Raw genomic sequence first — 55,676 nt, forward strand, 5'->3', positions numbered from 1 at the left:
ATGAACCCAAATAATATGGGGGGGGGTAAAAAAAAAAAGGGGTAATAGGAAAAGGGGAAGGGGAAAAAAAGAACGGCAGGGTGAGAGAAAATTGGGTAGTACCAGGACTATCCCTGCAGGGAACAGGGATAGAGGGGAATAGGAGGAGGTACGGAGGATAAAGAGGAGGGGGAGAGCCCTGCTGGGTGTTAGTGTCGCGATGTAGTCTCACCTTTTCCCAGCCCGGGGATGGAGTTCAGGATGCAAGTCCCACACCGTAGGTATTGTGGCAGGTGTCACCCAGGGGACCCCCCGTCAAGGTTGGGCATGGGTGTCGGTCTCCTGATGGAGACATCAAGGCATCAATAAAGATACTAGAATAAAGAATAATAATAAATATAAGTGCTTTTGGGTTCATGGAAGGAAAAAACAAAAAACAAACTAAAAAAAACCAAACAGACAAACAAGCAAGCAAAATAAATAAATAAAATAAACAATAGGAGGGGGGGAGTAGTAGTAGGTAGGGAGGATAAAGGGGGGGGGGGCCCTGCTGGGTGTTAGTATCGTGATGTAGTCTCACCTTTTCCCAGCCCGGGTGACTGTTGGGCTGTGGGTGCAGGTCCAGGGGAGTCCCTGGAGGATCACCCGGGGGCCCCGGGGATGTTTGTCCAGCCATTCCCCGGGGCCGACCGGCGGTGGTTGTGGTGGTGCTGTGCTCTTGCTCTGCATGTGCCTTGGAGCTTGTGGGCGCACTTATAGCCATGGCGATTAGAGCCACCTCTGGCCACCGCTGCCCCCCGACAACCAGTGACGATATGGTCGGCCGTGCTGCCGGGCCGCCACCGTCACCGCCTCCCCGACAACGAAGCCGCCATTTGATGGGCTGTGGAGATGTACCCCCCCAGGACTCCCCTAGTAATCCTCCACCATCTCTCATCAGGCCAGTCAAGAAAAAGGAGGGCTTGCCCGGACAGAGCTGTTTTCACCTCAAGCACCAAATGCAAAGTGAAGGGTTATAGGTATGAGACCGCCCCTGCAAGGGAATGGTGGTGTACTCTCCATCCAGACCATGCCCCATCCGTCCCCCGGCCTCAATCCCATTCCTGTTCTGTGGCTATTCTTGCCTTGTAATTGTAGTTTTTCTGTTTTTGCAGTACTGTGCATAAAATAACATGATGGTAGGAAAGCGTCAGATTTATTGGGAGGGGAAACATGAGGAATAAGACAACAAGCTTTTCAACAAACAACTAAGGACGGTTTCCAACGGAAAGGATAAACCAAAAGGGTGTGCTGCTCAACTCGGGTTAGTCATGACTACGTTTCGACACTACTTGGTCTCCATCAGATCAAGATGGAACCCCGCTCTACTCACCTATTTGTGGACCTTCCGAATCCAAGGGTACCTTTGCCGATTCTCTAGCACGTCCGCTTCCCGAGATACGGCCCACAGGGTCTGCAATTTAACTTCTGTCAGAAGTTGCTATAGTCTGCGTGTTATAGTAGGTTCTGACAGTCAGAGTGAGGATTAAACATAGAAAAGTGCACAATTTCAGAAAAGAAACTTCTGGAAAGAAACAGCAAAGTTTTCTCAGGCAGCTTGGACAAAATGTACAAAAGAAAATTACTCAGTAGTCTGGAGTTACGGGCCCTGTCAGAAGTTGCTATACTCTGCATGTTATAGCAGGTTCTGACAATGGAGTCTACGGGCTTTCTATGGGTCGGTGAGGTTGTGTTTAGGCAAAAGCACAAGGACAGGCGTAGAAAAGAGGAGAACAGGAACAGGACGGCCAAGTTGCCAAGCAGACAAGCCGGTATAACATTTGATAGGAAGGCAGCATCAAGATGGAACCCCGCTCTACTCACCTATTTGTGGTTCTTCCGAATCCAACGGTACCGTTGTCGAGTCTCTAGCACCTCCGCTTCCCGAGATACGGCCCACAGGGTCTGCAATAGAAAAGAACAGAGGATTAAAGGGGGACGGCAACTTGTTGCCGAACTCAGGGAAGTGAGATACAGACATGGAACCTTGCCCTAACCCCCCGTTTGTGTGTACCCCGACTCCAACGGCACCATCCACAAGTGTCTAGGATGTCCGGTTCCAGAGTTATGGCCAAAATGGGCGGGGACTCGAGTCCCTGGTGGGCACCTGGTGGGCAGGTGTTGTCGTTGGTGCCGTCCGGCCTGAAGGTCCAGGGGAGTCCCTGGTGGTGGCCGGGGATCTGGCTGACGTTGACCGGGCCAGGTGAGCTGTGCGCCCGGGGAGGTAGTTCCAGGGAAGGCCCTGGAGAGCACAGTAGGGGCCAGGCATGGTGGGCAGGTGTTGCCCGGCCCCTGTCAGCGTTTGGCCCGCGGTGAGGTCTCTGTGTCCTGATGGGACCCCACCCCGTAGCTATGGGTGGCGTAGCCCGTACTGCTCCGGCCCCGGTGAGCTGTGGGCCCGGGAGCGGAGGTAGGTGAGTGGGGCCGCCCCAGGGAACTTTAGCTGTATGTTCCCTGGGGCAGAGCGGCGGTGGCGGGACCGAGGTCCACGTGGGACCTCAGTGGAGGCTCCTTGCTCACTAGGACTTCAATTGGACTGGTCTTTGCCAGCTGGCAGTACAGCTTGTGGAGAAGCGGCGCACCTGTGTGCAGGACCAGGGGAGTCTCTGGTGGGCACTGTAGGAGCCGGTCCAGGTGGGCTCTGGCCAGGGGAGGCCGTCGCAAAAGTCCCGGCCCTTCTGCCGGGCCGCCGCCTCCCCAACAACGAAGACTGGCTTCTCCGGGCTGGGTCACATGGCGGGTGTCTGCCACGTAACTTGGTAGGCCATGCGGAGCACACCGGTAGCTGACATGAGGGGCCGGCGTTGCCTGTACAAGAAATAAAATGTAAAAAACAAACAAAATTGTTATTTGTAAACTAAAACTGTATATAAAAAACTAAGGAAGGTGTGCCAAATTAAAGAAAAAAAGAAAGAAAAAAAAAAGAAAGAGTTCGTTAGGCATTTGGGGTTGTGGTTAGGTTTGGGGATGGGGGTAATGACCACGATCGGGCTTTTGATCAAAAAGCCCGATCCTCAACCGAGCGAGATAGAGACATGCGACCTTGACCGACCCCCCCGTTTGTGTGTACCCCGAGTCCAACGGCAGTGCACACAAATCTCTAGGATGTACGGTTCTTGAGTTATGGCAAAAATAAAAATTCCCATACAAGTGAATGGGAGAGGGAAAATTTGAGTGTCACAGGCAAAAAGTGTCTTCCAGAAAGTGGTTAGGAGCACGTTTCAGGCCATTCTGAGTTGATTGGACATGGTTCCACAGGTAGTTTTTTGGACATTGAACCGCCCATAACTCCAATGTCCAATGAGATAGAGACATAAGACCATGACCTACCCCCTCCTTTGTGCATACCCCGAGTCCAACAGTACCACCCCTGAGTCTGTAGCACTTACCATTCAAAAGTTATTGCCAAACATTGTGAGATAGAGACACGAGTCATCAAATTGTGTCGTATCCTTTATAGACAGGTGTGGCCCGTCCCCAAATGCCCCCAGAAAAAATGTCCCTACCTCCAACCGTTCCGGACTCGGTCTCGATAGCGCCACCTAGCTGAAAAAAAGTTACTTACCTTGGGAAACTTACCTGTCATGTCCAGATGGCTAGAGGTGGCCCTCCCGATTCCAACGGTGCCAGAACTGAGTCTCTGTGACATACGGTTCCTGATTCATTAACCGAAACGTGTTACCATATAGGTCAAAGCCAAAATGTCACTGAGCACACACTAGTCCTACATAAATACATAATATTGTTGTTTTATTTCATAGTGTTAATAGTTTAATGCAAGAAAAAAGTGCACATGCTATTACTACATAAATAAAATCTTATTTTGTTAATTCCAAGTGTATAAATAGAGTGACTTTCCATTTATACATTCAGTTAGTGGTTTGCATCAGTCAGAAAAAGTACAACTCTGTAAAAAGCCCCTGTAGTAGTGTAGTGTCTCATTTTCTTGTGTTGTCCAGTCAATACAACTGCCAGTGCATAGTGTGAGCAGCAGTTTATTTTGTCAGTGTTTTGTGTGCAGCAGTGACAGCAAGCAGCCTTACCTTTTCATTGTTGTTCAGACACACTCAAGCAAGGATGGCGGGAGAGCCTCTAAATGACGTAATTGAGAATTTCCAAGTGCTTCTCAAGAATTTGCCTGATGAGGAGAAAGCTCGTCCCACCATCCGAAGCCATTTGTTGGGGTCCTTGGCCAGAGAGAAGAGTCGCTGGTTGGGACCGTAGGTGTTGGCACCGTGAGCATTTGGCGAGCTGTTTTGGCTCACTTAGTCGGTGGAGTCGGTGGTGGGTACTATAGGGACATGTCGGCCTCTGTGCCCCCGCAAGCAGGGGCAGGGGCGTCCCTGGTGGCCTCCCATAGGAGGCCCCTTCAGCACCTTGCGTGGGTGTCGGTCTCCTGATGAGACCAAGACCTACCCCCCCATCTATTCGGGTCCTTGGCCAGAGAGAAGAGTCTCTGGTTGGGACCGTAGATGTTGGCACCGACAGCACTGGCAGAGTTGCTTTGGCTGTCGGTGGTGGGTACTATAGGAACATGTCAGACTCTGTGCCCTCGTGGGCAGGGTCCGGCGCGTCCCTGGTGGCCACCGTAGGTGCTGCAGCCACCATCAGCACCATGCGTGGGTGTCCGTCTCCTGATGGAGAACGTGACCACCACGAAGGGCCGGCGCTGCCCGTATAAAGTGAGCTTTTAATAATCGACGATGTGCTTTGCGGGAAACTGTTTTTGTGTCAGGGTGCCAGAAAATAAAATTTAGATATGTACATTACCGTGTCCGGACAGTCCCCAGGAATCCAAGAATGTACTTTTTTTATGAAGATCCGACGTTCCTGAGCTGAGTTATTAAGGGAAAACCATGTTTTTTGAGTCCCACAATGCATTGCGGCTGAGAAGTGGGTTTATCAATTTGCATTTATCAAAATAACTTTTGATCCATAAGTGTTAGAGACTTGGAACCAACTCCTACCCCCCCCACCCCCCCCCATTATCAGGGACAGGCTTTCCAACGGTACCTCTAGCATCACCGTATGACGTCAGGAAGTGGGCGTAACTTGTGATTTTTTTTTTTTTTTTTGCTGTATCTTCATCATCTGTGAAAAACATCAGAGAGTCAGATGAATGCACGAGCTCGTCAAAGAAAAAAGTAACGCCATTCCAGTGATCGAGCAGGAAAGACCAAAAATGCAAGTCTGAGCGGCAACCTTCATCTAACTCAATTAAATCGTGCAGGTTTGGCACGGAGGACGCCGTGTCCAGGAGCCGAGAAATGAAAGAGCACCCCTGAGGAATGACGCGCATGGCAAAGTTGAGGTGGCCGAGGAGGGAGAGTAACTGCTGTTTAGTGATGTTTCCGGCAGCTGTGAATGATAATAATTGTGACTAAAAGTATACAAGAATCTGACTGCGAATAATAACAATTGTGATTAATGACACACAAGAATCTGTTTCTGAAATTGTATTAAACTGTCTTGCAACTATGTTGTACCAACTCGAGTTCATGCACAGGTCAACGAGACATATTGTGAAAATAGGAACATAACAGGATGTTGGACAGTACAGAAAGTTTCAAAATGATCATATCAGAGACATCTGACCCAGACAGACACTCACACAAAAGAGGAACTAGCACTCATTATTTCATCACAGACAGACCCTACCCATGTACGCACCCACACAGTCTGATAATCTGCAGGAAAAACACCTACACACACACACCCAGGATGCATGCGTTGATCACGCAACATATAGGCCAATGAGACATACCAAAATAAGTAAACAACCAATCAGGGCAAGACACAACCCCAAAAGAGAAGAGTACAAGATACAGTACCCCTAGACACGAGTTAGATCTCTCTCGGTACTCGTACTTGACCTGTGCTGAATTGATCTCCGCGCTCTGCAGACCGTGAATAAATGCTGTTGCTTCAATCCTCGATTCTCTGACTGTTTTCTTCTCCACATCAACGGACTCAGTGAGGCAACCAGTAGCAGTTTCCTGCCTCAACACAGCGCAGAAGGATTTTGCAATATCGCGAATGCGCTGCAATTTCTCTGGAGGGAGGGACGCCTTCATGTCGACTGAGTCCAGTATGATGCCGAGAAACTCTAGGCGTGTGGCTGGACCAAGGGTTTTCTCAGCAGACAAGGGAATGCCGAGGCTTTGAAAACAGTTTTTTAATTTGGACAAGGAAGAACCTGAGTCATCATGGGGGGGATCTATCAGAAGAAAATCGTCCAGTAAATGAAGGATGGAGGGGACTCTGACCCTGTTTAACAAAATCCAGCAAAGCGCCTCTGACACTTGGTTAAATATGCTTGGGCTGCTTCTGCAGCCGAAGGGGAGACACATGGCAAAATAATATTTGGAATCCCACTTGATGCCAAAGAGATTCCACTGGGATGGATGAATGGGGACTATTTTAAACATGTCAGTAATATCTGCTTTAGAAAGCCAAGCACCTTGCCCCGACAGCTTAATTAATTTGATGGCATTATCGACTGTGGCGTAGTGAAGAGAGAATGGCTCAGATGGGATCAGGCTGTTGACGCTAGCGACGGGGCCGGAGCGAGGTGCGGACAGATCAAAAATTAATCTTTTCTTCCCTGAGTATTTCCTCGTGGCTACGCCAATAGGGCTTGTGCGAAATATCGTAAAAGGGGAGGACTGAAAAGGGCCAATAACGTAGCCTTTGTTAACCTCTTTATCTAACAACTGAGAAACTTCTTTAACTGCTGACTGGAGATTCTTTGCCACATAAGTAACTGAGGGAGGAGAGAGGACTCCGGTCCGAAACCCTTGGGAAAGGCCTCTGAGAAGGTGATTCACAAACACAGAATCAGGGTGAGAAAACAGTTCTGCTGCTAACGCGTGAACATTTATTGGAGTAGATGGATGGGTGCTTAGAATGTCTTTGAACCACGTTGATTGTCTGGTCGGGGAGGGTTCCGTTGAGCAGGGAAGCGCATAGGACAGACGGACCGCGGGTTGGATGCGCAGGAGGCACATGGGAGGTTCGAAACGGCGCAGCGGGGCACAGGGAGGCGGCGTGACCAGAAAGTCCGCAGGAATTGCAGGAGATAACTGGAGAGCCTCCAGCAATCATAACCAGAATTTCAGAGTCTAAAACGGACCAGTCTAGGCGTAGATTGAACTGAGTGATATAAAGTGCAGCTTTACTAGCAAAGGCTTTGTGATAGGAGTAGAAAATGTTCTTCCCATACTTGAGATGGAGGTCGCCAATTAAGGCCAAATACGCATCGAGTTCCTGCCTCCTCTCTGGGTAGACTGCACAAATAACATCACGATAAATGCCAAAGGCCGCTAAAAATTGCCCGATGGATAAATCTTTGTTTAGCCGGGGATCAGCAGACTTAAACATGGCAGTGATGTTTTCTCCCGTAGCGATGGCTTTATCGCACTCAGGGGATGGCAATATAAGGCTGACAATATTAACGTCTTTGCCCTGAAGAATTTTTGATCTCATACGCTGAGATATATTAGCTGCTTGAGGTACGTACGGCCTACCTAAAGGAGGGGCTGGAAGGGCTGAAGCCAGGGAATGCTGAGAGGTTCCCGTAGCGAGGGGTGACTGAAGCATGGAGGCCTGTGCGAAGCCGGGGCAGAGGCGATCTCCAGTGCTTGGAGGCGTGCGTCAATGGCATGAATAGAGTCGGAGATAGACTGCAGGGTGGAGACCAGGGAGCTATCCACGGCGCCTGGGATGGAGGAAGAGGAGGGAGCGGGAGAACCAGATGCAGTAGCGGCCTTCCTTCTCTTCGGCTGAGGACGAACGGATTTCCTGGTCCGTTTACGGCCTCGAACAGGCGCGGAAGGAGAGCCAACTGGGACAGCTGAGTCTTGCCTGGGGAACGAGTTTTCAGAAGAATCACAGCATACTTGTTCAGCCAACTCACGAAGTTGGGCGACGGGAAGGCCCGGTGCAGGAGAAATGCCATGATCGCGAAGCTGGGACAAGAGGAGCGCAGTCTCGTCTGGAGGAAAACTACCTCGAGACAGGCGAACGCTCCTGCGCCGGCCATCAGAAGAAAATGAGGGAAATATGCCGGAGCTAGGCCCCTCGAGGGGATCATGGTCGTGGTCTGACATCGGTTTTAAGAGCGACAAACAGCAGCAAACGGTGAGTAAGACATAAACCATACGCGCGATTGACTGAATGACAACTGATGGAGCAAAGACAGAGGCGATTTAAAGATTTGGCAGCAGCAAATTGACTGGCTATCGCGACCGTGGCAAAATCTGATTGGATAGAAAAGACGAAGGTGAACGCCCACAAACAGCTGATTAGAGGGAATAGGAGGAGAGAGACGGAGTAAAGGAAAGTTGTGAATGAAGGCAGCGTAATAGAAGGTCTTCCTGATTGAACTTACGCTGAGCTACATATTTGAAATAAAACGAAATATGATATGAAACAACCCTGTATCTTTTGGTTTTCGTTATATAATAAAATATTAATATTTATTTTCACTGACTTGTGGCCTATATATAAAGAGCCAGTGGCGGGAAAACCGTTTGTGGAGGGTCGTGATTGCAGTAGTGGCGCTAAATTGAGATTTAAGACGGTGAAAAATGATATAATATGGATCAGATTCTGACAGCTATCACCATCGGGTCGTTGTACCGAGCAGCTGAAGAGGAGGCTTCTGAACTGAGGAGGCGGATCCGTATGAGACGAGCTACGATGCAGAGGAGGATGGAGAGGAGGCGTGCTTTATTGGCATGTCTCTCTGGCACAGTACATTTGTCTATTCATTGAGCTTTTTTGTCAGGCTGTCTACCAATTTACATAGAACTTGACAGTTTACTTGGTACTCTTACATTAAACATTTTATTTAGAGATGTTGATTAATATTTTATCAACTGTGGTTTGTGGTGATGTTGAAATGTACTGGGTTATACTGGCTGGACAAATACCTTTCAAAAACAGATTACATTAAAAAAAAAACAATTATTACTATTACATTGCAAAAATATTACTCAATTACAAGTAAAAGTACTGGTGTTAGAAAAATACTTAAGTAAAAGTACAAAGTATTTGTCAAAAAAAAAAAAAAAAACTACTCAGACTATTAGTAACTTAGTACTTGATGATGTCACCATCACCTCTCCAGAGGCTCTAAATTTTCTGTATTTTGCTTTACCAATAGTTAAAACACTAACAATCAATTAATCATTAATAATTGATTTGATACAAAACAAGTGTTTTTTCCCTCATTTTGACTGGATCTTTTTTTTCCTCTCATTTCAAGTTTTTATTTCTTTATTCAGCAAATGTTTCCAGCAGACAAAACAAAGCTAGATGAAGTGCAGTTAGTGCCACAACAATTGATTTATAAATAATGGACATTGCAAATGTGCCAACGTTGAAACTATACTATATGTATGTATGTATACATATGTATATATACTAAACTTTCACTATTTGTAACTAATTACTTCCACCCCTGGCTATAACATTACTGAGACTGACACTGTAGAGCTGTAACACAAAGTTACTAACATTTAAATGGTTTAGCCCACTGTTTCCCAAACTTTTTTTTTTTTTAAAGATGTATTTTGATGTCTGTGATACAGTAATCATGTAGGCTACAGTAACTTCTTGTCTCAGAACTTTACACAGCCTATCAAGTTATGAAAGAACTAGAAACGTTCTCAAGCACCTGAACAAACAGGTCATATGTTAGAGGGAAACGTAATTGTAATTCTTAACAGTTCATATCAGACACTTCAAATTTAAAAAGACAATTCATATTTAGAACAAAGTTTAATACATATAAAATAAATATTGAATAAATATTAAATACTAAAAACACAAATACAACAACGATTAATTTTGTTTATTAATAAACAATTCTTTTTTAACAGGACCAAAGTCCCTTGCAGAGGTATGCACAAATGAATTATAATGTGCCTATCCTGGCCACATTCTTCTCTGGAGCAGAGCTGAAACCGGCCTTCAGGCTATCCAGGGACGGCATCACCATGCTGCTCCAGATACTGCCCCGGGGAAAAGCACATGGATAGAGCCATGAAGTTGAGGTGCTCGTCACGCTCTACTGGCTTGCCTGTGGAACCTCCTACAGGGTAACGGCAGACATCTTTGCCATGCCACTCGCCACTTTGTGCAGGATTGTGCACAAAGTCATCGAGGACATGATGACCATCCTCCATAGGGTGGTCCATTTCCCCACAGCAGAGCAGATGGAGGAGGTGGGAGCTGACTTTGCTCACCTTGCTGGCCATGATACTTTTCAGTATGCTGCTGGTGCCATTGATGGGTGCCATGTGAGGATTCTTCCTCCTGCAGAGCCACAGAAGAGAAGCTACATAAACAGAAAGCTTTTCCCCTCTGTCATCCTGCACAGCATTTGTGATGCCAAAGGCAAATTTCTGGATGTTTTTGTTGGCCAACCAGGATCGGTGCATGATGCACTTGTCCTCCGCAGATCCCCGATGTACCACCAGGCCCTGTATCCACCAGCTGGGTACTTCTTGTTGGGAGATGGAGGATACCCATGCCTGCGTCCTGTTGCGATTATGACACCATATCGCCAGCCTGTAGCAAGTAAGAACACACTCATTCTCATTACACGCACACACACACACATGCACACATATTGTGTTGTTACATACAACAATACATTTTCTACCTGAATTCTAATTAACAGGCCAAGTTGAAGCCCGATTCAACAGGCACCATGCACGGGCACGGAACATTATTGAGCGCACCTTTGGGATCCTGAAAACACGGTGGCGCTCAATATTCTTGAGGGCCCTCGAGATCCAGCCTCGATTTGCCCCAAAAGTAGTAGGTGCCTGCTGCATCCTGCACAACATCTGTGTGGCAGCAGGGGACATCCTGGAGGAGGAAGAGGAAGAAGAAGAAGGCCTGGGCCCAGACGATGAGGATGACCCAGGCAACACTGAGGTGGATGAGAGGGACCTGTCAGGGAACGGTGTCCGAACAAGGCTGGCTGCCCAGCTCTCTGCTCCTGAGGAGCTGCCTGCATGTCTGGGTGAACATGACTACATCTAGAAAGTAACCCTCTCCAGATGTAGTCATGTTCACTGGAGTTAAAAATATTTCAAACATAATTTAGATGCTATTATATATACTGTATAGATTAGATATATAAGAGATGAGATTGATGTGTGTGTATATATGTTGAATGTGTTGAATGTTCTTTTTCTGGCTAATTTAAATTCAGCTGAATGACTGTAAATAATTGTAAATATGTTGTATATTCATTTGTTGCAATGTTCTTTTTCTGGTTTTGGCTACGTTAAATTCAACTGCACTGCACTATTAATAACTGTATATCACTGTAAAAAAAATATGTATGTTTTGTTGTAATATACACAATACACCACTGCTTTCAAAAATGAATTCCCTGGATTCAATATTAAACATAACAAAATTTAATAACAACATTAACAAACATTTTAAAACAACAGTAACTATTTAAAATTTGTCTACAAGTTTTTCAAACAGAGACAAATAGCGCTCCGCTCTGGCTGTTGCTGCCCTCTCTCTCTCCTCCTCTCTGGCCAGTGCCTCTCTCTCCCTCTGTTCTTTCTTCTCTGCCCGTTCTTTTAAAAAGTCCAGCAGCTCACTCTCCCTTGGCCTCTTCCTGCTCTGCCTGGCCCTGCCCTCTCCTGCAGAAGAGGTAGAGGCTGAGGTGCTCACCACACCACCTGTAGTGGCAGTGAGATTTGCTGCAACTACCAGGGGCGGACTGATTGAGTGCTGCCCCTGGAGTGCAGCATCCATCTCACTGTACCACTGCCAGGTGGCAGCGGTCACACTCCCGGCCTCTACCCCTTTGACTGTTGTGGGGTCTCTTAGCTCCTGAAAATAGGTTATTAAATATTACACTGTAAAACTGATTGGCCTTGCAAACAAAAGCTATGTAATTAATTTAAAAGTATTCTAAGAAAGGCTCTCAGGATAATACCAAGCAGAGAAACAGGCATATTACCTCATATTTGTCCTTTAAATTGTTCCACTTCTTCTTCGCCTGCTTGGCCATTATGGCCATGCCCAAAGTGGCAACAAAGTCCCTGGGAAAAACAAATACAGGAATAAGTGAGGTGACACGCTACTTCAATAAAATACTAACCATTATGGATGAAGACTGCAATAATCTGGCTCTAATACTTGCCCAGCAATGATACGAGCACCCAAAAGCAATACTCACTCCCATCCTGACTTGGCCGAGTTTCGTCAGCCGGTGAAAAGGGCCTCGTTTGCCGCCCGCCACTGTATGAGGGCCCGGGTTTCCTCAGTTGTTCCTCGATTGAAATATTGCTAATGTTACCTAAAATGCACAATGACAGCTATTATAACAAATATAGTACGTTTGTGCAGCATGGTAAATGGACAAGCAAACAAACATTTGGTCGAAACCACAAAGATAGTGCTCTGGTACAACGTTATAGTTAAATAAAAAATATAAAAAATATTAATCTTTGATTTGATTTGGCCCTAAGCCAAACCACTTTTCCCCCTAACAAATAATACAACAGTTTCCGAGACCAAAGACTGCCTGTTACATGTGCGGACAAAGAATTATATCTCATGTTTTACTATTACTTCAGGCCATTCATTCATACTTCTGGTAGTACCTCTCCAAAATCTGGTATTCTGGCCATTGTCAAAGCTTTATTGTCAACAAAACAGCTTGAAGTGTTACATATAACATATGGTGGCCACCGTATGAGCCGGTCCAGGCGGGCTCTGGCCAGGGTAGGCCGTCGCAAAAGTCCATAGTGATGATGTGGTCGGCCGTTCTGCTGGGCCGCCGCCGCCGCCGCCGCCGCCGCCGCCGCCGCCTCCCCGACAACAAAGCCGTCATTTGGTGGGCTACTCCGGGCTGGGTCACACGGCGGGTGTCTGCCGCGTAACTTGGTAGGCCACCCCCGGCCCCGGAGGGGTTATCGGGGAAAAGAGAGTCAGAAAAGATGAAATTAGTCCAGATAATTTGAATGTTGGAGCCATATGGCTCACAGAATTAAGAAAAAAGTAAATACATAAATAAAGAAAAAAATGTCTTTATGCCTGCTGCTATTGTGTTGTTTCACCTGGTTTGTGGCAGTCCTATTGCCTTGCTGGGGCATGCGGCTTGCACTGGCTCTGGTTTTCACTTTCGCCGGACAATCCTGAAATATAGAGAAAAGGCCTGGTGTCTATGTAATGAACCCAAATAATATGGGGGGGGGGGGTAAAAAAAAAAGGGGGTAATAGGAAAAGGGGAAGGGGAAAAAAAGAACGGCAGGGTGAGAGAAAATTGGGTAGTACCAGGACTATCCCTGCAGGGAACAGGGATAGAGGGGAATAGGAGGAGGTACGGAGGATAAAGAGGAGGGGGAGAGCCCTGCTGGGTGTTAGTGTCGCGATGTAGTCTCACCTTTTCCCAGCCCGGGGATGGAGTTCAGGATGCAAGTCCCACACCGTAGGTATTGTGGCAGGTGTCACCCAGGGGACCCCCCGTCAAGGTTGGGCATGGGTGTCGGTCTCCTGATGGAGACATCAAGGCATCAATAAAGATACTAGAATAAAGAATAATAATAAATATAAGTGCTTTTGGGTTCATGGAAGGAAAAAACAAAAAACAAACTCTAAAAAAAACCAAACAGACAAACAAGCAAGCAAAATAAATAAATAAAATAAACAATAGGAGGGGGGGAGTAGTAGTAGGTAGGGAGGATAAAGGGGGGGGGGGGGGGGGGGCCCTGCTGGGTGTTAGTGTCGTGATGTAGTCTCACCTTTTCCCAGCCCGGGTGACTGTTGGGCTGTGGGTGCAGGTCCAGGGGAGTCCCTGGAGGATCACCCGGGGGCCCCGGGGATGTTTGTCCAGCCATTCCCCGGGGCCGACCGGCGGTGGTTGTGGTGGTGCTGTGCTCTTGCTCTGCATGTGCCTTGGAGCTTGTGGGCGCACTTATAGCCATGGCGATTAGAGCCACCTCTGGCCACCGCTGCCCCCCGACAACCAGTGACGATATGGTCGGCCGTGCTGCCGGGCCGCCACCGTCACCGCCTCCCCGACAACGAAGCCGCCATTTGATGGGCTGTGGAGATGTACCCCCCCAGGACTCCCCTAGTAATCCTCCACCATCTCTCATCAGGCCAGTCAAGAAAAAGGAGGGCTTGCCCGGACAGAGCTGTTTTCACCTCAAGCACCAAATGCAAAGTGAAGGGTTATAGGTATGAGACCGCCCCTGCAAGGGAATGGTGGTGTACTCTCCATCCAGACCATGCCCCATCCGTCCCCCGGCCTCAATCCCATTCCTGTTCTGTGGCTATTCTTGCCTTGTAATTGTAGTTTTTCTGTTTTTGCAGTACTGTGCATAAAATAACATGATGGTAGGAAAGCGTCAGATTTATTGGGAGGGGAAACATGAGGAATAAGACAACAAGCTTTTCAACAAACAACTAAGGACGGTTTCCAACGGAAAGGATAAACCAAAAGGGTGTGCTGCTCAACTCGGGTTAGTCATGACTACGTTTCGACACTACTTGGTCTCCATCAGATCAAGATGGAACCCCGCTCTACTCACCTATTTGTGGACCTTCCGAATCCAAGGGTACCTTTGCCGATTCTCTAGCACGTCCGCTTCCCGAGATACGGCCCACAGGGTCTGCAATTTAACTTCTGTCAGAAGTTGCTATAGTCTGCGTGTTATAGTAGGTTCTGACAGTCAGAGTGAGGATTAAACATAGAAAAGTGCACAATTTCAGAAAAGAAACTTCCGGAAAGAAACAGTAAAGTTTTCTCAGGCAGCTTGGACAAAATGTACAAAAGAAAATTACTCAGTAGTCTGGAGTTACGGGCCCTGTCAGAAGTTGCTATACTCTGCATGTTATAGCAGGTTCTGACAATGGAGTCTACGGGCTTTCTATGGGTCGGTGAGGTTGTGTTTAGGCAAAAGCACAAGGACAGGCGTAGAAAAGAGGAGAACAGGAACAGGACGGCCAAGTTGCCAAGCAGACAAGCCGGTATAACATTTGATAGGAAGGCAGCATCAAGATGGAACCCCGCTCTACTCACCTATTTGTGGTTCTTCCGAATCCAACGGTACCGTTGTCGAGTCTCTAGCACCTCCGCTTCCCGAGATACGGCCCACAGGGTCTGCAATAGAAAAGAACAGAGGATTAAAGGGGGACGGCAACTTGTTGCCGAACTCAGGGAAGTGAGATACAGACATGGAACCTTGCCCTAACCCCCCGTTTGTGTGTACCCCGACTCCAACGGCACCATCCACAAGTGTCTAGGATGTCCGGTTCCAGAGTTATGGCCAAAATGGGCGGGGACTCGAGTCCCTGGTGGGCACCTGGTGGGCAGGTGTTGTCGTTGGTGCCGTCCGGCCTGAAGGTCCAGGGGAGTCCCTGGTGGTGGCCGGGGATCTGGCTGACGTTGACCGGGCCAGGTGAGCTGTGCGCCCGGGGAGGTAGTTCCAGGGAAGGCCCTGGAGAGCACAGTAGGGGCCAGGCATGGTGGGCAGGTGTTGCCCGGCCCCTGTCAGCGTTTGGCCCGTGGTGAGGTCTCTGTGTCCTGATGGGACCCCACCCCGCAGCTATGGGTGGCGTAGCCCGTACTGCTCCGGCCCCGGTGAGCTGTGGGCCCGGGAGCGGAGCTAGGTGGGTGGGGCCGCCCCAGGGAACTTTAGCTGTATGTTCCCTGGGGCAGAGCGGTGGTGGCGGGACCGAGGTCCACGTGGGACCTCAGTGGAGGCTCCTTGCTCACTAGGACTTCAATTGGACTGGTCTTTGCCAGCTGGCAGTACAGCTTGTGGAGAAGCGGCGCACCTGTGTGCAGGACCAGGGGAGTCTCTGGTGGGCACCGTAGGAGCCGGTCCAGGTGGGCTCTGGCCAGGGGAGGCCGTCGCAAAAGTCCCGGCCGTTCTGCCGGGCCGCCGCCTCCCCAACAACGAAGACTGGCTTCTCCGGGCTGGGTCACATGGCGGGTGTCTGCCACGTAACTTGGTAGGCCATGCAGAGCACACCAGTAGCCGACATGAGGGGCCGGCGTTGCCTGTACAAGAAATAAAATGTAAAAAACAAACAAAATTGTTATTTGTAAACTAAAACTGTATATAAAAAACTAAGGAAGGTGTGCCAAATTAAAGAAAAAAAGAAAGAAAAAAAAAAGAAAGAGTTTGTTAGGCATTAGGGGTTGTGGTTAGGTTTAGGGTAAGGGTCTGGGATAGGGGATAAATTAAGAATTAAAAGTGGGCTAGGATTAGGCATTAGGGGGTTTAGGCATTGGGGGGGTGGTTAGGGTTTGGGTTTTTTCTTGTGGCCATTATTCTGCCACCATCACCTAAGCTACGAAGCATTAAGAGGTGGGGTTAGGGGTTAGGGTTAGACTTCAGTTTTCCTATTTTATTTTTTGAAGAAATGAGCAGTATGTTCAACTGATGAAGCTGGTAGGGAAAAAGCTATGCCCATACAATAACATGTGGCATATGCTGAAACTAAGCACCTAACTAAACTAAGCACAATCTATATGCTTGACTAAACTGATGCATTCAGTGCAGAACCCCTCATGAAATGCGGGACCACTTAAACGCTGTGTTCACTGTAGTTTCAGAGTTTTTTTCCAAAATTTTTCTACCTCTTGTTCTATTTCTCCTACTCTGTCTCTAATTATTTTCTGCCTCTATCTCGTGATTTTTGTCCATATCTCTCAGAGTGAGGAGGAATTCTAACGCCACCACAGTCCACATTCTGAGGGAATCTGGACCAATACATGCCAAAGCTGTATTTGGTCTATAGATAGTGGTTTTCAAATAGTGTTGGAGAGTGGATCATATATTTGGTCTCTGGATATTGTTTTTGGAATAGTGTTGGCAGATCGGTCTTGTATTTGGTCTCTAGATAGTGGTTTTGGAAAAGTCTTGACAGATGGATCAGGTATTTGGTCTCTACATATTGTTTTTGGAAGAGTACTTCATGATAGCTCATGTATTTGGTCTCTGGATATTGTTTTTGGAACAGTGTTGGGGGATGGATCGTGTTTTTGGTGTCTACATATTGTTTTTGGAAGACTGTCGGGGGATGGATTGTGTTTTTTGTCTCTAAATATTGTTTTTGGAATACTCTTTGAGGATGGATTATGTTTTTGGTCTCCAGATACTGGTTTTGGAACAGTGTTGGCAGATGGATCGTGTTTTTGGTCTCTAGATATTGTTTTTGGAAGAGGGTTGGAAGATGGATCCTATATCTGGTCTCTAGATATTGTTTTTGGAAGAGTGTCGGTGGATGGATCGTGTTTTTGGTCTCCAGATAGTGGTGTTGGAATAGTGTTGGCAGATGGATCTTGTGTTTGGTCTCTAGATAGTGGTTTTGGAATAGTCTTTGTGGATGGATCTTGTGTTTGGTCTCTAGATAGTGGTTTTGGAATAGTATTTGAGGATGGATTGTGTATTTGGTCTCTAGATAGTGGTTTTGGAATCGTGATGGCAGATGGATCGTGTATTTGGTCTCTAGATATTGTTTTTAGGAGGCGTATCCGGGGATGGATCGTATTTTTGGTCTCTAGATAGTGGTTTTGGAATACTATTTGAGGAAGGATCATGTTTTTGGTCTCTAGATATTGTTTTTGGAAGAGTGTCAGGGGATGGATCGTGTATTTGGTCTCTAGATAGTGGTTTTGGAATCGTGATGGCAGATGGATTGTGTATTTGGTCTCTAGATAGTGGTTTTGGAAGAATGTCGGGGGATGGATTGTGTATTTGTTCTCCAGATAGTGGTTTTGGAATAGTCTTTGAGGATGGATCTTGTGTTTGTTTTCTAGATAGTGGTTTTGGAAGAGTGTCAGAGGATGGATCGTGTATTTGGTCTCTAGATAGTGGTTTTGGAATACTATTCCTGAGCTGGTCCATTCAATTCTCTGAGTTACCCTTTTGAAAAAGAGAAAAGGTTACATGATAGAATGGTCATATTTCAATATGTGGAATGTAAATGGAATTAGATAATATATTGAGATGTATTACTGAATTGTCTTCAGTATGTGGAATACATCAACCCTGTCATGAAAAAGTGGCTACAATGCCAATATGGGAAAAGTCACTACTTAGTACTTTATCCAGGTAATTTGTGTTATCAATTATAATGCAACCATTTTTGAAGGAGTTAGAATTGGGACTTTATCGGTCATCTTTTCATGCATCAGTCTGAATAGTAAAAAGGGATTTTAGTTGAAAATGTTTTTTCTTCCACTCTGTTTAATATGGCATATTTAAAACTTTTGTTGTGTGTGTGTGTGTGCATGCGCATGCACACACCATCAGGAAGACAGGAACTTGAAATACAAAAAAAAAAAGAAATAAAGATGCAGCTGTCAGATGCTAAAGTTGGAAAAATTTGCATTTATTACTGATTAATTGTAACTAATAGAAGTTGACTTTCAACATGGATTAGTGATTTATATTGTTTATTTGTAGCCGGTAGTAGCACTTATCTTGGAATCAGTTGCACCTCATGATAAAACTATACAAGTTAGTGATAAATATGTATTTTTTAAACAAAATTAGCAATTACATTGCAACAAGCAGAGACATTTAGTGTCTAATATTGGATTGTTGGAATTAGAACTTACCTCTGCATGTGACAATGCATCAGATGACTCCACTGATGAAAATCCACTTCCTAGAAAAGTGCATTTAAATTCTCGAGGCATCATCTAATTGGACACCCAATCACAAAGCTACAGCTGGGGTGGCAGTAGCTCAGCCTGTAAGGACTTGGCTTGAGGATGGAAAGGTTGCTGGTTCAAGTCCCACGCGGAACAAAGTACATAGTGTGGACTGCCAGCTGTAGATGTGGCAGTTCATCGCCTAGTAACTGCTGAAGTTCCCTCAAGCAAAGCACCGAGTCCCTAACTGCTTCAGATTTAAAGTTTGGACTATATATTACTTGGGATTATAATTTTGGAAAAAATGGAGATAGAGAATAAGTATTAACCCCCTGAGGTTGACGATGTCAGAGCACTCTGTTTACTAATTGTATCATAATGCTGATGACTGTGCCGTTTCAAAGAGGGGTCCGACATCATCATAACCCCCCAAGATGCTTTGTAATTCAGCCTTGAACTTCAGTGACTTTTTGGAGTCCTTGCCATTTAAATAGATACTGAATGTTTTTATGTGATTATTTATCCGTTTTCCATGCTGAAAACAGTCACTGTTGTCATTAGCTTTGCTGTTAGCTCCAGCCCCATAATGCTTTGTGTGTCTGTCAACCAATCAGAGTGGCCATGTGGGTCATGTGACATGTAAAGGTCTGCAAAGGTCCAGGTCTCCAAATTCTCTGTACACTGGGATAACTCGCTATATCACCATGATCTGTGGATCTTCTCTATACACTTGACTGTTGAAGCAATCAAAGTAAGAACAGAAGAGTGTATATCAAGTAAATAATGTGCAGATTTTTATTTTTGCTGTTAGATGACATGGATAGACGTGTGCCCACGATGTATGGATTAAGTCATGAATATGTAGTTGTTTGCATTTTTGCACATTGTGTTTGCTTCATGGATCAGGACTGAAGTCAGACTATAGGCAGCCACGTTTGACCGACTTCTGAAGGAGAGACAGCATGTGTGTAACTGCGACACAGGACAGAGGGGGAGGACACACAGTCCCTGCTTCCTGCCCAGAGTCGGCGTAACACATCTTTGAATATTGGTTATATTTTTAACAGTATCTTTTAATTCAGGTAAATTATTTTAATCATCAGATGTGGAGTTTTAGCCTACGAAGACAGTTGAGATCAGCTCGGTCTAATTTGACGGAGACTACAGATATTGAAATAATTCACATCCTACAATTTGAAACCTGATCTCCGCAGCGGGTCCACTTGTTGGACCTGTGTGGGTAAGTCTTTGTTGCTCGCTTTTTTGTGAACCATCCCAACTCATTGCCACTAAATCCAGAACAGCACCGTGGGCTCTGAGAGGGAGCCCCTGCGTGTAAGTGTCGTCACCTCCCTGTCAGCGATTGTCTCCATCTAGTCCAAGTCCCGCTCCTTCGCATGGCTCAGGGCTAAGCTGAAAGCCTTGGTCAGCTCCACACTATCACACCAGGAACCCTGGTCCTTGGTCGGTGCCTGCGACAGGAGAGGAAGGACCTCCACTCATGCACCTCCTCAGCACCACATCCAACTGGAAAACAAATACGACATCCTCCTCTATTGTCCTGTGTGTCGCCACCAGTCTCTCCACCAGCCATCTCCTCGATCATCCTGTGGGTCTCCACCGGTCTCTCCAGCAGCCATGCACCAGCATTACTCCCACAGCAGGGCTCGATGCCTGATACCGCACGTTACAATGATATGATATGTGCTCTTGACAATGGACAGCACTGCGGTGCCTTGTTTATTGACTTGTCCAAAGCCTTCAATACAGTTGACCATTCAGTTTTAGTAGATCAACTAGCCTCAGCTGGTCTAGATCAGAAAGCTTGCCAATGGTTTACAAGCTATCTTACAGACAGAAGTCATTTTGCAGACTGGTTTTGAGTCACTCCAGTACTCACTTCTCAAACTTAAACTGGTTTTAAATTCAGCAAAAACAAAATTTATGCAATTCTCTAGATCCCGCTTCATGGAAGAGGTTAATTTCAAAATTTACACTAGGGGTAAAGGGTATCCTCCTATAAATATTGATGATATTATTTTTATTGATGAAAAACTCCATGTCAATGGCAGTATAACCTAAGAAATCCACATTCTACATTCCAAATTTTTGTCATGTTTTTTTCTAAATGCATGTTTTCATCTAACACAAATTTAAATTCCAACTTTTCCCCAGATGTTTCAAATAAGTGTTTTTCAATGCCAGATTGGCCCAGAAATGCCAAAATTGACACGCATTACCAGTGGGACGTGCTTTAAGCCTGATATGGTCCCAAACCTCTATTCCATTTTTTGGCCACATAGGGCCCAAAAACATTTCAGCTAAGCAAGGGCTTCTAAATGTTAATGTGATAAATTAATATAGTTAATATATCAGTCTTTTGCAGTCCTTCCAGTGGGACCAAAATTGACATCCTACATGAGTAGGATGGCAGGTTTAAGCCACGGGTGGTTTCAAGTCTCTATCTCATTGTATGGCTAAAAATGCATCACATATAAAAACAACAATTAAATTAAACTTCTCCACCAACTGGAAATGGTTCTGTGTGACATTTTTTCAGTCAACTTCTGAAGGAAGCCAGCTAGAGGCATGGGACCTTATCTCAGACCCCAAAAGTGTCCCACAGTAAGGGGTTAGGAGCACGTTTCAGGGTATTTGGATTGTCGATTGGGCATGCTTCTGCGAGTATATTTTGTAACACTGATACCACCTCTGACTCCTGAAGGAAGCCAGATAGAGGTATGAGACCTTGACCTACCCCCACCCCCCTCCATTTGTGGCCCTTCCAAATCCAACGATACCACCCTTGAGTCTCTATGACTTATGGTTCCAGAGAGATGAACCAATTGGACATACCTGGGTAAGTGTCGGGGGATGGGCAAATTTTGGAATTCTGGATAGGAAGGTGTAAGAGGCCTGGAACCAGGCTCTACCCTCACTATATCGATGATGGGCTTTCCGACGGTGTCACCCTCGATCTTATGCGACATCGGGAAGTCTGTGTTACTTGCGTCCAAAATTTTATTTTTGACATATCTCCAGAACACTAAGTCATAGATGCACGGGACCTTGACCTGCCCCCTAATTTGTGGCCCTTCCAAATCCAACGATACCACCCTTGAGTCTCTACGACTTATTGTTCCTGAGATATGACGGTTGAAAAATGCTTCTCTTCCTGCTTCTGAGCAGTCAGGAGCTCAATTTCAGGTGGCTGGATTAGGGTCAGGGGATGGGCAAATTTTGGAACTCTGGTTAGGAAGGTGCTAGAGGCCTGGAACCAGGCTCTACCCCCACTATATCAATGATGGGCTTTCCAACGGTGTCACCCTCGATCTTGTGCGATATCGGGAAATCTGTGTTACTTGCGTCCAAAATTTTATTTTTAACGTATCTCCAGAACGGTAAGTCGTAGAGACATGGGACCAAGACCCATGCGTCTTGGTCAAGTTATGAGCCCAAACATTTTCCCCTTATAAGTCAATGGGAGATAGAAAATTTGACTAAGTGTCACAGCCCAAAAGTGTGCCCGAGACAGTGGTTGTTTCTCAATACCAAGTACGCCAAGTTCGGACTTATGGACTTGGCAGTTCGGACTTAGCAAGTTCGACCTGGGAGTACAGTCTCTCGAGGATGGGAGGACGCAGGACAGTCATTCTGCAATTGGGACAGCAGCATACTTGATGACGTCATCATCTCAGCTCGGCTTGGCTTAGCCACTTCCGGTTATTTTCACCATTAATGTATTTCAATCAGGAGAGACTAAGAGTAAAAGAGAAATGGTTTATTGGCACGTGCATGATAAATGAAACATGAACAGACTTTTGCGGTTAGACCCCATTGAGGTGACACAATATGTATATATAAATGGGGGTGATGAAGCTGTAGTGAAGAGAACCCCCCCCGGGGTCTAGACACTGGTGGTGGTGGTGAAGAGGTGCAAAGCAGAGACTGATGAGGTGAAGTGGCTCCAGACTCCTGCTGCCTGGACATGAAGACTGGAGGAGAGAGGAGGAGGAGGATCGAGGTGAACATCTGTGGCTACCTGGGTCCAATGACTGGAGGAGAGAGGGGTGGAGGAGGGTCGCGCGATTGACTTAATGACAACTGATGGAGCAAAGACAGAGACCATTTAAAGTTTGGCAGCAGCAAATTGACTGGCTATTGCGACCGTGGCAAAATCTGATTGGATAGAAAAGACGAAGGTGAACGCCCACAAACAGCTGAATAGACTTTGGCGGTTAGACCCCATTGAGGTGAAACAATATGTATATATAAATGGGGGTGATGAAGCTTTAGTGAAGAGAACCCCCCCCCCCCCAAAAAAAAATAAAATAATAAGAGAGGATACTCAGATTAAGACATGCATCCTTACCTCAGCAGACAGCATGATTCTAATGAGATAAACCATAAGAATTAGGCACAAAATAAAATGCAAGGACAACAAGCTGAAAAGGAGATGGTAGTCAGCAATAAAGAAATGTGATAGGAATACAATGGACTGGGTGAAATAGATAACTAGGATTATGCAAGCAGAGGTAAGAGAGCACAGTCAGCGTGGGGTCTACCGCAATAGGCTGCATGTGAAGAAGGAAGTAGGGTTGACTTGAAGGAAAACCTACCCCACCCCCCCCCCCCAAAAAGAAAAAAAAAGGAGAGAAGGCAGCCAGAATGACTGAAAGACCAGAGGGTTGGTAAAGGAAAAGTATGCCTGAGGTGAGGAGTAGTAAACACTGAGATGAGGACAAGAAGGAGAGAAGAAGGTCAGATCAACTAAAGAAATAAAGGTGAACGATCAAAAGAAATAGACGGAGATGCGCAGATAGGCGACGCTTGTAGCCTGAAAGACAGAATAGGGAGGCAATGCTGGCGTTTGGCCTGGTCATTGGAAATAGACAGAGTTGCGGCTTAGAGGTTTGCATGATTTTTTTATTTATTTATTTTTTTTTTTACATGAGGTCCACTGACCAGTTTTCACTTAGCTGAAGAAAGACAGGATAGGGAGGCAACGCCGGCGATCGCCTGGTCGTTAGGATGGACAGAGATGCATTTTTTTTTTTTTTTTAATTTTTACAATAGAAAATTCATAGATGATAAAGCAGAGATGCAGAAAGAAAAAGGGGAAAAAATGCATATATAAATATAAATGTTGTAACGCCATGAACCAAAAAACCACCACCAGTTATATGTTGCTTACCTGAAATTAAGGGATTAGAGATCTTTGATTAGCCAGCACGGCATTAATGTCTGGTCGAATGTAGGACGTGAAAGCCAGAGATGACCAGCGGCCCAGTTGTTGCAGGGAAGAGGGAGAAATACCTTGATTTGCTGCAGAGGTAGCGTCTCCTATTCTAAGGGAATGACCTGAATAATGTTGAGGAGGCAGATTGCATTTAACAAGAACTTTCTTTAAATGACAGGAAAACCAAGACTTTGACAAAGGTAAATTGCCTAGAGTGAGAAATAACGGAGAGTGAAGGCTAGTGGACGGTCTAAATTTTAAGTATTTCATCATTGATTTGAATGGGCAAAAAGGGGTATCTGTGCGGGCCACAAACACGGTGCATGCACCGCCGCATTAAGAGTGTTTCAGATTAAGACGGTAGTGATTTGGATGAAAAGACAGATCGGAAAAAGTGATATCCCGGTTAGGATCAAAACCATGAGAGAGAGTAGAAAATTCTCCGGCTCTGAGAAATGCATAAAAAGCTAAGGAAAATACTGCATCCAGAAGGGTGTCAAGGTAAGGACAAAAAATGCCTTCTCTGAGAGCTAACAACATCTTATGCAAAATAGAGAGTGTGATAGGACGTCTGTGATCGGGAATGCTAGGAGAAACTTTGGAAATGCCTTTTAACAACATTTTAATCGATGAGTTGGAAAACAGACGGGGAAAGGAAGGATCATAGCAACGAATATTGAACTGAATGCCGGCAATTAACCCATGAATGTACTGAGGTTTGAAATGGCGAACGTCAAAGCAATAACAAATAAAGGCACAGACAGTATTAATGGAAACAGGTTTAAGAGGAGTGGAGACAGACACACAAAACATGGCAAAGGTGCTCCAGGCCAAATCATATGTTTTGAGGGTGGAAGCAGCTAAACCCTTCCTCATATAAACCCTAGCAGACTCCAAATATTTACACATGGGGGGGTTGTTTAGAAAAGAGCTAGATATTTGAGTGGGGGCACTTGAAATGGCACTTGGCTGGCATCTGGGCAAAGTCGTTGGAAAATCTGGAAATTGAAACGGGAGAGAGCGTCAGCAATGACGTTAGAATGACCGGGCATGTGACGGGCAGTGATAATAAAGTTGTAAGTGATGGAAGACCACGTAATACTTCTCATGAAAGGCATGATCTCTTTAGAAGAGGAGCGCCCTTTGTTTATAATGCTGACAACTGCTTGATTGTCGCACAGCACTGAGATGCGTTTGCGCTTCCAGTGCGAGCCCCAAACTTGGCATGCCACAGCTATGGGATAAATCTCATACAGCGCAGAGGAAGCATCGTGGCTGGCGAAGGAGGGAGGCCAGCGGCTTGCAAACCACTTTCCTTGAAAACCCCCCCAAAACCTACTGATGGAGCCGCATCTGTGAAAAACATCAGAGAGTCAGATGAATGCACGAGCTCGTCATAGAAAAAAGTAACGCCATTCCAGTGATCGAGCAGGAAAGACCAAAAATGCAAGTCTGAGCGGCAACCTTCATCTAACTCAATTAAATCGTGCAGGTTTGGCACGGAGGACGCCGTGTCCAGGAGCCGAGAAATGAAAGAGCACCCCTGAGGAATGACGCGCATGGCAAAGTTGAGGTGGCCGAGGAGGGAGAGTAACTGCTGTTTAGTGATGTTTCCGGCAGCGCAGAAGGATTTTGCAATATCGCGAATGCGCTGCAATTTCTCTGGAGGCAGGGACGCCTTCATGTCGACTGAGTCCAGTATGATGCCGAGGAACTCTAGGCGTGTGGCTGGACCAAGGGTTTTCTCAGCAGACAAGGGAATGCCGAGGCTTTGAAAACAGTTTTTTAATTTGGACAAGGAAGAACCTGAGTCATCATGGGGGGGATCTATCAGAAGAAAATCGTCCAGTAAATGAAGGATGGAGGGGACTCTGACCCTGTTTAACAAAATCCAGCAAAGCGCCTCTGACACTTGGTTAAATATGCTTGGGCTGCTTCTGCAGCCGAAGGGGAGACACATGGCAAAATAATATTTGGAATCCCACTTGATGCCAAAGAGATTCCACTGGGATGGATGAATGGGGACTATTTTAAACATGTCAGTAATATCTGCTTTAGAAAGCCAAGCACCTTGCCCCGACAGCTTAATTAATTTGATGGCATTATCGACTGTGGCGTAGTGAAGAGAGAATGGCTCAGATGGGATCAGGCTGTTGACGCTAGCGACGGGGCCGGAGCGAGGTGCGGACAGATCAAAAATTAATCTTTTCTTCCCTGAGTATTTCCTCGTGGCTACGCCAATAGGGCTTGTGCGAAATATCGTAAAAGGGGAGGACTGAAAAGGGCCAATAACGTAGCCTTTGTTAACCTCTTTATCTAACAACTGAGAAACTACCCCTGGTTCTTTAACTGCTGACTGGAGATTCTTTGCCACATAAGTAACTGAGGGAGGAGAGAGGACTCCGGTCCGAAACCCTTGGGAAAGGCCTCTGAGAAGGTGATTCACAAACACAGAATCAGGGTGAGAAAACAGTTCTGCTGCTAACGCGTGAACATTTATTGGAGTAGATGGATGGGTGCTTAGAATGTCTTTGAACCACGTTGATTGTCTGGTCGGGGAGGGTTCCGTTGAGCAGGGAAGCGCATAGGACAGACGGACCGCGGGTTGGATGCGCAGGAGGCACATGGGAGGTTCGAAACGGCGCAGCGGGGCACAGGGAGGCGGCGTGACCAGAAAGTCCGCAGGAATTGCAGGAGATAACTGGAGAGCCTCCAGCAATCATAACCAGAATTTCAGAGTCTAAAACGGACCAGTCTAGGCGTAGATTGAACTGAGTGATATAAAGCGCAGCTTTACTAGCAAAGGCTTTGTGATAGGAGTAGAAAATGTTCTTCCCATACTTGAGATGGAGGTCGCCAATTAAGGCCAAATACGCATCGAGTTCCTGCCTCCTCTTTGGGTAGACTGCACAAATAACATCACGATAAATGCCAAAGGCCGCAAAAAATTGCCCGATGGATAAATCTTTGTTTAGCCAGGGATCAGCAGACTTAAACATGGCAGTGATGTTTTCTCCCGTAGCGATGGCTTTATCGCACTCAGGGGATGGCAATATAAGGCTGACTAAATTAACGTCTTTGCCCTGAAGAATTTTTGATCTCATACGCTGAGATATATTAGCTGCTTGAGGTACGTACGGCCTACCTAAAGGAGGGGCTGGAAGGGCTGAAGTCAGGGAATGCTGAGAGGTTCCCGTAGCGAGGGGTAACTGAAGCATGGAGGCCTGTGCAAAGCCGGGGCAGAGGCGATCTCCAGCGCTTGGAGGCGTGCGTCAATGGCGTGAATAGAGTCGGAGATAGACTGCAGGGTGGAGACCAGGGAGCTATCCACGGCGCCTGGGATGGAGGAAGAGGAGGGAGCGGGAGAACCAGATGCAGTAGCGGCCTTCCTTCTCTTCGGCTGAGGACGAACGGATTTCCTGGTCCGTTTACGGCCTCGAACAGGCGCGGAAGGAGAGCCAACTGGGACAGCTGAGTCTTGCCTGGGGAACGAGTTTTCAGAAGAATCACAGCATACTTGTTCAGCCAACTCACGAAGTTGGGCAACGGGAAGGCCCGGTGCAGGAGAAATGCCATGATCGCGAAGCTGGGACAAGAGGAGCGCAGTCTCGTCTGGAGGAAAACTACCTCGAGACAGGCGAACGCTCCTGCGCCGGCCATCAGAAGAAAATGAGGGAAATACGCCGGAGCTAGGCCCCTCGAGGGGATCATGGTCGTGGTCTGACATCGGTTTTAAGAGCGACAAACAGCAGCAAACGGTGAGTAAGACATAAACCATACGCGCGATTGACTGAATGACAACTGATGGAGCAAAGACAGAGGCGATTTAAAGATTTGGCAGCAGCAAATTGACTGGCTATCGCGACCGTGGCAAAATCTGATTGGATAGAAAAGACGAAGGTGAACGCCCACAAACAGCTGATTAGAGGGAATAGGAGGAGAGAGACGGAGTAAAGGAAAGTTGTGAATGAAGGCAGCGTAATAGAAGGTCTTCCTGATTGAACTTACGCTGAGCTACATATTTGAAATAAAACGAAATATGATATGAAACAACCCTGTATCTTTTGGTTTTCGTTATATAATAAAATATTAATATTTATTTTCACTGACTTGTGGCCTATATATAAAGAGCCAGTGGCGGGAAAACCGTTTGTGGAGGGTCGTGATTGCAGTAGTGGCGCTAAATTGAGATTTAAGACGGTGAAAAATGATATAATATGGATCAGATTCTGACAGCTATCACCATCGGGTCGTTGTACCGAGCAGCTGAAGAGGAGGCTTCTGAACTGAGGAGGCGGATCCGTATGAGACGAGCTAAGATGCAGAGGAGGATGGAGAGGAGGCGTGCTTTACTGGCATGTCTCTCTGGCACAGTACATTTGTCTATTCATTGAGCTTTTTTGTCAGGCTGTCTACCAATTTACATAGAACTTGACAGTTTACTTGGTACTCTTACATTAAACATTTTATTTAGAGATGTTGATTAATATTTTATCAACTGTGGTTTGTGGTGATGTTGAAATGTACTGGGTTATACTGGCTGGACAAATACCTTTCAAAAACAGATTACATTAAAAAAAAACAATTATTACTATTACATTGCAAAAATATTACTCAATTACAAGTAAAAGTACTGGTGTTAGAAAAGTACTTAAGTAAAAGTACAAAGTATTTGTCAAAAAAAAAAACAAAACTACTCAGACTATTAGTAACTTAGTACTTGATGATGTCACCATCACCTCTCCAGAGGCTCTAAATTTTCTGTATTTTGCTTTACCAATAGTTAAAACACTAACAATCAATTAATCATTAATAATTGATTTGATACAAAACAAGTGTTTTTTCCCTCATTTTGACTGGATCTTTTTTTTCCTCTCATTTCAAGTTTTTATTTCCTTATTCAGCAAATGTTTCCAGCAGACAAAACAAAGCTAGATGAAGTGCAGTTAGTGCCACAACAATTGATTTATAAATAATGGACATTGCAAATGTGCCAACGTTGAAACTATACTATATGTATGTATGTATACATATGTATATATACTAAACTTTCACTATTTGTAATTAATTACTTCCACCCCTGGCTATAACATTACTGAGACTGACACTGTAGAGCTGTAACACAAAGTTACTAATATTGAAATGGTTTAGCCCACTGTTTCCCAAACTTTTTTTTTTTTAAAGATGTATTTTGATGTCTGTGATACAGTAATCATGTAGGCTACAGTAACTTCTTGTCTCAGAACTTTACACAGTCTATCAAGTTATGAAAGAACTAGAAACGTTCTCAAGCACCTGAACAAACAGGTCATATGTTAGAGGGAAACGTAATTGTAATTCTTAACAGTTCATATCAGACACTTCAAATTTAGAAAGACAATTCATATTTAGAACAAAGTTTAATACATATAAAATAAATATTGAATAAATATTAAATACTAAAAACACAAATACAACAACAATTAATTTTGTTTATTAATAAACAATTCTTTTTTAACAGGACCAAAGTCCCTTGCAGAGGTATGCACAAATGAATTATAATGTGCCTATCCTGGCCACATTCTTCTCTGGAGCAGAGCTGAAACCGGCCTTCAGGCTATCCAGGGACGGCATCACCATGCTGCTCCAGATACTGCCCCGGGGAAAAGCACATGGATGGAGCCATGAAGTTGAGGTGCTCGTCACGCTCTACTGGCTTGCCTGTGGAACCTCCTACAGGGTAACGGCAGACATCTTTGCCATGCCACTCGCCACTGTGTGCAGGATTGTGCACAAAGTCATCGAGGACATGATGACCATCCTCCATAGGGTGGTCCATTTCCCCACAGCAGAGCAGATGGAGGAGGTGGGAGCTGACTTTGCTCACCTTGCTGGCCATGATACTTTTCAGTATGTTGCTGGTGCCATTGATGGGTGTCATGTGAGGATTCTTCCTCCTGCAGAGCCACAGAAGAGAAGCTACATAAACAGAAAGCTTTTCCCCTCTGTCATCCTGCACGGCATTTGTGATGCCAAAGGCAAATTTCTGGATGTTTTTGTTGGCCAACTAGGATCGGTGCATGATGCACTTGTCCTCCGCAGATCCCCGATGTACCACCAGGACTTGTAACCACCAGCTGGGTTTAAAACATAATTTAGATGCTATTATATATACTGTATAGATTAGATATATAAGAGATGAGATTGATGTGTGTGTATATATGTTGAATGTGTTGAATGTTCTTTTTCTGGCTACTTTAAATTCAGCTGCATGACTGTAAATAATTGTAAATATGTTGTATATTCATTTGTTGCAATGTTCTTTTTCTGGTTTTGGCTACGTTAAATTCAACTGCACTGCACTATTAATAACTGTATATCACTGTAAAAAAAATATGTATGTTTTGTTGTAATATACACAATACACCACTGCTTTCAAAAATGAATTCCCTGGATTCAATATTAAACATAACAAAATTTAATAACAACATTAACAAACATTTTAAAACAACAGTAACTATTTAAAATTTGTCTACAAGTTTTTCAAACAGAGACAAATAGCGCTCTGCTCTGGCTGTTGCTGCCCTCTCTCTCTCCTCCTCTCTGGCCAGTGCCTCTCTCTCCCTCTGTTCTTTCTTCTCTGCCCGTTCTTTTAAAAAGTCCAGCAGCTCACTCTCCCTTGGCCTCTTCCTGCTCTGCCTGGCCCTGCCCTCTCCTGCAGAAGAGGTAGAGGCTGAGATGCTCACCACACCACCTGTAGTGGCAGTGAGATTTGCTGCAACTACCAGGGGCGGACTGATTGAGTGCTGCCCCTGGAGTGCAGCATCCATCTCACTGTACCACTGCCAGGTGGCAGCGGTCACACTCCCGGCCTCTACCCCTTTGACTGTTGTGGGGTCTCTTAGCTCCTGAAAATAGGTTATTAAATATTACACTGTAAAACTGATTGGCCTTGCAAACAAAAGCTATGTAATTAATTTAAAAGTATTCTAAGAAAGGCTCTCAGGATAATACCAAGCAGAGAAACAGGCATATTACCTCATATTTGTCCTTTAAATTGTTCCACTTCTTCTTCGCCTGCTTGGCCATTATGGCCATGCCCAAAGTGACAACAAAGTCCCTGGGAAAAACAAATACAGGAATAAGTGAGGTGACACGCTACTTCAATAAAATACTAACCATTATGGATGAAGACTGCAATAATCTGGCTCTAATACTTGCCCAGCAATGATACGAGCACCCAAAAGCAATACTCACTCCCATCCTGACTTGGCCGAGTTTCGTCAGCCGGTGAACAGGGCCTCGTTTGCCGCCCGCCACTGTATGAGGGCCCGGGTTTCCTCAGTTGTTCCTCGATTGAAATATTGCTTATGTTACTTAAAATGCAAAATGACAGCTATTATAACAAATATAGTACGTTTGTGCAGCATGGTAAATGGACAAGCAAACAAACATTTGGTCGAAACCACAAAGATAGTGCTCTGGTACAACGTTATAGTTAAATAAAAAATATAAAAAATATTAATCTTTGATTTGATTTGGCCCTAAGCCAAACCACTTTTCCCCCTAACAAATAATACAACAGTTTCCGAGACCAAAGACTGCCTGTTACATGTGCGGACAAAGAATTATATCTCATGTTTTACTATTACTTCAGGCCATTCATTCATACTTCTGGTAGTACCTCTCCAAAATCTGGTATTCTGGCCATTGTCAAAGCTTTGTCAACAAAACAGCTTGAAGTGTTACATATAACATATGGTGGCCACCGTATGAGCCGGTCCAGGCGGGCTCTGGCCAGGGTAGGCCGTCGCAAAAGTCCATAGTGATGATGTGGTCGGCCGTTCTGCTGGGCCGCCGCCGCCGCCGCCGCCGCCTCCCCGACAACAAAGCCGTCATTTGGTGGGCTTCTCCGGGCTGGGTCACACGGCGGGTGTCTGCCGCGTAACTTGGTAGGCCACCCCCGGCCCCGGAGGGGTTATCGGGGAAAAGAGAGTCAGAAAAGATGAAATTAGTCCAGATAATTTGAATGTTGGAGCCATATGGCTCACAGAATTAAGAAAAAAATAAATACATAAATAAAGAAAAAAATGTCTTTATGCCTGCTGCTATTGTGTTGTTTCACCTGGTTTGTGGCAGTCCTATTGCCTTGCTGGGGCATGCGGCTTGCACTGGCTCTGGTTTTCACTTACGCCGGACAATCCTGAAATATAGAGAAAAGGCCTGGTGTCTATGTAATGAACCCAAATAATATGGGGGGGGGGGGGGGGGTAAAAAAAAAAAGGGGGTAATAGGAAAAGGGGAAGATGAAAAAAAGAACGGCAGGGTGAGAGAAAATTGGGCAGTACCAGGACTATCCCTGCAGGGAACAGGGATAGAGGGGAATAGGAGGAGGTACGGAGCATAAAGAGGAGGGGGAGAGCCCTGCTGGGTGTTAGTGTCGCGATGTAGTCTCACCTTTTCCCAGCCCGGGGATGGAGTTCAGGATGCAAGTCCCACACCGTAGGTATTGTGGCAGGTGTCACCCAGGGGACCCCCCGTCAAGGTTGGGCATGGGTGTCGGTCTCCTGATGGAGACATCAAGGCATCAATAAAGATACTAGAATAAAGAATAATAATAAATATAAGTGCTTTTGGGTTCATGGAAGGAATAAACAAAAAACAAACTAAAAAAAACCAAACAGACAAACAAGCAAGCAAAATAAATAAATAAAATAAACAATAGGAGGGGGGGAGTAGTAGTAGGTAGGGAGGATAAAGGGGGGGGGGGCCCTGCTGGGTGTTAGTGTCGTGATGTAGTCTCACCTTTTCCCAGCCCGGGTGACTGTTGGGCTGTGGGTGCAGGTCCAGGGGAGTCCCTGGAGGATCACCCGGGGGCCCCGGGGATGTTTGTCCAGCCATTCCCCGGGGCCGACCGGCGGTGGTTGTGGTGGTGCTGTGCTCTTGCTCTGCATGTGCCTTGGAGCTTGTGGGCGCACTTATAGCCATGGCGATTAGAGCCACCTCTGGCCACCGCTGCCCCCCGACAACCAGTGACGATATGGTCGGCCGTGCTGCCGGGCCGCCACCGTCACCGCCTCCCCGACAACGAAGCCGCCATTTGATGGGCTGTGGAGATGTACCCCCCCAGGACTCCCCTAGTAATCCTCCACCATCTCTCATCAGGCCAGTCTAGAAAAAGGAGGGCTTGCCCGGACAGAGCTGTGTTCACCTCAAGCACCAAATGCAAAGTGAAGGGTTATAGGTATGAGACCGCCCCTGCAAGGGAATGGTGCTGTACTCTCCATCCAGACCATGCCCCATCCGTCCCCCGGCCTCAATCCCATTCCTGTTCTGTGGCTATTCTTGCCTTGTAATTGTAGTTTTTCTGTTTTTGCAGTACTGTGCATAAAATAACATGATGGTAGGAAAGCGTCAGATTTATTGGGAGGGGAAACATGAGGAATAAGACAACAAGCTTTTCAACAAACAACTAAGGACGGTTTCCAACGGAAAGGATAAACCAAAAGGGTGTGCTGCTCAACTCGGGTTAGTCATGACTACGTTTCGACACTACTTGGTCTCCATCCGATCAAGATGGAACCCCGCTCTACTCACCTATTTGTGGACCTTCCGAATCCAAGGGTACCTTTGCCGATTCTCTAGCACGTCCGCTTCCCGAGATACGGCCCACAGGGTCTGCAATTTAACTTCTGTCAGAAGTTGCTATAGTCTGCGTGTTATAGTAGGTTCTGACAGTCAGAGTGAGGATTAAACATAGAAAAGTGCACAATTTCAGAAAAGAAACTTCCGGAAAGAAACAGCAAAGTTTTCTCAGGCAGCTTGGACAACATGTACAAAAGAAAATTACTCAGTAGTCTGGAGTTACGGGCCCTGTCAGAAGTTGCTATCCTCTGCATGTTATAGCAGGTTCTGACAATGGAGTCTACGGGCTTTCTATGGGTCGGTGAGGTTGTGTTTAGGCAAAAGCACAAGGACAGGCGTAGAAAAGAGGAGAACAGGAACAGGACGGCCAAGTTGCCAAGCAGACAAGCCGGTATAACATTTGATAGGAAGGCAGCATCAAGATGGAACCCCGCTCTACTCACCTATTTGTGGTTCTTCCGAATCCAACGGTACCGTTGTCGAGAGGATTAAAGGGGGGCGGCAACTTGTTGCCGAACTCAGGGAAGTGAGATACAGACATGGAACCTTGCCCTAACCCCCCGTTTGTGTGTACCCCGACTCCAACGGCACCATCCACAAGTGTCTAGGATGTCCGGTTCCAGAGTTATGGCCAAAATAATATTCCCATACAAGTGAATGGGAGAGTGGTGATTTGTGTCAAGTGTCACAGGCATCAAGTGTCTTCCAGAAAGTGGTTAGGAGACAAGACTAAGGGGGTGAAAGCAGGGATGGCAAGATGTTGCCAACCTCGGAGGAGGAGGAGTCTGGTCCCACCGTCCCACTCACTCCCATCCTGACTTGGCCGAGTTTCGTCAGCCGGTGAAAAGGGCCTCGTTTGCCGCCCGCCACTGTATGAGGGCCCGGGTTTCCTCAGTTGTTCCTCGATTGAAATATTGCTTATGTTACTTAAAATGCAAAATGACAGCTATTATAACAAATATAGTACGTTTGTGCAGCATGGTAAATGGACAAGCAAACAAACATTTGGTCGAAACCACAAAGATAGTGCTCTGGTACAACGTTATAGTTAAATAAAAAATATAAAAAATATTAATCTTTGATTTGATTTGGCCCTAAGCCAAACCACTTTTCCCCCTAACAAATAATACAACAGTTTCCGAGACCAAAGACTGCCTGTTACATGTGCGGACAAAGAATTATATCTCATGTTTTACTATTACTTCAGGCCATTCATTCATACTTCTGGTAGTACCTCTCCAAAATCTGGTATTCTGGCCATTGTCAAAGCTTTATTGTCAACAAAACAGCTTGAAGTGTTACATATAACATATGGTGGCCACCGTATGAGCCGGTCCAGGCGGGCTCTGGCCAGGGTAGGCCGTCGCAAAAGTCCATAGTGATGATGTGGTCGGCCGTTCTGCTGGGCCGCCACCGTCACCGCCTCCCCAACAACGAAGCCGCCATTTGATGGGCTGTGGAGATGTGCTCAGTGTATTCAATTAACCCCCCCAAAACGGCCAATAAGCGCACACTCAGAACTCACTCTGCTGTTAGTGGCTGGTCGAGAGTCAAGCATGAAATGAGCTCTCTCCTGTTTATTGTTATTCATTTTTTTGACTTAACAAAAAAAACTGTTGGGACTTTGTGGAAAAAAAAAACGTTAATGCAAAAGAAACTTTCAAGGCAAAGTCACAAATGCAGCACCATGATGTCAACAACAGAATAAAACGGGTTAGGATAGGGGGTGATAACCACGATCGGGCTTCAGGTTAGTGTTAAGGGGTTAGGGGTTAGGAGAAGGAAAAATATCACGATGCCTTCCCCCGGACCAGTCCGACGACTAGCCCAGTTTGGAATAGGAAGGCAAAGGCAAGGCACTGGCCAATGCTTGTCACTACATGTGCAATCTAGTGCTCTGATAAAAAACTCCCGACAAAGTCCAAATTACAAAACCCCCTCCAAATCCACTAAGAACTAACCAACACGTCCGCAAGAACTCACCCAAACCTTACACAGACACATCATCAGTAGTGAACCTCAGGATCATCGGGTGTTTCGGCCATTATCACTAGACACCCTCACCCGAGGAAGGCCCCGCTGTCCCTAGAATCGGGACACGGGGGGCCGCATACTCACCCCTTACCCGGTTCAACAGACCAGTTGTTAATACCGCTAGGTTACTCTGGCCTGCCCAAGTAAGGCTGCAGCAGGAGGTAGAATCATTCCAGAAAAAAACTAACAAAGCCTGGGGGACTACCAGGACCAGCCCCGAACAACCGTTGCCTTCCCAGCTCCCTGGGAACTATTAATCAAAATGGAGCCAGAAAAGGGAGGGAAAAAAAAAAAACCTTTCTTGGAATGCCCAAGGCCAGCAGTAATAAACTGCCTCCTTAGATACTCCAAGAAGAATCCATTATTCAACCTACCAAATTCCCAGAGGAAAGCTCGGACCAGCCCTGCTAAAGCGTTCCCTTCCCAGGTTCCCGGGATCTATACAAAAGAGGGAAACTATGTTTGGAAGGGTCAAGGCCAGCCGTCCAAACTGCCTCCTTAACCCCTCCAAGAAACCTTTTTTTCCCCCCATTTCCTGTGCCCCATACACCGCACGGCCTCAGGAAATGCTACCTCCCTTGGAACTCCCCTACTTACCAAGGAGGACTTGGGCACCAGCTAGTCCTACATCATGAAGCTTCCCCTAACTCATGGATCCCCACATCCATGGAAACGGAAATTATAAAATTATAAAATTACTCCAAAGAGTAAGTTCCCTACCATCAACCCCCCCAGGACTCCCCTAGTAATCCTCCACCATCTCTCATCAGGCCAGTCAAGAAAAAGTAGGGTTAGGGGTTAGGGTTAGGAAATTGGGCCTGAGCCCCTCCTGTTTTTTTTTCTTTTTTTTCTTTTTTTCTTTTTGTCTTTTTTCTTTTTTTATTCTTTTTCAGTTTTGTATTTTTTATAGTGTATTTTTTGTTCTGTTAATTTTTTTTGTGTGTTTTGTCTTCTTTTGTAAAGATAGGCCGGCGTTGCCCGTACAAGATGAGTGCTGTGCCCGGTGGTTGGAGGTTGCCCGTGCAAAATGCTGCTGGTCTCGTGTGGAAGGGCCAGGGGAGTCCTACTGGAGTCCCTGTGCAGTCCCACTGAAGGTCCAGGGGAGTCCCTGGTGGTGGCCGGGGATCTGGCTGACGTTGACCGGGCCAGGTGAGCTGTGCGCCCGGGGAGGTAGTTCCAGGGAAGGCCCTGGAGAGCACAGTAGGGTTCAGGCATGGTGGGCAGCTGTTGCCCGGCCGATGTCAGCGTTTGGCCCGCGGTGAGGTCTCTGTGTCCTGATGGGACCCCACCTCGCAGCTATGGGTGGCGTAGCCCGTACTGCTCCGGCCCCGGTGAGCTGTGGGCCCAGGAGCGGAGGTAGGTGGGTGGGGCCGCCCCAGGGAACTTTAGCTGTATGTTCCCTGGGGCAGAGCGCCGGTGGCGGGACCGAGGTCCACGTGGGACCTCAGTGGAGGCTCCTTGCTCACTAGGACTTCAATTGGACTGGTCTTTGCCAGCTGGCAGTACAGCTTGTGGAGAAGCGGCGCACCTGTGTGCAGGACCAGGGGAGTCTCTGGTGGGCACCGTAGGAGCCGGTCCAGGTGGGCTCTGGCCAGGGGAGGCCGTCGCAAAAGTCCCGGCCGTTCTGCCGGGCCACCGCCTCCCCAACAACGAAGACTGGCTTCTCCAGGCTGGGTCACATGGCGGGTGTCTGCCACGTAACTTGGTACGCCATGCGGAGCACACCAGTAGCCGACATGAGGGGCCGGCGTTGCCTGTACAAGAAATAAAATGTAAAAAACAAACAAAATTGTTATTTGTAAACTAAAACTGTATATAAAAAACTAAGGAAGGTGTGCCAAATTAAAGAAAAAAAGAAAGAAAAAAAAAAGAAAGAGTTCGTTAGGCATTAGGGGTTGTGGTTAGGTTTGGGGATAGGGGGTAATGACCACGATCGGGCTTTTGATCAAAAAGCCCGATCCTCAACCGAGCGAGATAGAGAAATGCGACCTTGACCGACCCCCCCGTTTGTGTGTACCCCGAGTCCAACGGCAGCGCCCACAAGTCTCTAGGATGTACGGTTCCTGAGTTATGGCAAAAATAAAAATTCCCATACAAGTGAATGGGAGAGGGAAAATTTGAGTGTCACAGGCAAAAAGTGTCTTCCAGAAAGTGGTTAGGAGCACGTTTCAGGCCATTCTGAGTTGATTGGACATGGTTCCACAGGTAGTTTTTTGGACATTGAACCGCCCATAACTCCTAAGTCCAATGAGATAGAGACATAAGACCATGACCTACCCCCTCTTTGTGCATACCCCGAGTCCAACAGTACCACCCCTGAGTCTGTAGCACTTACCATTCAAAAGTTATTGCCAAACATTGTGAGATAGAGACACGAGTCGTCAAATTGTGTCGTATCCTTTACAGACAGGTGTGGCCCGTCCCCAAATGCCCCCAGAAAAAATGTCCCTACCTCCAACCGTTCCGGACTCGGTCTCGATAGCGCCACCTAGCTGAAAAAAAGTTACTTACCTTGGGAAACTTACCTGTCATGTCCAGATGGCTAGAGGTGGCCCTCCCGATTCCAACGGTGCCAGAACTGAGTCTCTGCGACATACGGTTCCTGATTCATTAACCGAAACGTGTTACCATATAGGTCAAAGCCAAAATGTCACTGAGCACACACTATTCCTACATACATACATAATATTGTTGTTTTATTTCATAGTGTTAATAGTTTAATGCAAGAAAAAAGTGCACATGCTATTACTACATAAATCTTATTTTGTTAATTCCAAGTGTATAAATAGAGTGACTTTCCATTTATACATTCAGTTAGTGGTTTGCATCAGTCAGAAAAAGTACAACTCTGTAAAAAGCCCCTGTAGTAGTGTAGTGTCTCATTTTCTTGTGTTGTCCAGTCAATACAACTGCCAGTGCATAGTGTGAGCAGCAGTTTATTTTGTCAGTGTTTTGTGTGCAGCAGTGACAGCAAGCAGCCCTTACCTTTTCATTGTTGTTCAGACACACTCAAGCAAGGATGGCGGGAGAGCTGCTCAATGACGTAATTGAGAATTTCCAAGTGCTTCTCAAGAACTTGCCTGATGAGGAGAAAGCTCGTCCCACCATCCGAAGCCATTTGTTGGGGTCCTTGGCCAGAGAGAAGAGTCGCTGGTTGGGACCGTAGGTGTTGGCACCGTGAGCATTTGGCGAGCTGTTTTGGCTCACTTAGTCGGTGGAGTCGGTGGTGGGTACTATAGGGACATGTCGGCCTCTGTGCCCCCGCAAGCAGGGGCAGGGGCGTCCCTGGTGGCCTCCCGTAGGAGTTGCGGTCATTTTCAGCACCTTGCGTGGGTGTCGGTCTCCTGATGGGACCACGACCTGTAAAAAATTTCTTTATGCCTGCTAATTCACAGGAGTGGGAATTCAGAGAGATGTCCATGACTTGTGGATCTGGACTGGTTGGCACCGTTGATGTTGGCACCGAGAGCATTTTGCAAGCTGTTGTGGCTGAAACAGTTGGTGGAGTCAGTGGTGGGTACTGTACAAATATGTCGGCCTCTGTGCCCCCGCATGCGGGGGCAGGGGCATCCATGGTGGCCACCGTAGGTATTGCTGCCACCGTCAGCACCTTGTGTGGGTGTCAGTCTCCTGATGGGACCAAGACCTACCCCCCCATCTATTCGGGTCCTTGGCCAGAGAGAAGAGTCTCTGGTTGGGACCGTAGATGTTGGCACCGACAGCACTGGCAGAGTTGCTTTGGCTGTCGGTGGTGGGTACTATAGGAACATGTCAGACTCTGTGCCCTCGTGGGCAGGGTCCGGCGCGTCCCTGGTGGCCACCGTAGGTGCTGCGGCCACCATCAGCACCATGCGTGGGTGTCGTTCTCCTGATGGAGAACGTGACCACCACGAAGGGCCAGCGCCCGTATAAAGTGAGCTTTTAATATGCGGCGATGTGCTTTGCGGGAACCTGTTTTTGGGTCAGGGTGCCAGAAAAAAAAATTTAGATATGTACATTACCATGTCCGGACAGTCCCCAGGAATCCAAAAATGTACATTTTTATGAAGATCCGACGTTCCTGAGCTGAGTTATTAAGGGAAAACCATGTTTTTTGAGTCCCACAATGCATTGCGGCTGAGAAGTGGGCTTATCAATTTACATTTATCAAAATAACTTTTGATCCATAAGTGTTAGAGACTTGAAACCAACTCCTACCCCCCCCATTATCAGGGACGGGCTTTCCAACGGTACCTCTAGCATCACCGTATGACGTCAGGAAGTGGGCCTAACTTGTGATTTTTTTTTTTTTGGGCTGTATCTCGGGAACAGAAGGTCGTAGAGACACGGGAGTGAAGAGCAGGTTCAAGAAATGTATCTATGCACGTGGGTTACATAGATACAATTCTGGAAGCCATGTAAATCAATGGGAGTTTTTTGGACATTTTACCGCCCATAACTCCTAAGTCCAACGAGATACTGGCTCCTCTGAGGCACTGGCTAGTTAGGTCTAGGGAATATTTTTTAGGATCGCCCCTGGCTGCTGGACGTTGCACAGCATCCCTCCTCCAACTTTGATGAGAGGCTCGAGTTTAAGTTACGGCCGGCATCGACCATCCATGCTGAACGTGTGGGCTCCTGGGCGTAGGCCCGGGGGGTCGGGGGGGTGTGGGGATTTGGGCGGGGACTCGAGTCCCTGGTGGGCACCATAGGTGTTGTCGTAGGTGCCCTCTGGCCCCCGTCAGCATTGGGAGAGGGTGTGGGTCTCCTGATAGAGACCATCGCCACCACTGCCGCCGTAGCCACGGGCTGGCCCCGGCCAGTTGAGTCTCTGGTGGGCACCGTGGGGACCGCACACATTAGACTCCGGGCAGCTTAACCCATACAAGATGAGTGTTGTGCCTGGACATAAAAGGGCCTCGTGGTTTGAGGTTGCCCGTGCAAGATGCTGCTTGTCTCTTGTCCAAAGACCAGAGAAGTCCTACTGGATTCCCTCCAGCATGTCCTGGGTCAACAACCAGCAGCTTTCTCACCACATCTGTGCCATAATATGATCAGACTCAAATGACACATCAATAGCCGCCTTGGCCGGCGCTGCCCGTATAAAGTGAGCTTTTAATATGCGGCGATGTGCTTTGTGGGAACCTGTTTTTGGGTCAGGGTGCCAGAAAAAAATTTGAGATATGTACATTACCGTGTCCGGATGGTCCCCAGGAATCCAAAAATGTACTTTTTTTAAGAAGATCCAATGATTTTTGAGTCCCACAATGCATTGCGGCTGAGAAGTGGGCGTATCCATTTATATTTATCAAAATAACTTTTGATCCATAAGTGTTAGAGACCTGGGACCATGGCCTACTGCCCCCCCACCCCACTCCCCCCCATTTGTGCATACCCTGAGTCCAACGGTACCTTTGTTGAGTCTCTACGACGTACGGTTCTCGAGTTATGGCCGAAATAAAACTAAATACAAGTCAATGGGAGGAGTGAAAATTTCACAAGTGTCACAGGCCAAAAATGTCTTCCAGAAAGTGGTTAGGAGCACATTTCAGGCCATTCTGAGTCGATTGGACATGCTTCCACTGGTAGTTTTTTGGACATTGTACCGCCCATAACTCCCAAGTCCAACGAGATAGATACATGAGACCTTGACCTATCCCCACATTAACGTGGCTGCTCTTCTCACTGGTGGCACTGCTGAACCTCTAGGACCACAAGTTACAGAGTTATTCCAAAAGTCATAAAGTGGCATCGGACCCATTAGAGACAGGTGCGAGCCATCCCCAAATGCCCCCAGAAAAAATCTCAAGTCCCTACCTCTAACCATTACGGAGTTATTAACTTAAGACGGAGCCAATTAAATCCACTCCGTTTTAAGTTCATAACTCGGGCCAGGAACGTCCCAGAGACATGGTTCTGGTACCGCCAGGATCGGACCGACCCTCCGAAGCCACCCCTATAGTTTGGGGTCGATAGCGCCACCTAGTGGAAAAAAAGTTACTTACCCCGGGGACATTCCCCATGCAGTCCAGATGGTCCAAAACGTGCTCCTCAACCGTCTGAGTGAGATTTCAGGCCAATGAGACTTTCTTTCAGATTTTCATACTTTGATATCACACATTTACTTATATTTTGCCCTATAATTCGGGAACCGTGCATTCTAGAGACTCGCCACTGGGTGGCGTGTACACTAATTCGACGACGCTGAACACGCCAGTCTTGGTCCCGTGTCTCTACGACCTTCCGTTCCAGAGATGCAAAAAAAAAAAAAAAATCGCAATTTTCACGCACTTCCCGACGTCGCACGGCGTCGGGCCTGGCATCGTTGGAAAGCCCGTCCTCGATAATGGAGAGTAGGACCTGGTTCCAAGTCTCTAGCACGTACGGAACAAAAGTTATTTGAAGAAATGTAAACCAACACGTCCACTTTTTTAGCGCAAAGCATTGTGGGTATCAAAAATACACGTTACGATTCAGACCATTTGGAGTGGACTGAACATGCTACTGGAGGCCAGGTTTTCAAATCTCGTACCACCTGCCACTCCTGAAGACAGGCAGATAGAGGCAGGGCCAGGGCCAGAGGGATGAGAAGCGCCACGGGAGGGGTTATCGGGGAATAAGTTTTGAAAGGAAGGCGCTAGAGACTCGAAAGCAGGCCGACCCCCCCCATTTTGGCCCGCTCTGAATCCGCAGACCCTGCGTCCTGGGGTTAGGGGCCCCTGTCAGAAGTTGCTAGGATCTGCCTGTTATAGCAGGTTCTGACAGTGAGAGTGAGGCTTAAACATAGAAAAGTGCACAATTTCAGAAAAGAAACTTCCGGAGAGAAACAGCAAGGTTTTCTCCGGCAGCTTGGACAAAATGTACAAAAGAAAATTACTCAGCAGCCTGGAGTTACGGGCCCTGTCAGAAGTTGCTATAGTGTGCGTGTTATAGCAGGTTCTGACAATGGAGTCTACGGGCTGTCTGTGTCTCAGGAAGGCGCTAGAGACTCGAAAGCAGGCCGGGCCCCCCCATTTTGGCCCGCTCCGAAGCCGCAGAGCCCCCCCCGGCCCTCTGGGACCCTGCGTTCTGGAGTTAGGGGCCCCTGTCAGAAGTTGCTATAATCTGCCTGTTATAGCAGGTTCTGACAGAGACAGGGATAGGGGGTAATAACCACGACCGAGCCAGATAGAGCGATGGGACCTGGACTCACGCCCCCGTTTGTGTGTACCCCGACTCCAACGGCACCATCCACAAGTGTATAGGATGTCCGGTTCCGGAGTTAGGGCCAAAATAATATTCCCATACAAGTGAATGGGAGAGTGGTGATTTGTGTCAAGTGTCACATGCATCAAGTGTCTTCCAGAAAGTGGTTAGGAGACAGGACTAAGGGGGTGAAAGCAGGGATGGCAAGATGTTGCCGAACTCAGGGAAGTGAGGGAGGAGGAGGAGGCTGGTCCCACCGTCCCAGGGGAGGAGGAGTCTGGTCCCGCCGTCCCAGGAGGCGGTGCCTTGCCTGGCTGGCGTTGGCAGGGCCCTGTGACTTTTGGGCCCCGGGAGTGGAGGGAGGTGTGTGGGGATGCCCCGGGGACTTTTGGCAATACGTTCCCCGGGGGCAGAGCGGTGCGGTGGTGCTGGTGTTGGGACCGAGGTATACTGGGGACCTCGGTCTAGTCCTGCCGGGTACGGCCGGCATCGACCGTCCATGCTGAACGTGTGGGCTCCTGGGCGTAGGCCCGGGGGTCGGGGGGGTGTGGGGATTTGGGCGGGGACTCGAGTCCCTGGTGGGCACCATAGGTGTTGTCGTTGGTGCTGTCCGGCCCCCGTCAGCATTGGGAGAGGGTGTGGGTCTCCTGATGGAGACCATCGCCGCCACTGCCCCCGTAGCCACGGGCTGGCTTTGCCCGTGGGTGAGAGATGCCCCCCGCCGTTCTCGGCCAGTTGAGTCTCTGGTGGGCACCGTGGGGACCGCACACATTGGACTCTGGTCCCCGGTGTGCAGGGCCAGGGGAGTCTCTGGTGGTCACCAGGCAGACTCTGGCCAGGGGAGGCCATTGCAAATGTCCATAGTGATTATATGGTCAGCCATTCTGCCGGGCTGCCACCATCGCCGCCACCTCCCTGACAACGTAGCCGTCGTTTGGTGGGCTTCTCCGGGCTAGGTCATGAAGGCCCGCGGCTTGGTGTGCCGGTCTCCTGTTGGTACCCGGCAGTAGACTCGGCTCCGGGGATGCAGGTCCGGGTAATTAAGGCACTGACTATGAATAAGCATCCACTACAACCCCACAACAAATAATCCAAACTGTCCATCTAAAAGGAAGCAATTTATTTTTAGAAATATAAATAGGCATCCCGGGCGTTAGCCTCACGATGGAGGTCAACTGGGGGCATTCATACGGTGGGTGTCTGCCGCGTAACTTGGTAGGCCATGCGGAGCACACCGGTAGCCGACATGAGAGGCCGGTGTTGCCCGTACAAGATGAGTGTTGTGCCCGGTGGTTGGAGGTTGCCCGTGCAAAATGCTGCTGGTCTCGTGTGGAAGGGCCAGGGGAGTCCTACTGGAGTCCCTGTGCAGTCCCACTGAAGGTCCAGGGGAGTCCCTGGTGGTGGCCGGGGATCTGGCTGACGTTGACCGGGCCAGGTGAGCTGTGCGCCCGGGGAGGTAGTTCCAGGGAAGGCCCTGGAGAGCACAGTAGGGGCCAGGCATGGTGGGCAGGTGTTGCCTGGCCCCTGTCAGCGTTTGGCCCGCGGTGAGGTCTCTGTGTCCTGATGGGACCCCACCCCGCAGCTATGGGTGGCGTAGCCCGTACTGCTCCGGCCCTGGTGAGCTGTGGGCCCGGGAGCGGAGGTAGGTGGGTGGGGCCGCCCCAGGGAACTTTAGCTGTATGTTCCCTGGGGCAGAGCGCCGGTGGCGGGACCGAGGTCCACGTGGGACCTCAGTGGAGGCTCCTTGCTCACTAGGACTTCAATTGGACTGGTCTTTGCCAGCTGGCAGTACAGCTTGTGGAGAAGCGGCGCACCTGTGTGCAGGACCAGGGGAGTCTCTGGTGGGCACCGTAGGAGCCGGTCCAGGCGGGCTCTGGCCAGGGGAGGCCGTCGCAAAAGTCCCGGCCGTTCTGCCGGGCCGCCGCCTCCCCAACAACGAAGACTGGCTTCTCCGGGCTGGGTCACATGGCGGGTGTCTGCCACGTAACTTGGTAGGCCATGCGGAGCACACCAGTAGCCGACATGAGGGGCCGGCGTTGCCTGTACAAGAAATAAAATGTAAAAAACAAACAAAATTGTTATTTGTAAACTAAAACTGTATATAAAAAACTAAGGAAGGTGTGCCAAATTAAAGAAAAAAAAAAAGAAAAAAAAAAGAAAGTTCGTTAGGCATTAGGGGTTGTGGTTAGGTTTGGGGAAAGGGGGTTCTGGTTGACCCACTTCCCGACCTCGTAGAGACTCGAGTGTGGCACCGTTGGATCCGGAATGTCTGAAAATGGGGGTGCAGAGCTTGGTTTCAAGTCTCTACCACCATCCTTTCAAAAGTTATGCCCCGAAAACCAGTGCAGGTATCATAATGACATGGTGCTAGGGTTCTAACCTAACACTGATGGCATCACAGAGCCCATGCTAGATCAAAGCACAGAGTCCGTGACGTCATCACATTCCCTTTGATGACGTCACAGCCCCCTAACATTCTGATGTGTTCACTTGTGTGTGTGTGTGTGTGTGTGCGTGTGTGTATGTGAGGCATGTACTAGAGTCCTCGAGGTTCTGGTTGACCCACTTCCCGACCACGTAGAGACTCGAGGGTGGCACCGTTGGATCCGGAATGTCCGAAAATGGGGGTGCAGAGCTTGGTTTCAAGTCTCTACCACCATCCTTTCAAAAGTTATGCCCCGAAAACCAGTGCAGGTATCATAATGACATGGTGCTAGGGTTCTAACCTAACACTGATGGCATCACAGAGCCCATGCTAGATCAAAGCACAGAGTCCGTGACGTCATCACATTCCCTTTGATGACGTCACAGCCCCCTAACATTCTGATGTGTTCACTTGTGTGTGTGTGTGTGTGTGTGTGTGTGTGTGTATGTGTGTGTGTGTGTGTGTGTGCAGACAAAGTTATGGGGGTGCAGAGCTTGCTTTCAAGTCTCTACCACCATCCTTTCAAAAGTTATCTCCCGAAAACCAGTACAGGTATGATAATGACATGGTGCTAGGGTTCTAACCTAACACTGATGGCATCACAGAGCCCATGCTAGATCAAAGCACAGAGTCCGTGACGTCATCACATTCCCTTTGATGACGTCACAGCCCCCTAACATTCTCATGTGTTCACTTGTGTGTGTGTGTGTGTGTGTGTGTGTGTGTGTGTGTGTGTGTGTATGTGAGGCATGCACCAGAGTCCTCGAGGTTCTGGTTGACCCACTTCCCGACCTCGTAGAGACTCGAGGGTGGCACCGTTGGATCCGGAATGTCCGACAATGGGCGTGCAGAGCTTGGTTTCAAGTCTCTACCACCATCCTTTCAAAAGTTATGCCCCGAAAACCAGTGCAGGTATCATAATGACATGGTGCTAGGGTTCTAACCTAACACTGATGGCATCACAGAGCCCATGCTAGATCAAAGCACAAAGTCTGTGACGTCATCACATTCCCTTTGATGACGTCACAGCCCCCTAACATTCTGATGTGTTCACTTGTGTGTGTGTGTGTGTGTGTGTGTGTGTGTGTGTGTATGTGAGGCATGCACCAGAGTCCTCGAGGTTCTGGTTGACCCACTTCCCGACCACGTAGAGACTCGAGGGTGGCACCGTTGGATCCGGAATGTCCGAAAATGGGGGCGCAGAGCTTGGTTTCAAGTCTCTACCACCATCCCTTCAAAAGTTATCCCCCGAAAACCAGTGGAGGTATGATAATGACATGGTGCTAGGGTTCTAACCTAACACTGATGGCATCACAGAACCCATGCTAGATCAAAGCACAGAGTCCGTGACGTCATCACATTCCCTTTGATGACATCACAGCCCCCTAACATTCTGATGTGTTCACTTGTGTGTGTGTGTGTGTGTGTGTGTATGTGAGGCATGCACCAGAGTCCTCGAGGTTCTGGTTGACCCACTTCCCGACCTCGTAGAGACTCGAATGTGGCACCGTTGGATCCGGAATGTCTGAAAATGGGGGTGCAGAGGTTGGTTTCAAGTCTCTACCACCATCCTTTCAAAAGTTATCCCCCGAAAACCAGTGCAGGTATGATGATGACATGGTGCTAGGGTTCTAACCTAACACTGATGGCATCACAGAGCCCATGCTAGATCAAAGCACAGAGTCCGTGACGTCATCACATTCCCTTTGATGACGTCACAGCTCCCTAACATTCTGATGTGTTCACTTGTGTGTGTGTGTGTGTGTGTGTGTGTGTGTATGTGAGGCATGCACCAGAGTCCTCGAGGTTCTGGTTGACCCACTTCCCGACCTCGTAGAGACTCGAGTGTGGCACCGTTGGATCCGGAATGTCCGAAAATGGGGATGCAGAGCTTGGTTTCAAGTCTCTACCACCATCCTTTCAAAAGTTATCCCCCGAAAACCAGTGCAGGTATGATAATGACATGGTGCTAGGGTTCTAACCTAACACTGATGGCATCACAGAGCCCATGCTAGATCAAAGCACAGAGTCCGTGACGTCATCACATTCCCTTTGATGACGTCACAGCCCCCTAACATTCTGATGTGTTCACTTGTGTGTGTGTGTGTGTGTGTGTGTGTGTGTGTGTGTGTGTATGTGAGGCATGCACCAGAGTCCTCGAGGTTCTGGTTGACCCACTTCCCTACCTCGTAGAGACTCGAGTGTGGCACCGTTGGATCCGGAATGTCTGAAAATGGGGGTGCAGAGGTTGGTTTCAAGTCTCTACCACCATCCTTTCAAAAGTTATCCCCCGAAAACCAGTGCAGGTATGATAATGACATGGTGCTAGGGTTCTAACCTAACACTGATGGCATCACAGAGCCCATGCTAGATCAAAGCACAGAGTCCGTGACGTCATCACATTCCCTTTGATGACGTCACAGCCCCCTAACATTCTGATGTGTTCACTTGTGTGTGTGTGTGTGTGTGTGTGTGTGTGTGTGTGTATGTCAGGCATGCACCAGAGTCCTCGAGGTTCTGGTTGACCCACTTCCCGACCTCGTAGAGACTCGAATGTGGCACCGTTGGATCCGGAATTTCCGAAAATGGGGGTGCAGAGGTTGGTTTCAAGTCTCTACCACCATCCTTTCAAAAGTTATCCCCCGAAAACCAGTGCAGGTATGATAATGACATGGTGCTAGGGTTCTAACCTAACACTGATGGCATCACAGAGCCCATGCTAGATCAAAGCACAGAGTCCGTGACGTCATCACATTCCCTTTGATGACGTCACAGCCCCCTAACATTCTGATGTGTTCACTTGTGTGTGTGTGTGTGTGTGTGTGTGTGTGTGTGTATGTGAGGCATGCACCAGAGTCCTCAAGGTTTGGAGATCCGGATGGAGAGGTTTTCACGGATTTATATGATGGAAAAAAAATTTTAATTTCCCTAGTTCTCTAATGAAAACCCTGAAAGCCTCAAAATGATTTTGTACCAAGATTAATTTGAAATTGTGAATCCCTTGGGTTCTGCTAAAAAGAGACACAAAGTTCTTGCAGTCTCTTTCATTAGCAAATTTACCCATTCATTTGCATTCAAATACTGATAATGTTTTTAGTCTTGTTGTGTGTTGAGAATGACCTTAAGCGTTTTGGTGTAGCCAAAGTTTTCTCAGAGTTGCTGGCAGATCTGAAATCCTTGGAGACAGATGGAGAAAAAGTAAAAGGGGGTCTTTACTGCATTGCTGGGGATAACTTGGGTTCCCATTGCATAGGTGGATTCACTGAGAACTTCAGCCACTCTCAATATTTTTGCAGGTACTGTCAAATCAAAAGAAGTGAGTTTGAGGCTGATCCGAATGCCTGTGGTCCTCCACGCACCCCAGAGAGGTATGATGCGGCTGTTGCTGATCTCCAGGCTGAAAACATCGAAGTTTCAAGTTTCCCAGCCCAGTCTCCCGCTTTGTTTAGGCCATGACCTCTTTGAAGGCGTCTTGTCATATGATCTAGCACTGTACCTGAAGAACATTTTAAAAAAGAAAAAATGGTTCACATACTCACTCTTAAACAGGCGCATCAAGCAGTTTAAGGACAAAGGATCTGAAGAACTCACCAAGCCATGTGCTGTCCGCCCTGACGGAGCCAAGTTATCAGGGCAAGCCATTCAAAACTGGAACCTTTTGAGATTGCTACCAGTTTTGATTGGTGACAAAATGCAAAACCATGAGGATGAAGTATGGCAGTTAGCTCTCCAGCTAAAAGACATTGTGGATCTTATTTGTACTCAGAACATTTCCTTGGCCCAGATAACATATCTTGACATTTTGAGCCAAGACTATGTGGAGTTGAGAAAGATGTTGTTTCTTGAAATTCAACTAAAACCCAAGCACCACTATTTGCGCCATTATTCTGCACTGTTCTTGAAATTTGGTCCATTGATTAGGTTATGGACGCTTAGGTTTGAGAGTAAGCACAGTTATTTTAAAAGATGTGCAAGACATTTGAAAAACTTCAAAAACATTTGTCAAACCTTGTCAGAGCGTCACCAGATGTATCAGGCATATCTTTTAGCTGGACAAGAATGCAGTAAACTACGGGAAGTCAAGGACAGCTGTGCGTTTTATCCAAGCCTCTACAGTGACACTGTTAAACATGCAGTCAGGGAGTTAGGCTGTTCAGAGAGCAATACCACAGTTACCACAGACATTCAGTACAAGGGCACTGGATATAAAAAAGGACAGTTTCTTGTGTACAGAAATGATGAGTATATGGAGTTTGGTGAACTTCTGCTCATCTTGATTCAAAATGACACATCTGTGTATGTTTTGATGGATATCCACAAAAGCATCTTCCTCCCAGAATACCATCTGTATTCTGTGACAAAGGACAGTCTTGGGTTACAGTGTATCAACATTAATGACCTGCCCGATTTCTATCCTTTGGTATCAGACAATCTTGATGGACACCAAGTCATTCCACTAAAACACAGTATTGTGTGATGGGTGTTCTTAAGACACAAAAGCAGCACTCTGGAAATCTGGGACAGTTGGTAATGGCCCTTTAATTTTACACAAGCAAAACAGGAAACTCGAGCTGACACAGAAACACAGGTAAAAGTTCTTTCTTCGGACCTGGAGCCCACACACAGTCTCTGGATGTCTGACGTGAGGAATGGGCGGAGCCAAACCTGGACACAGGACGGAGGGAGAAGCCGTGAGCCCCCGGACCCGTACAGTTCCGTTCACCAGCAGGCAGGAGCGATAGAGAGAGGCTTACTGGAGGCAAAGTCGACAAGGCGAGGAATCCAAAACCAGGAGAGCTGTCCGACGAGGCAGAGGAGCAGACGAGGAGCGTGCAGAGGGGAAATCGGGACCAGGCGGAGGAGTTGGAGCCGGCAGAGCTGACAGAAACAGGAGACGCCGAGGCAGAACTCGTGGTCGGGGACAGAAGGCTGGCAAGTTTTCCGGGAGACAGGCAAGGTAGGCTGGTCAGAGGCAGGCAGGGTTGGCAACGGGAGGTCAGGCAGGAAAAGAACGCTGGAAAGTCTCGCATGAATGCAGTAGAACAATCTGGCAAGGAGTGAGAGTGCTGGAGAGGTTATATGCAGGGCTGATTAGGAATGAGCTGCAGGTGTGTTTGCAGGTGAATGGAGTTGGGCTGACGAGGTGGAAGTGGCTGGCAGGTAGAGTGGAATTATACTGAGGCAGAGGGACAGGAGGGAAACTGGAAGAATGGAGCTGTGACAATTGTGGCAAAATAAAGGCCAATTAAAGTGTTAACTGATGCATGTCCTTGCTCTGTTGTACTAGTGTAGTGTACTGTATATTTTTTCTGTTCTCTTTGAAGTTGGCATTTCTTCATCAGTGCAAATATGAGTGACTCAGAGCGAACCTTTCTAGATGTCGCCATCATGGAAGTCCTACCAGAACTTCCAGCGTAAACAAAAACATCCTGGAAGAGCACTTGCAGTCCATCGGAGTCGAGACTTATGAAGATCTACGCTTCATAACGGAGGCTGATTTGATGACAGCATTAAAGACCTATACAAGCCAGAAAGCTTCTTTCCAGTTGGAAACAGAAATGTAAGTAAAAACACCACCACACAACACACAACTTTTCAAAATCAAAAGCAGATATAGACATTGAGAGGCTGTTCGGGAAATAATTCATATCTGCTCTCACACACACTTCTATACTCTCTAACACACACTATTATACTCATATACACACACACTACTATACTCTCTAACACACACCACTATACTCATACACACACACTACTGTACTCATATACACACACTACTATACTCTCTAACACACACTATTATACTCATATACACACACACTACTATACTCTCTAACACACACCACTATACTCATACACACACACTACTGTACTCATATACACACACTACTATACTCATACACGCACACTACTATACTCTCACTTACACACACTATTATACTCATATATATATATATATACACACACACACACACAACTATATTATTTTGTACTGTGTGAATCATAATCTTTTTTTTTGTTGTCATTTAAAGACCAAACTCCTGAGAACAGCTCACTATCATCTGTGGAAGCCTCACCTACCAAATTGCTGTCATCGCTCTTTGTTTCAGCCCAAAGTTCATTGTCAGCCTCCTCCAGCAGCCCAAGACTTGACACACAGTGGGAAGACAACTTTGAAATACCATGGAGTAAATTTCCTGAGGAAGTGATGCATTCTTTGGAGAGGGGAAAAAGGCTGAGGAGGCAAATGGTCCGGATTGTTGTGAGTGAGATGATGGAAAAATGCCCTCATGTAGGTAAAAAGCATTCAACTGATGTTGCAAAAAAATTTGTGTCAAAATATCCCAAATCTTTTCAAGATGTCATAGAGGGCGATATTGTTGGAACAGGCTACCATTCCCTTGTCAAACAGTTGCAAAACAGAATTGAAAATGTGAGGCGCACTTCAACACCCAAAATAAGAAAAAGAAGACATCAGACTGACTCAGACCACACAGATGAGGGCCCATTAGAAGAGAGAGCAGCAATGCAGGACACGTACGGATGCATTCAATGGAATGTGAAATTTCTGCCTCTTGAAGAAACTCAAGAGAGCCAGCAGCAAAAGATGGAAAAACTCAAGGTGATGTACCAACACTCTGATGCCAATCCAGAGGAGGTAAAACAGCTAATGAAGTCCACTTTTTACACGCAGCGCCAACATGTCAACCAGGGAAAAAGTATCAAATGCCTTAGAGAGGAGTGGCCGTTTTGGTTTGATGAACTTGGCATGTCAGTCCACTTCAAGGAGCTCACTGGGATTGACCTCAAAGAGACATTCACACGAAATTTGGATTTGAAGGTAAAAAGGCTTCTCAACTACAGAATTATGTAAGGCTTCAGAGGATGCGGGGATCGCAGAGTGGCTGATCAGATGATGTGGTAGAGATGCTCCTGCTTCTGCTCAGCTACTTCGATGAGAAGGAGGAGTCCATGTTCTTCCATGTCGTAGATACATGTCTGGCAGAAGAGGTCCAACTGGAGCAAGTGCCTCTGACACCCGCTGTTATTGTCTGTGGTAAGTCAGCTTCATCTCTCTCTTTTTTTTTTTTTTTAAATTGCACTGTTTATAGAATTTGTCGTGTGTGCAGCGTTTATTAATATAACCTGTTTTTTTGTTAATAGGCAGTCCTGCTATTCCTCAACAAGGTACATGCTGAGCCTGGATCGGAACCTTACCAACACAAACATCTCCTCCTTCATTTCTGCATTGTGCCTCGTATTCGGGAGCTACTACTGTTTCAACATCCACTATCCATCTGAGCTGGCTTCAACTCTGGAGTTTCTTCAAAGGTGAGTAAACATGGCTTACTTATTTTTCAGACTTGGACCTGGGACTCTGGGACCTGGAGTCTGGCTCCAAGGTCCCGGTTGTAACCCTTTGGTGCAGGTTTGTTCAAATATTGTTCCTCCAAGAACGAAGGCGTTGTAGTAATGAAACTTAACCAAACAAAATATGCTTTACTAAAACCTAACCAATCAAAATCTAAAGTCTGGTAATGTTTTTGTATGTGACTGGTTGTTTTTATCTGTCACTATTACTGAGTACCGTCCACCTCAACCTTTCACATTGACCTTCATGGCGTTGCGCAGCCCACACAAACATACATGCAGAACAAGCATATTTAGCTCTCAAACTATCAAAGTAATGACGGAAGGAATACTAACAGTGAGACAAGCAGTCTTCCCAGTGCAAAAGACTTTGATTTTGTGCAAGGAATTAAGAAGAAAATGCTTAATATGCTGTGCTTTTATTCTACAGGTGTTTCTTCTCGATAAACCCAGAAAAAGGAACCAAAGAAGAGAATAAAAACTCCAAGCGTTGTCTAAACGTGAACCCACGAGTCCTCACCCTAATGCAGGAACTCTCCAATCGCGAGTGGCGTTAAGCCTAAGTATGGACTCTTTCTGTGGACTCTGGCTGTTTGTTTGAGAAGAGGTAGTGTTTTCACTTTGTTAAATCCACAGTGTGTTTTATGGTAAACCCTACTTTTTCTGGTAGAGGGTCCACCACCTGCTTGTTTCATGATGTTCTTTCTTTGCAGGAATGTTTTTATTGAAAAAAAAAAAAAAAAACTTAACAAACGTGCATTCTTAATGTGAGGGGGCTCACCTCTCCACAGATCTGACCTGTAACTTGGCCTGTTGGCATCACCTGATTGTCTCCATGGAGATAGATAAGTTTTATGCCATACTGTGGAACAATCCAGACGGGGACAGTGTGGGTTGTAGTGCACCTGGCACTTAAACTTTGTGACAAAAATTTCTAAATCTAATCTAATCTTCTGGAGTATTTCAACCTGGATTCAGTCATAGTTAAAATAACCATTACATGTAGCTTCTTTGCATGTTGTATACATTGGAAAAAAAAATGCATCCAATTGTTTACGATAGCTGTTCATTAAAATGTCCCAAAAGTTATATTTTCCTCTCGTCTTTTCTCAAGATGTTTTTGCATGTTTTGGTGTAGGCGTAGTAGAAATAATTTTGCAGGTTTATAAGTAAATTTTACATAAGAACTTGATTATTAAAACATAAAAATACAGCATATTATTCATAGATTTTATGTATAATACATAGAACAGCTCCATTTAAAATGCAAAGTTTTACTGTTGTTATACCAGTTTAAATTAGTTTTTTGTTTGATATTTCCCTGTTAATTTGATCATTTATTGATGCACAATAAGAAATTATTACATGTAAAAAATACAGGAAATGGTCTATTTATATACATCACAGTTATGTGAAATTAACACACTTTCTTTGTAGACTTAACAGTTTTTTAATGTGATTCCAACGTAATTTCATTCACTGGAAATCAATTTACATATTTCCTCAGTAAAGTTACTGTGCTGCTGTGTTTTACCCATCGAGGTATGCACCAGAGTCCTCAAGGTTCTGGGTGACCCACTTCCCGACCTTGTAGAGACTCAATGGTGGCACCATTGGATCCAGAATGTCCGAAAATGGCAGTGTAGAGCTTGGTTTCACGTCTCTACCACCATCCCTTCAAAAGTTATCCCCCAAGAACCAGTCGAGGTATGACAATGACATGGTGGTAGGGTTCTAACCTAACACTGATGGCATCACAGAGCCCATGCTAGATCAAAGCACAGAGTCCGTGACGTCATCACATTCCCTTTGATGACATCACAGCCCCCTAACATTCTGATGTGTTCACTTGTGTGTGTGTGTGTGTGTGTGTGTGTGTGTGTGTGTGTGTGTGTGTATGTGAGGCATGCACCAGAGTCCTCCAGGTTCTTGTTGACCTCGTGCTAGATCAAAGCACAGAGTCCGTGACATCATCACATTCCCTTTGATGACGTCACAGCCCCCTAACATTCTGATGTGTTCACTTGTGTGTGTGTGTGTGTGTGTATGTGAGGCATGCACCAGAGTTCTCGAGGTTCTGGTTGACCCACTTCCCGACCTCGTAGAGACTCGAGGGTGGCACCGTTGGATCCGGAATGTCCAAAAATGGGGGTGCAGAGCTTGGTTTCAAGTCTCTACCACCATCCTTTCAAAAGTTATGCCCCGAAAACCAGTGCAGGTATCATAATGACATGGTGCTAGGGTTCTAACCTAACACTGATGGCATCACAGAGGCCATGCTAGATCAAAGCACAGAGTCCGTGACGTCATCACATTCCCTTTGATGACGTCACAGCCCCCTAACATTCTGATGTGTTCACTTGTGTGTGTGTGTGTGTGTGTGTGTGTGTGTGTGTGTGTGTATGTGAGGCATGCACCAGAGTCCTCCAGGTTCTGGTTGACCTCGTGCTAGATCAAAGCACAGAGTCCGTGACGTCATCACATTCCCTTTGATGACATCACAGCCCCCTAACATTCTGATGTGTTCACTTGTGTGTGTGTGTGTGTGTGTGTGTGTGTGTGTGTGTGTGTGGCATGCACCAGAGTCCTCGAGGTTCTGGTTGACCCACTTCCCGACCTCGTAGAGACTCGAGTGTGGCACCGTTGGATCCGGAATGTCCGAAAATGGGGGTGCAGAGCTTGGTTTCAAGTCTCTACCACCATCCTGTCAAAGGTTATCCACCGAAAACCAGTGCAGGTATGATAATGACATGGTGCTAGGGTTCTAACCTAACACTGATGGCATCACAGAGCCCATGCTAGATCAAAGCACAGAGTCCGTGACGTCATCACATTCCCTTTGATGACATCACAGCCCCCTAACATTCTGATGTGTTCACTTGTGTGTGTGTGTGTGTGTGTGTGTGTGTGTGTATGTGAGGCGTGCACCAGAGTCCTCCAGGTTCTGGTTGACCTCGTGCTAGATCAAAGCACAGAGTCCGTGACGTCATCACATTCCCTTTGATGACGTCACAGCCCCCTAACATTCTGATGTGTTCACTTGTGTGTGTGTGTGTGTGTGTGTGTGTGTGTGTGTGTGTGTATATGTGTGTGAGTGTGCGTGTGTCTATGTGAGGCATGCACCAGAGTCCTCGAGGTTCTGG

General features: G+C 46.9%; 2 pseudogenes; one reads left to right on the plus strand and one right to left on the minus strand.

Moving 5' to 3' along the window:
- Positions 1-24,605: 24,605 nt before the first annotated feature.
- Positions 24,606-27,623, minus strand: LOC146304459 (uncharacterized; annotated as a pseudogene).
- Positions 27,624-28,129: 506 nt separating this feature from the next.
- LOC146304460 (uncharacterized) lies at positions 28,130-30,045 on the plus strand (annotated as a pseudogene).
- The last annotated feature ends 25,631 nt before the right edge of the window (positions 30,046-55,676 follow it).

Source organism: Lutjanus erythropterus, chromosome 24, assembly GCF_056507025.1.
Source record: "Lutjanus erythropterus isolate fLutEry1 chromosome 24, fLutEry1.hap2, whole genome shotgun sequence".
NCBI classification, from domain to species: Eukaryota; Metazoa; Chordata; class Actinopteri; order Lutjaniformes; family Lutjanidae; genus Lutjanus; species Lutjanus erythropterus.